The sequence below is a fragment of the Cryptomeria japonica genome, chromosome 4, assembly GCF_030272615.1.
Source record: "Cryptomeria japonica chromosome 4, Sugi_1.0, whole genome shotgun sequence".
In the NCBI taxonomy this organism is placed as follows: Eukaryota; Viridiplantae; Streptophyta; class Pinopsida; order Cupressales; family Cupressaceae; genus Cryptomeria; species Cryptomeria japonica.
The window spans coordinates 547,784-619,872 of NC_081408.1; the positions used below are offsets into that span (position 1 = coordinate 547,784).

General features: G+C 37.9%; 1 protein-coding gene across 3 annotated transcripts; it reads right to left on the reverse strand.

The window, feature by feature from the left end:
- Positions 1-5,400: 5,400 nt before the first annotated feature.
- LOC131064551 (proteasome subunit alpha type-6) lies at positions 5,401-34,571 on the reverse strand. Of its 3 annotated transcripts, none has more exons than XM_057998713.2 (5): positions 34,442-34,571; positions 34,067-34,270; positions 33,383-33,477; positions 32,952-33,033; positions 5,401-5,766 (listed from the first exon to the last, which is right to left on the reverse strand). In XM_057998713.2, exons 2-5 carry the CDS (start codon positions 34,140-34,142, stop codon positions 5,708-5,710), a joined length of 312 nt encoding a protein of 103 aa, XP_057854696.1. In that variant the 5' UTR covers positions 34,143-34,270; positions 34,442-34,571; the 3' UTR covers positions 5,401-5,707. The 3 variants fall into 3 exon arrangements, with proteins under 3 accessions (XP_057854696.1, XP_057854697.1, XP_057854698.1); XM_057998714.2 differs by having other exon boundaries at positions 34,067-34,207; positions 34,321-34,570; XM_057998715.2 differs by having other exon boundaries at positions 34,405-34,569.
- Positions 34,572-72,089: the final 37,518 nt, after the last annotated feature.

The window sequence follows — 72,089 nt, forward strand, 5'->3', positions numbered from 1 at the left end:
TTACTCAAACTCAAGATCATCTTCAAGTTGATCTGCCACTCGAAACACTTTTGTTACTCTAATCAAATTTAGGGGAAGTTTGGACCACAATCTCCTTCTGATTTCAAAACTATCAGCTGCATTAGCTCAATAGTCTTCGAGATCAAGTCTATGCTCGAATATCTCTCCATCAACCTTTTTCATCTGGTGAAAAGGGTCAAAATGTTTTCTGGCCTTATACTGGAAGAATGGGTACCAAGCAAGCTCCTTTTCAACACTAGTGGCAGCCTGTGATGATGGACATGTCTCCAATCCATTTCCAATAGTGAGAGAAGATGTTCCTACCTTCTTTTGCTTCTCTCTCTGAACAACCATATAATTTTCAATCTGCCTAACAACTTCGAGCAACACTACCATGTTGGTGGGATACATAGGTAACTTGTAAGGAGGTCCAGAGAATCCCTGAATTCTCAGATAAGTAAATCTAGGGTATTGGATGTACAAATGCCCGAATCTGTTGATAAAATCCTTAGAATCCTGAGAGATCCTTTGATGAAGACCACCTTGGAGCGTCCTAGTAATATGCATCAAGAATGTATCGTTGACTCTCTTGAAGTGAAATTTTTCTTCCAAGTGCAATTGTGGGTAGCAATCATAAACTGCAAATTGATTTTCTGTATTTCCCACTTCTCCTCTACAGGTGAGTCCTCTATATTTGTAGGTTTGAGCAAGAGAGTACACTAAATAGGAACTCATATAAAATGTCATGTTATCCTCTAAGTTCCTCAATTGGTCATCAAGATTATTACTTATAATCTTTGCCCAATCAATCATCTTTGCTCCAGTACTTATCTCGTTGATGAAGTACATCCAAGGCTCAAATGACGTGTCTTGTGGACTACCCATGACTTTGTTTAATAAAACTATCAAGTCTCCAATATCTTCCTTGAAATGGGCTCTCACAAGGTCCTTGGGTAACTTGGAAGCACCCTTCCTTGGCTCATCCAACCACAAATGGTTGATATTAGCCTCACATTCTTCAATATAATCTTGGTATAGTCGTGTTGCTTCCTCCTTGGTCATGTAAACAGGGCTATGATACTCAAAGATGTAGAAAGCTTCCCTGACAACAACATCACTAATTTTTACCAAGACTCCTACCAGGTGCTATGATCTCTCGGTCTATAGGATTGTAGTGTTTGGAGTATTCTACCACCAACTCAGTACACTGCATTGTTGGAAGGAAACCAGCAGCCTACACGATTCCATTCATCATCATCTTTCTGGCAATCCCTGTAGGCATCAAGTTGTATAGGTCATACATTCGCTTCTTGAATTCCCTCATATTGATATGTCCCAAGTTAGTGTCTCCAACCAGCTTCTACTTAGACCTCATCTTGGATTCTGGAGGGGAATCTTTATCCACCTAAAACTTCATCCTGGCTCCGAGATATCTGCAAAACAATCAAACAAACTTAAGTCAAATTCTATACTTTTAGGCACAGTTTGTGAGTTTGGTGGCTAAGTAATATGTAGTTTTTACTTTCTTTACAATACTTAGTCACCAAACAGGATTTTCCATACTTGATTATTCTGAAAATCTCTTGAAAATCACAATACTTGGGAAACTTAAGGTCTAATTTCAACTTTGAAATCAGAACTTTGGAAAATTTAAGTCCAAAAATATTTCATTAAATCCATTCAAACTCCTTTGAAAAGCAGAAAATAAGAAAGATAAGAAGGGAAATCTTTTTCTTTTTATTCCTTCTCTTTAGAACTTTGAAGAAAAATTGAGCTGAAACCTTAATATTCCACCTATGAAATCAACTTTCACCTTCAAAGAATGAAGAAGAATGGGAAAATCAGAAGTTAATCACATAAAATCAATGGGTTTATTCTCCAAACAATCAAAACTCTTCAACAATTTGAGTTGAAATTTGTTGATCAATCTGATAAATTGTCATTGAAGGATGATTCACCTCCTGTTAATCCGACAAGATACAAATCTATGATTGAAGAGTAATCTAGGATTACTCTGAAATCTTGAAACAATACATACTACATTCATTATATCAGGTCTTGTTTGTGTCAAATACAGTAAACCTCCAATCATAGATTTGTATCTTGTCGGATTAACAGGAGTTGAATCATCCTTCAATGACAATTTATCAGTTGTAGTCATAAATATACTTGAAATCTTCTTCAAAACACTTCCAACCTACAAAAATTCCTTCAAAATTTACTCTCAACTTGCAGAAGCCTTTCAAATTCACTCTCAAATTGCTCAAAAAGTTCGAACTTTATGTGTAAAAATGAGAAAATGAATAAGGTATTTGTATAAGAGTTCGGATTTCATATTTGGAAACACAATATCTTCTCCACAAATTTGTTTCTAATCTCATTTCAGTCTTTGCTTGTTTCTATTTTCATGCTTAGTTGCTTGGTCATCATTCCTAAACTCGAAAACTTATCTTGCAACTTCAAATGCAACTTTCTAATTCGATTTTCAGTCTCAAACTCGAACTGATCTGCAACATATCCTTCAAAGAAACTTTCCATTTTTGGCTCAAGTTTGAACTTCATGAAGATTGTGATGACATCATTGAGGAATATTGTTTAACTTTCAAATTTTGGCAAGTATCTCCCTTGGGCAGACTTTGTTTGGCTTGTTTCAACCTCCATCAAAGATAGGGTGGACTTGGAGAGAGTTGGGAACCTTTCCCAAGGCGGACGTGAACAAACTTGTGCACCAACATCAAGGCTGACTTCATCTCACTCAAAGCAAGGCGGACTTCATTTCTGGGTTGCACTTCAAAACCTTTCCATTTAGGGCAGACTTTATCATCCTTCAGGAACCATAGTCCTTGACCAAGGGCAGACCTTTCTACTTCCTCGCACCTCAACTCCCCACTCATGGCGGACTTTGTTCAACTTGGGAACCTTGGAGGGCGAACTTCATGGAGCTTGTGCACCTCACATGTCATCCTCTTAGGGAGGACTTTGCTCATTTCATGCACCACTCAATGCATAGTGGGAAAACTTTACCAACTGTGTACACCAACAAGGCAAACTTTGTACAACTTGTTCTCTTTGTAACCATTCCCTATGGTGAACTTGAAGAAAGTTAGGAACGAAGACCATGTTACCTTCATATGACCAAGGTAAGGGCGGACTTATAGGCACCATACATCAAGGTGGACTTTCTTTCACTCAAGGCAAGGCGGACTTCAACCCTTACTTGCACTTCAACTCGTGATAGGGCAGCCTTTGTGAAGATCATGACCCACCTCACCTTTCCAAAGGCGGACTTTATCAACTTTGTGCACCAACAAGGCGAACTTGGTGGATCTTAGGAAGCACAACCTTAACCAAGGGTGGACTTTCTTGATGTTAGGAACCCCTTCATCATTTTCAAGGCGGACTTCATGAACTTCATGAATCACATGATCAAAACCTGAAATCTCCATAACTTGTGCAAATTTTACCGAATTATCTTGAAATTTGAAAACTATACTTCATTCATCCATCAAATTCCTCGGGGTTCCTAAAATTTAGGAAATTGGCTTTTTGGATCGAAACTTAGATTTTAGAAAAAAATTGTCAATTATTTCGGTGTATTTCAATGTGAACAGTGCAAACCCTAGATCCACTTTCTAAAAATAGAGAATAACAAGGTTCCCTAAAAAAATAGGAAAAACTTTCTAAAAATAGCCATTTCGGGGATCACGCTCAAAATGCCAAAAAACGAAACTTCCTTAAAAAAAGGAAAAAACAAAAAAGAAAAACTTTCCAAAAATAGAAAGTTGTCCAAATTAGCTCAAATCAATTGCGATCTTCTTCCTTTGGGTTTTCTAGACACAATGACGACGTCTAGACTCTGTTCCAACCATGGCTTGCACACACTGACTCATAATGCTCAAAACTCAAGCCACTCAAATTGACAAACTTGACAATATTGAAGCAGGAAGGTCACAAGACTCTAATAAAACCCCCAGAAAGAAGGAAAAAAGGAGGGTCCTCATTTGCAATGGGGCGATGTGTGAAAAAGGTCACAACAGGACATTACATCATATTACTTTATCTCCTAAATTCAGTAATTGGGTGCAACAATTTAAAATTGAAGGCTCTTTCGTTATTTGTCAATCTTGTAGCAAAGTGGGATATTCTACTGCTACTCGCTTAGGAATTAAAAAAACCATGTTGTTTGGGGATAAAAGGAAAAAACTCCTACTTTTGATGAGTCTAACACTTCTGTTGAAGAGATTCAGAAGATCGTTTATAGGGGAAAATTTCCTATTGTTTCTTCTTCATTGGACACCTCTTATAATGATTTGGGGTTAGATGTGGGTTCCCTGTTACAAAGAAAATAATTCTTAGTGAGAGAGATCTTTATATTACAGTCAAGCAAAAACATTTGGAACACTTCTACAAACCACTAATTTTGGGCTGTTTTTTTTCTATGATTTTTGTTTGACGTTTTGCTGGACTTTTTTGTTCATCAAAATCTCTACTTAGCTAAGCCTTGTTTCTTGTAATTTCGTAGTTGTTCTATGATTTTTGTTTGACGTTTTGCTGGACTTTTTTGTTCGTCAAAATCTCTACTTAGCTAATCAAAACCATTTTGTTTGTTATTAATTAGCATTCTCTCTTGCTTCACGATCACATGTGTATTTTAAACAGATTACCATTCCACCAAGATAAAAATTTCTGTAATAGAAATGACTCTTCACTTGTATAGGGGTATTTGTAAAGTTTCAAAGTAGAAACGACTCGTTCACTTGTTGCCATAACAGACTCAGTTTAAAATTCTTCTGCAATTATTTAAGGGCATATCATGTATAAAAAAAACTGATGGCCTTGTCCTAATTTCTCTCTTCCATGAACTCCGTGATAACTGACTCTGGTTTTAACGACCTCTTCTTGCATCAGTGATAACTGACTCTGGTTTTAAAGACCTCTTCTTGCATTCCTAAGAACTCCCTGGTTATGATGTATCTTTGTAGTATCCAAAAATATTAGCTGATGTGATGTTTCAATTTCTTTGTCACTCTTTAAGTGGAATCTTATATAAAATATATTTACTTTTATTGAAACTGAAAAATATAGATCTAAGAAACAATTAGTTTTAAGATGTGTTTTCTGTAATTGCAATTCAGCTGTACATTAAATACCAGTAACCATATTACTACCAGAAGTTAAAATATTAGAAATTAGTAATAAGAAATAAGATTTTCTTTGCAATTCAGCTTTAGAAAAAATTTCTATGTGCCAATTCACTTCCCCCGACATAAAACATGCTTAAATAGAACCGTAGACAGTACGGTTAGCTCGCACATATAATATATGGAAAATAGATAACGACAATTCAAAATATTCTCCTGTTATATATTGGATTTGATAGTGTGGGAGAAAAGCTGAAAATAGAACACTTGCATAGGAACCACTGGTACAAATCTGAAAAATGAAGCCTTCAAAAATTCAATTTTCAATTGTATAGAAAGAAAATTTGGAGTTACCAGTCAAGATGTAAAAATATATAAATGTCAGAAAATTCATGAGATTGGCACTTCAAGAACATTCTGTCACCAATACACGGCACTTCTGCACTGGACTTTCTGAAGAAATGAGTAAAGCAATTGGAGCTGCAGTTTTCTTTGGCAATATGTAATATGTATATTTTCTCAGACAACAAACCTAGTCCCGCTAACTGATTGCTGTCAGATGCTCATCAATCTCTTCTGTTGATAGAACTCGAAATTCTGAACTTTGTTTTGTAACAACACCTACCTGTATCACATCAAAAGAATTTAATAGTTAAAAGATGTAGACAAATTCAATCAGTGTATCTAAAATAACATTCTGGTCATCACTTAGCTTTGTACTAAATTATGACAAAAGAAATGCGTAGAATAAATTGGCTTGCTCTTGCTAGTACATTCTGTTGTGCATTCTGCACCCCATCCCCGTCTTTGACAGGAGACCCCCATGCTTGAAGTCTTCGTATAAGAGAAAGCCCGAGGCAAAATCCAATCCATTCATTGCCTCCAAATTCTTCCCAAGTTCACCATTTCACCCCATAGGCGGAAAGCTGAAGACCAAGAAAAATTGGCCTAAAGGGTCGAAATGATAGAAAGTTCAAAAATCGGCCTTGAGACCTGAAATTCAACCATAGAGGCCCAAAATCGGCTTCTTAATACCAAAATGCAAGCTCAAATGGGCAAAGTCGACCTCTGGGGCCGAAATTTGAAATAGAGCTGGCAAAGCGACCAATATAGCCAAACTTTTATGTTGAATGACTAAAACGTGAGGTCCACATTTTTTTTAAAAAGATCTCTCAAAACTCGCCATTTAGCCCGAAATTCAGAGAAAATTTGGAAAATCGGCCTCCCAGGCCGAAGTGGGAGATAAAGTTCGCTAAAGAGCTCTATTGACCGAAAATACACGAAACCTCACAAAATGTCCATAAGGCCCGAAAACCACGAATTCATGCAAAGTCGGCTTAAAAGACGAAAAGGAGAGGAAGAAAGTTAAACCACGCACTATTGGCCTTTAGGCCAAGAAGTTAAAATCGCAAGGAAAGCATTTTGGCTGAAAAAGAAGTAAAAGACATCAAGATTGCGTCGTCATTCAGGTTGAGATTGCTCAAAAGATCAAAATCGTGCAAAAGAAGGCTTCAAATCTGCAAAATCCCCAAACAAGCCGAAACTAAATTCGCGAATTTCACAAAGTTGCCTCATAAGTCAAAAAGGGGGAATGGAATCCCAATCTCGCCATCTTCCCTATTTGCCCGAAAAGGTGAAATGGAGGGTAAATTTGAAATACTCTAACAGGCCAAAAACCCCCTAGAGCCCTAAGTTGCGCATTTCACCAATCAAACCGAAAATAAATGAGTTTCAAATCACAAATTCCACCTATAGGGCGAAAATGGAGAATAAGTGAAATACGTCCAAAACCATAAATCATGCAATTCATCCAAATGTCCCAAAATTCTCCAGGCAAAGTTGGGCATTTGAAAATGAAAAGAACAAGTTCGCGCATTTTCCAGAAAATGGCCGAATTTCATCATTAAACAAAGGGCAAACTTTGTAATTAAGTGAAGAGGCCAAACCAAAATCGCAATTTGGCCTTTTAGGCCGAAATTTGAAAGCCTAAGGCAATATAAACCAAAATCGTTCATTTTAACTAAAATTGTCGAGTTTTATAATGGGGGAAGGTTTTAAAGTTTGGCTATTTCATTAAAATTGTAAAGCGAAATGTAAGTCTTTCTTTCTTCTCCAAAGCCTAGATTTCATCAAGGGTGATGTTAAAATAGAAAGCCAAAATCTCACATTTTAGGTGAAGCGTTCGAAATTGGATATGCTTCTTAAAAGGGCTTGAACTTAAAATCTCGCAGTTCACCTCTCAGGCCTAAATTTCGTCTAAGTTGGAGAACAAATCAAGACGAAGGATCGGATTTCACGTTTGAGGAGAGACATTTAAAAGATACATTTCACAAAGAACTTCTCAAACCTGAACTCCACCAAGACGAAGCCAAACGTTAAAGTTAAATTTAATATTTGTCAAATTGATTAATTAAAGGTGAAATTGATTGTTCGCACGAAAATGTCGTCGGGAAGAACCAAGAGAAACCCTGAAACGTCAAGGAGCCTTGATCGCAACCAATGTCGGAAGAGGAAATGCAGGACTGCACCATAGAGCGCAAGACGAAGCACGAAGAAACGCGCCACCACCGGACAACAAGATGAAGTTCACCAACGAGATAAAGACAAAGAATACTTTGAATGCTACAAGTGTATGCATTCTCAGAAATGCATAGCTGGATTTAATTCCAGAAGTTCAGTTCCTAAAAACTGAAATTGTTTAATGTAAAGGCTGATTGTGGGTCCCACTCAAGATATTTTGAAACAAAGAGGAACACAGGTCAGTTGTGGACTGTTATGTCTAACTGCCAAATTGACAAAATTAAAGCCAAATAGTGGTAGGCAGTTGAGATAGTGGTTGGGTAGATAATTGAAAATTGAGTGGGCATGGGTTAAAGTTGTTAGCTTCTAGAAGGTAGACCAGGGCCCTTGGATGCAGTCCATCCTGGCCACCAATTCAAATTGTAAAATCTATAAAAGGCAGGTTGCCTCTCTTTGTAAAGGGTTAGACTCTAGTTAGACTATTAGGTTTCAATTAGAATAGGTTAGATTGTAGAAGGTTAAATTTTACGAGTACCATATAGATGTTGCAGAAATTGTTGTAATAGGCAGCTGGAATCAATATAATGGACATTGATTTGGTGTTTATCATCTTGGTTTTAGTCTGTGTGCATGGTTTCTTTCAGCATTTTAGATAGATCTTTCTTTTGGGTGTGCAGGTATTTGATGGATTCAGGCTCACACCATTGAGGATATACTGATTGTATGTTCTTGTGTATGGTTAGTTTGAGCCTTTAATTATGTTTAGTTCAATTGCAGGTGTCCGTCTAAGCTACGCCAGAATTGGGTGCTTAGCCATTCTCCTGCAGTCTGAAAATCTTCCAAGTCCCCTTGAAGATTGCACCGTTCTTGCGAGGTTGTGAGCTATTCTGGCCAAGCAGGGATTGGTTATGTTGAATCCGTCTACCTGCACATGACCTTGTTAATTTTAGGTTTCCTAAACCTTTCCCTTTTGATTTTATTTCCCAGTTCGAGAATCAGATTCAGACAAGCTTGTTGCAAAACGTAAGGCCCCTTGTGCTCCCAGCAAAAAAAACATTGATCGTTGAGTTATCCCGGAGTCGAGAACTAACAATTGGAACCTTGAGGTTGTCCCCTCTGATCGATTAAAAGCAGCATTAGGGCTTCCTTATACAAGAGAGGATAGGATACTTGGTGAGATTATTCTATTTTGCATTGGCCGGATAGAGTTGCACCGATGCGACTTTAGCCACGTCAACACATTCCAAGGTCCCATTTCCACACATAAACTGCCTATCCAAAGTCCACTCAGAATATAGGAAAATTCAACACTTGAAAAAGCTAAGAACCATGATAGGACTTCGTTGTAACATTTTTACACATCGCCCCATTGCAAATGAGGACCCCCTTGTTTTTGCTTTTTAGGGTAGTGTTTTGATGTCTTAGGGTTCTGTCTCCGATTTCTCACCTTTGCAAATGAGTCAAGTTTTTCGAAATTTGGAGTCACCAAGTTCAGTAAGGAGAAGGAATGGTCAAAAGAGCGTTCTGATACAACAAATGTGCTTAGATAGGTCGAAGGAGTAAAATCGCAATTTCCTGGGGCCAATTCGGCAACTTGCTTTTTCGGTCTACTTTTTTTTTTAAAGTAGAAAGTTGTTTTTTGCTTTTTTTTCGGGAACGCAGGCGGTCGTCGAGTGAGGAAAGATGTTAAATCAAGAGAATTCATCCAGAACAAACTTTCAAATCTAGAGGATAATTTCCAAAAAGGCTAGTTGAAGATCACAAAAAAAGGGCTAAGTCTGGACTCAAGATCGAGAAATTTCATTGTTTAAATCATCAAAATAACTCGTCCATGAAGAAATTCTTTGATCCATGACCAAGTCCGCCCAAGACACATGAAAAGTTCCTCAACTAGCAAAGTCCGCTCTACCATGTATGGAATCAATTCCTAACCAAGTGTGAAGTCCGCCAAAGGAGGGGATAATAAGAGGGGAAAATCCAAATTTTGCTAAGTATAGGTAAAAAAGGCAAAGGTTGGAATCAAAAAGAATTCGCCTAGGTGTTGAAGAGAAGAGGATTAAAGCAAGGGTAAAAGCAAAGATTAAATTCACCCAAGTATTGTTGAACGATAAGGTGAATTATAGCAAAAAAGTTGAAAGCACAAGAAAATTCACCTAAGTATAAAAGAAAAGATTAGAAAATTGACTAAATTGACTAAGTGTTGATACCTTGGGGAGAAATAAAAAATTTGGTTAAGTGTTTTGGCGTGGAGATGAAATTCTTGACTAGGAGTGAAGCTCGCCCAAGGTAAGTGAAGAAAATTCTCAAACAAGGTCAAGTCCGCCCTTCAAAGCATAAGATTTTTTGTCTCCTTAGCAAGTCCACTCCAAGATGGAAAAGTTTCCAATTGAACACCAAGTCCACTCCAAGATGGAAAAGTTTCCAATCAAACACCAAGTCCACTCCAAGATGGAAAAGTTTCCAATTGAACACCAAGTTCGCCCAAGGAAAAGATAGATGAGAAAAAGTGGTCAAGTGTTAGTACCTTGAGAAGGAAAACTCGAAACTAAGATTTCTTATCTCCTTAGCAAGTCCGCTCCAAGATGGAAAAGTTTCCAATTGAGCACCAAGTTCGCCCAAGGAAAAGATAGGTGAGAAAAAGTGGCTAAGTGTTAGTATCTTGGGAAGAAAAACTTAAAATTATGGCTAAGTATTGATATTTTGAAAAGAGAAAAATTCATAAATTTGCCTGAGTACAGACTGTGGAAAACAAGATGAAGTTCTCCATAGAAAGAAGCTTCTAGAGGAAAGCCAAAAAGATTACCATTGAGAATTAAAGCAAAGGTCAAAAGCAAAAAGAAAATTCGCCCAAGGCGAAAGTGGATAAATTCGAAAAAAAATTTGGGCTAAGTATGTGTTGGTTAACAGATTTGTCACCTAACTCTATATTCTCACGCTCACAGAGATAACAAATGTAACCACAATTGAACCAATCTAACAAACTATTAACTGACTGATTCTCTATTTATTTTACAAGGTGGCAGCTACCTTCTAATGATTTTCAATGAATAAGTTAACAACTCGTATGCTTTTAACCCGAAAGCAAATAAGGAAAGAGTTTTTAACCAAAAAGCTTTGTAAAGGCATTCACAATACTAACTACTATTTTTAGGATTTTTCATATTTTCAAACATAAAGCCACTATGAAACACCATTCACAGATAATATTCCACAGTGTTGACGCGTCTTAAGTCACGGAACTACGACTCCATCCGGCCAACACAGAATAGAAATGCTAAGAATCCTATCCTCTTGAGATAGGGAAATCCCTAATGCTATGTTAATTTGATCAATGGGGATGACCTCAATGTTTCGGTTGTCACGTCTTGACTGCAGGATAGCTTAGTAGTTGATGTGTTATGTTGGAAACACAAAGGGGACTTACGGTTAGACGGAATTGGTTTCGTACAGGTTCCCTAAAGTTTTACAGTCCTATATCATCCGATTTGCTTCTAATTGATGTCATTCCAGCTCGACTGGAGGGTTTCTTAAATGAAAAAGGAAAAAAGGAGGGATAAGGATAAAGAGTGAATAAGAACAGCTAACTAATTTTAACTAAGACAACATATTTCAACACATAGACGGAAGTCTTAAAATAACTAGAAATTACTTTGCCAGCCAATTAGCACAACTAGGTAAAAACCAATGCAATCATCTAAGGATTTTGAATTTTCAAGTTATTTAGATACGAATGATACTCTTACACCCATTCATCCAAATCTAATAACCGAACTTAGCACAAAGGGGGATCAGACTAACCATGCAAAGGAAACAATAATCAACTATTTCCTAATGGTATGAACCAAGATTTTCCATCAAATACATGCATAAATAATTGTCTGAAATTAAATACAGTTGCAGAATATGAAATAAATGGAGAAGAGGACCATGCACTCACAGTAAAACAAACACAGCTTTAACATCCATTAAATCCTGTATATATTTCGCCAGAGTTTTTGCAACAATCTTTGTTTTCTGCCTTTCAAAGGAGGAATTAAGTCATTTATATAGAATTCCAAAAAATGGATGAATGGCCAAGATTAAACTTAAACAAGTGGGCCAAATTCATCCTCTATCAAAACTGCCCATACCCATAAATGGGAGGCAAAATATCAGCAACAACAAAAGGAGAAACAATAACTACCAAAAAGGTAATCAATAACTACCCAAAAAGCTGCTCCAAAAGTGCACATGCATGGAGCTCAAGATTTACAACTGTTTTGGCAATTAGAAATGAACTTTATGCCTAAAAAGTGTTTTCTAAGATTTTAAAAGAAACTTGCAATTTAGGAAAGCACTTTCTCCTTTTTTGTTGTAGACCCTTTTTCCAAAAATTCATCCTCGCTGTGCAAATACTCCTTCCAGATATCCCGACCTGTTGTACGCTCTACCCGGACATATTCCTGAAATTTGATGGATAGCTAGAAGAACACCATGCTTTGGGGCATAGGAGGATGGTGTATTTTATATTGCATACTACCCAAAAAGCTGCTCCAAAAGTGCACATGCACGGAGCTCAAGATTTACAACTGTTTTGGCAATTAGAAATGAACTTTATGCCTAAAAAGTGCATTTTAAGATTTTCAAAGAAACTTGCACTTTAGGAAAGCACTTCCTCCTTTTCTGTTGTAGACCCTTTTTCCAAAAATTCATCCTCACTGTGCAAATACTCCTTCTAGATATCCCGACCTGCTGTACGCTCTGCCCAGACATATTCCTGAAATCTGATGCATAGCTAGAACAACACCATGCTTTGGGGCATAGGAGGATGGCGTATTTTATATTGCATACCCTCTAAGTGGTGATCTACATGCTTCAACCCATCCTTCTAGTCGGACCAATGAGCCTCAAAACTTAATATGTCTGAATGCAACCCACTGGCAAATTCTAGGTCCTCCATGGAGTATGCGACCTTATCAATTCTCAATCTATCCTCCCAGTCTGGTTGTACTTGATCATCTAACAAACTATTTTTCCAGCCTAGAACCATTGATCGGAGGATCTCTCCACCAAGATCCCTCATGTTTTTCAAAATCTCCTCGCATTCCTCCTGCTCTTTATTAATGGTATCTTTTGTGTCATTCTTCATGTTGGCAGTCCAGTACCATTCTTTAAAAACGCCGATGTCATAAGGATCCAAGATAGCGAACAATGTGGGAATCTACATGTGGGTCCAGAAAAGAGCTCTTATGAGGGGAAGAATTGTACCAACCACCCCATGGACCTTGAAACACTCCTTTACTTCAAACAATTTGACAAGAATGGTTTCTCGGTTGTGGGCCATTTCCTTTACGTCTTCAATAATCCGCTCTCCCTTTTCCTTAATGTCCCGAATCCATTCCCTAACGGCCTTGGCGATATCACGTACTCCTTCAAACTTGGTTGTAGTCCTTTGTGCCAATGCCAATGGGGGAACATGGGATTCTGGGGCATGTTGCAATGGTTTCTGCAAGTGATCAATGTATCCCTCAGCTTGCTCAGCACGAACTCAGTACATGTCCCTCTCAACAGTCATTTCATCGAGTTGTCTAAGCATATTTTGCACAGAATCCTTGAACTCTTCCCTTTCTTTCTCTTTGGTGGCTTGCCCTATTGGGATGGTTGTAATGCTATAATCGGCCAATGCGAGAGAAGATATCCTCCAAGTTGATAGGTGGCTTGACGGCTTCTTTCCGCTGTGCACGAGCAATTAACCAGTCTTGAGGGATGGTCTGTCTAGATATTATTGCCAAATTCCCACTTTGTTCCTTGGAGGTTTCATCTAGCTCACTGCCTATCTGCAATTGATCTATCATAGAAGGAACGGATGCAGTATCTAATCCTTTACTCATAGCTGAGTTCTCCCCTACCTCACTGAACAACTATCGGGTATCCCCTTGTGATGGTTGCTCTTCAGTTTTGTCGGGCTCCTGGGTCTCATCCCCCTTTTGTTCTCCCTCAACAGTGGTGTCATCTTTGTCGGCGCTATTCAATTGTAATTCATGCCGACTCCCATGTGTGAGCTCACGCTTACCAACCTCTTGATTAGGCGGAATTTCTCCCTCCTCAACTTGATTTCTAGGTTCATCAGAACCAACGATCCTGACCTCTGCATCTAGCTCACCTTGTGCTGGAGGATAATTAGCCTCAAATGCATCAACATCACTCTGGGAGGGCGGAGCAGGTATATAGTCAAGCTCAACTACGTCATCCTCGGAACTGGGGTCTTTGGATGACAAACTGACTTTCGGCCTCCTGATAGGGATCTTTTCCCTTCTAGTTATTTTTGATGTCTGAGTCCCTCTATTGGCTCTGGCTTTCTTCCTCTTCTTTTCGGGTTTCTCAATCTCTTCTTTCGGTGCACTTGAGGTTCCCTCATCCTCTGAAGATTGGGAATCGAGACTACCCATCATATTGTATGTAAATTGAATCCCTTCATGGATCAGTCTCTCGACTTGCTGGGATAGCCAGTGATTGGTATACCTTCCTGGAGCCTCCATGACTGCCTCAAAATCAATAATTGGATCTTGAGTCCAATCAATGGCTGGCAAAAGGTATTTAACTACCTCAAACTCTTGGACATGCAAGCAATTGCCATAATCTGTTACATGATCTGGGACTCGACAGTACTCATAAAGCCGCATTTGCTACACACTTGGCCTAGAATACTCACGTCATCGGACCTCATAGTCATCAGAACAGTTGCTCCAATAATCCTCTATTGATGCCTTCGCTCTGTAGCGCCTGCCATAGGCTCTCTTTGCCAAATTGTCATGATCGAAACACTTCCTTGGGAAATGTTCCTATAGGCCATAAGATGCTAATTCAGCAAGTGACTCATCAACTTGTACCGAATTCTTGAAATGCACATCGAGGGCACCCAAGATCATGGGGAAGGTGAATCTAGACCATTTCTTATCTTTGAGTAAGCTGCCTGCTGGATGTGCTTGCCTTGCGACTTCCATAAGGACCATTTTGTTTGTCGGATAGCGTGGAAGTCGAAATGGAGCTCCCTCAAAGCCAACTATCCTGATATAGGTGAACCTAGGGAATTGAATATACCATGCGCCATACTTATGTACCAAAATGGTGGCCTTCTCTGAGAGCTTTATGTGCAATCCTCCTTGCATTAACCTGACTAGGCACATTGTAAAGGCGTCATTGACACGCTCATACTGACCAATTGCATAAGCAACGCTATTCTTTTCTCTTTGAGCTATGTCATAGTAATGCAGTTGAGGGTAGCATTCATACACCTTGACCTAATTTGGGTCGTTCCCGATTTCACCCTTCTTGATTAATCTTGTCAGTTGCTGGTGTCGGGCAAACATGTAAATCAGGTAGGAAGCCATGGTGAAGTACTTCTTTTCCTCAAGTTCGACTAACTATGTATGGATATTATCACTGATGATCTGAGCCCAGACGAACTTGGACTTCCCAGCAAAGACCTGCTCCGTAAAGTAGAACATCCACTCTTCAAAAAAATTAGACTAAGGGAGTCCCATAACCTGGCTGAGTAAGGTGACCATATCACCATACTCGTTATGAAAGTCACTTTTGGGGGTCTTTTTACTGATCCTAATGCTCAGAGGTCTTCTCTCTTTATATCATTCTTCGTTTATCAATGTCCTGCATTTAGCAGGATTCATGTCGTAAGCAACCTGTGCCTCATCTATAGTTGTGGCAATGGGATTATCGGTAAATGGGATATCAAATGCTTCCCCAATGGCCTCAGGTGTGAAGTCAACTAGCACCATATTTTCTAGGACCACTAATCTGGTCTCTGGGTGATAATGCCTGGCAGCCTCAACTACTAGCTCATAATTTTGCACGGATGGAGGGAAACCTACTGCCTGAGCGATACCACTTTCCATCATCCACCTAGGTTTGCCATAGGCGTTAGGAGAATATACCCTGTTTCTGAAATCCTGTATGTCCATGTGGCCCAAATCAATCTCAACTATGCTCTCCCATATGCTCTGGACTTTCGACTCCCTAACTCCTTTTTGGTACTGGTACTTCATCTTCTCGCCTTTGCGGGGAATGTCAGATTTAGAAACTTGAGATGTTCTGGTTGCACCAGGGGTTTTAGAGGACTCTATCGCTGATTTAGGCATTTATCCTGCACAAGCGGACACGGATTGCGAGACGAGATGAAGGAAGTGAACAGGTTAGTCAAAATAGAGGATGATGTTAGCGTATAAAACCAAAGATCAATAGGAATTCGAAAAAAAACGCGACGCTTTAATAAAAGAGCTTAATTAACTGGAAGTGAAACATTATTTGAAATAAGAAATTAAGTTGGCTCTGTTTAAAATTCGCTACTTGGTTGTAGTTCAAGGCTTGGGTGTTTAATGATTGTCGATTTTCGCACTCGGAGAAGAGTCTTGCCTAAGTTCAATTTTTTGAGATGTTCAAAATTTCCCTTAGTCTGAGTTTTACATTTCAAGGTTAATTTTCCTGACAGGCTTTGCGAACTACTGAGGTAAAATGCCGCCTTATCTTCCCCTAACTTGCGTTTTCAGAATGCAAGGGTTTTCGTAAAAATGAGAGTTTAACACTCTACCTCTTCCGTGATTGGTATTTTCGGGCTGGACAGCATTTTGAAAATGCTCCAAAGTTAAATGTATATACTACTATGGCGATTCTCGGGGCAAAGGGCCACTTTGCAAAACGCCTTCTCTACTATGCGATCTTGGACGCCTTAGCAATTTTTGGGCCAAACAGGATAGAATGTAGACTTTCGCGGTTTTTGTGCTTTGCGATTTTCGGGGTTTCGAGACTAAACGCCTCACATATAACCCGCGGGATTCCCCTGTTTGCCCAATTTCGGGACAAAACAAGCTTTTGCAAACTTTTCCATTTTCAACGCCTTTCTTATGATTTGTGATTTCATGATGTTTGGTGATTTTCGGACTGAAAAGAGGAGATGCAAACATGGAAAAGTTTACACCCAACCCCTTTATTTGCGATTTCCAGCTAAGAGCACTTTTTGCAAGCCCTTTTTTAATGTTTAACGTTGTTGCCTTGCACTCCGCTTTTTCAGCCAAGAGGGCGATTTTGAAAAGTTATAGACGTTTTAACGCTTTTTTGCGAATTGGCATTTTTGGCCCACAAGGCCACTTTGCAAATTTTCGAAGTTTATAACGCCTTACCTTTACTTGGTCCGCGTTTTGGGCCCATGAGGCCCTTTTGCAAATGTCAAAGTTTAAAACGCCTTACCGATTTTCGCAATTTTCGGGGTTAGGAGGCGATTTACCAATTTTTGTTTGTGTTCGACTCCTTTTCATTACCTTCATGCTTTTCGGCCAAAATGGGCTTTTTGCAAGGTTTGGAGTTTATAATGCCTTTCACTTGGTTTGGCATTGTCGGCAAAAAAGAAGGGAATGCCAAAAAAAAAAGAGAAAACTCGCGATTTTACTTGCTCTTGCCCAATTTCGGGCTAAATGACCTTTTTGCAAACTTTAAAAACTTAACACCTTTTTCAAAATATTGGTATTTTCGAGCTGGGAAGCGATTTTTGAAAAGTGTTTAAAGTTTTATCGCCTTTTCAATCGATTTGCGATTTTCGGGTCAAAAGGTTATTTTGAAAAGTTTTAAGACTTAACACCTTTTCATGAGTTTTTCGGCTAGATGGGTATTTTCACGAATTTGATGTTTTCTGGCAGAAAGACTAAAATGCAAACTTTTAAAACGTCCTTTTCCTTTTGGCGACTTTGCGATTTCACTGATGTTTGCCCATTTTCAGGCTGGGAAGACGATTCGTAAACTTTTCACTTTCAACACCCTACTCCTTTATTTGTGATTTTTGAAAAGTTTTAAGTTCCACTTACCTCATGACTTGGGCAATATTCATTTTCGGCATGGAAAGCACTTTTGCAAGCTTTAAAACTTTTAGCATTTTCTCCTTATCAGGTGATTTTTGGGGTAAACAGGGAGTTTGAAAACTTAGAAAGTGAAATGCCCTTTATGCTTGCAATTTCGGGCTAGAAGACCCTTTTGAAAAGCCTGACCTTGAAACCAAATTTGGCTCTTAAAGCGATCTTGCAAACCCAGGGACAACTAACACCCTTGCCTATTTAGCCAATTTTCAGGCTTGTGCTAAAACTAGTCTCCCTTGGATTGATTTTAAGCATTCAGATTGCGAGACTCTCTGCGCAAGACTCTCAGGCCATGCGACTTAAAACTAACAGATGCCCCATCTCCTAATGGATACATAGCTCACTGCTTCACTACTACTTGTTGGATCCCAAAATGGCGGATAAAAATTAAATTCGAAACTTGGCAAAATGGAGGCTGGAAAAGAAACGAAGGGGACCCTGTCGGCGACAGGGAGTGTGTGCATCGCACAACACACAATAACTGAAATTTCAAATCATCCACCATTTCAATATAAATTCACCAACTGACATCCATTTCAAAGAATAGAAAAGCATTCACACACCATAATTCAAAGATTATGAATATATGAAAGCCACCCGTAGTTCTTCTATATTAAAATAGCAGACAACCACATGCATAAAACATTTGTTCTTATGAGAAAAAGAAAGTTTGCCCAAAAGATCCTAATCAGAAACAAAGTCCAAATATTTAAAACATGAAAGATAATGGTTTCTTGAAGAAAACCGTTATTTACAGAAAGTATTTAGGCCTTCCCAACCAATGATCAAGAAAAATAATTAAAACATTAAACAAGAAACCGTCACCACCTATTTAGTTTCCGGTTCACCATCTTCAACAATCATCACCTCCTGCTCAACACGTGCTGCCTCCTGAGCTTTGATCTTTTGTCTATATTCACAGTACCTGTTCATAGCTGGCTCCATATTCAGGTCCTTTGATACAGTAGTGATCTACAACCTTGTCTTCCATTTTGCAACCAACCCATCAGTAGCAGCTATGTTCTTGTGCATCTCGTCCATTTCGGATTCAAAGGTAGAGACGTGTATTTATAGGCGACCCAATGCCTTAAAAGATTCCAAAGATATGCTTTAAGGGTCCCTAACATTCTTATGATAATTTTCTTTGAATTGACGCATCATTTCACTAAGTTCCAACACATTCTCTTTGAAACTGTCCATAACGTCAACATCTAGAGCGTAGAGGTTCTCCTTTATTTTCAGCAGATCACTCAAGTAGTGCTTCAGGGCCTTGTCAATGTCATCAATATAGTCATGATAGATTTTCTCCTTCCAATCTAAAGCATCACGCCAAATGAGATTAACCTCTCTAGGATGACCAACTATTTTCTTGGTGGTTAATATGCCATGACTCAATGACATGAGCTCCGTGATTTCCTTCGAGAGCACAAAAATGCTCACATGTTCTCTTGTAACCTGTTGCAACTCTGTTAACAACTCCTTTATTTTATTCCAAATATTACAACGTTCTGAACTTAGTGATATAATTGACACCAACATTATACATTTCATCAATCCAATCAGTGACAACTTTGGCATATCCCAAGTTACCTTTGACTTTTCTTACAATGTTTGGATCAATTCCTTGTACCTGTGAACTTGAAGACTCCAGCAGTAGGATTTATGAAGGATGAAATAAAATCCTTCAATGATTGCACCTGGGATTGAAGCTCGAGATTCTTCTTCTATTCCTGTGCTCTCTTGATCAATGCATGGACTAAGAAGTCGACATGGTAGACATCCCCTTCTAAGGTGGAGGGTCCCATATCCACATGACTGATCTTATAATCTTTCTCGGTTACATTACTTACATCTATACTCCCAACAGGATCAGCAATCTCTAAGATTTGGTGGCCAGAAACAGAATCAGAGATAATCTGAGACATTCGCTTAGCCTTCTTAGGTTTACGGGAACTTTGTAGCAATAATGCAACTGTGTCTATTTCAGTGGAGATAGGAGTTGAAACTTTTATTTTCTTTGCAACTTCTGTCTTCAACCAAGCTAGAGAGGTCATATCGGATTTTGATCCTCTATTGATAATGCCAAGGGTACTTTGTACAAGAGAGGAGGGGATTTCAAGCAAAGAAAAGAAAGACTGATCATCAATTATTTGTTGATAAATACCTTCAGAATCAGAGAGGGGCGACTTTCCTTTGAGTGGCATAACTCGGTCATCCTATTCACAAGTGGACTTCAGTTTAGCAGTGATCTCTTCTAGCTTTTCTCCATCCCCGCCTGACTGAGAGCTTTTGCTTAGCGGCCTATCCATAGACTTAATTGTTGGTGTTTGAACAGGGGAAGAGGAAACTGCTCCATGCTCTCTACGAGATGAAGACTTCTGACCTTGAGAAGAGCTAACCTGTTGTTTCCATTTGCCATTCAGCCAATCAGATGTTCTTCTTAATACCGGAGCAGTACGAATCATCAGGTTTGAAACTTCTTCTCTGGACCAATCAACCTCCAAAGAGACTGCATTAGCAACAGTATGATACTCAGGGTCAATAATGACCTCATCTTCAGCAACATCATCGGGAACATTGAAAGAAACACCAAGGGTGTGAATCCGCTATAAGGAGAGTCTCATATAACTCCTCTTGAATACTTCAGCATCTCATAAACAATCCTCCCAAAAATCTTCAAGCTCAGGATGATGCATATAACCTTTGGCTCCATACATAGGATGCCTCACATACCCTTTACTGTCAAAGCTGCTTCTGACTAGTAGGGATGAAAAATGAAACTTCTCTAGAAGTGTTCCCACTGCCTTGGCTGCACCATTAGATTTACAGCAAAAGACACTGGTGGACAATGGAAAAGAGTATCCCCTCTTTCCCATATTCAAGTATCTCACATTTACTACAGACATTTGGCAGCATACTTCTAAAAACACAATATAATCAAAGGGAAAACGGGGCAATTTCAATGGCTCTTTCTCAAAACCCCCAATTCTAAGGTATGAGAACCAATCAAATTGGGTGTAAAAGCTTCCAAACTTCATCACAAAGTCAGCGGAGACATGGGAAAACCGTAGGCCAAGGTTTCCTTCCAATTTTCTGACTAGGCCCATTGAGAATGCATCATTAATGCGGGAAAAAGCATGTATACTCTCCCGCAAGGTTAGCTGAGGAAATTTCTGGTAAATAAGTGTGAAAACAAGAAAAGGGTGATGAAGCTCCAAGCCCGACCAAGCAGACTCTTGACTAGCTAGGATGTAAACAAGATACGAGCGCATATGAAAGACTAGGGATTGGCTGAAATTCTGCAATTGCTCATTCAAATCAAAACTGATGTTGGAGGCCCAATTAGTGAAACTTCCAAGAGCATAGATAGTAAGAATGAAATGACACACCCAGAATTCAAAAAAATCAATGGAATTACTACCAACAACACAGTGTAAAAGAACTATTATCTCTGCAACTTCATCTTTGAAATGCATTCTTTTAAGCTTGGTGGGCAGCTAAGACTTACCTCCCTTTTCTGACTTTAGCCAGTTTTTGGCTATACAATTCATGCAGAAGTCTCCATGCACACGGAAATATTCCTCGCCAGCCAAAATAGACATATTCTCAGCAGCTTCTTTTTTGGGGAGGCACAAAGCGCGAGAAACGCTTTCAGGGTTAATTCATGCGACTACTTTACCACCCTTTGCCCGAATTTCCTAAGTCTCAGAGTTGTATCTCTCAGAAAAAACAACAACCAAATCTGTGCAGGGAACGGCCAATGGAAAACCAGCTGCAGAGGCCAAACCACACTGAACATTTTTCTCTCACAATGGAGTTCTCTCTCCCACTTCTCGCTCTTGTAGAAAAGTTTCAAAATTCAACTACTCTGCCACCGTGTCTCACATGCCTGCCCACTGATTTTGTATTATACTCTGCATGAGCGCGAGCTAGGCGATACTCTTAGAGAATTCTGAAGAATGGAGACCAGTTCAAAAATCATCTGCCAGCTCGTGTACTTTAATGATGTGGCATGCCTTAAATGCTGCATTTACTTCGCCTTTCTAAATGGTCCCTTAATTCAGCTTGTTCTTGCTGACAAGGCAAACGTTAGTCCATATAAAACTTGACACAAAGACGATGCCCCGAAACCTAGGAAATTTGACAAGTTGCTCAGTCGGGGAAATTGTGAACTAATGAACCTATGGTTGGGACTTGCGAACTTTCTACAACCAGCGACAGAGCGACCAAACACAAGATGGGAAACATCGGGCGATAGGGGGCTTTAAGAACTTTCTAACCCCCGACTAACTTAGAAAAGGGACAAAACACATGACATAACTTCGAAAAATCACCAAGCCTGCATCTTAAAGGAGAACGATTTCAAATTTTGAAATAGGGGTAACAGTATGGCAATATAGGAAAATTTCCAATCAAGAGGAAAGTCCGCCATGGATTGCTTGGTGAAAAACCTTGTTCAAGCATAACGAACATCCAATGCCTAAGGAAGAAATTCCTTGATTGCCGAGCATCAAGTTTGCCTAGGAACATAATAGATTCCTCCAAGCGACAAGGATTATCCACAAGACTATAGGAAGTCCACCCAAGGGAGGGAATAAGAAAAGAGGAAGAATTTGAAAATTTTGGCTAAGTGTTGAGGAATAAAGCAAAAAAGGCTGAAATCAAGATGAAATTTGTTTCAAAACTCTAGAAAATTTTTGGCTAAGCCTTGAGGAATAAAGCAAAAAAGGTTGAAATCAAGATGAAATTTGCTTCAAAACTCTAGAAAATTATTGGCTAAGTGTTGAAAAAGTTCAAAATTGCAAATTTCCAAGACATCTTCCAAGAGAATTTCAAAGCCAATTTCCATGCTTGAGATAAAAGTTGGAGTGACTCCTTAAAGAATTTATTCTGGACTTGCAGGATAGGTTTCGCTTCAAATCACCTTACTTTTTATGCTTTTTGGGGGCAAATGCTTCAATTTCCAAAATTTTATTAAGTCTAAGGATTATCCTTTGAAAATTTCTTCAAACTTTGCACTCTAAGATGGAAATGAACATCAACCCCTCCTTCCCCCCCACCCCCTTATTGTTTTTAAGTAAGAAAGTTTGCATGATTTTCAAGTGGTAGATGTCAACTCAAGGAAGGATTTCAAAAAAGACACAAATAAAGTTCAATAACAAAGAACCAAAGTTGGAGTCCAAGATCATGATGGAATGGAAGAGGGTTGGAGATATTGACCTTGGCCATGTGGAGCTCGAAGACTTGAAGAAAAGAAGAAGGCAAAGAAAATTCCTTAATCCATAAATATTCCTTGGAAAAGATGAAGATTGACGATGCCAAAATAGAAGGAACATTCAAAGTAATCCAGGACAAGGTCGTCATCACAGTCTCCGATGTGCTTGAGCAGGAAATAGTTCTAGACAAGGACATGAATGTAGAGAGCCTGAAAACCAAAGTTCAAAGCAAATTCTTCACTTCTGCAGGTCCAATCAAGAAGCAACATTTTGGAAAGGCATCCTGATTTCTATCCATTGAGGATGGCTTTCGAAAATTGATAAGATGGACTTGATGGAGTACAAGGTCGACATTATGCCAAGTGTCCCAATGGAAGAGGTCGACCCCATAGTAACCAGGTTCATTGAATTTGCTGCCAAAGTAAAGGATAAGGGACACCCGCTTCTAGAAGAAAGTTGGATTTGGTGGTTGTTTATTTCTCATTGGCCCACTTTGGATAACAATTGTAACAAACCCTAATTAGGGCTTTAATGTTTTAATATTGGTCGTTGATCTTGGATCAATCTAGGCCATTGCTTTGTAATGGGGTGTCTATATAAACCATCCTCCTCTCATTTGTTAAAAGGGAGATTTTTGAGAAATCGTTGTAGTGATACTTCTTAAGTGCTAAGACATTATTCATTGTTCAATTGTTGGTGAATTTTCGTCTACTTTTGCAAGTTAGCATGGTTTCTTGGCTCTCAATAGAATAGATTTCATTTTCAAGTTGATAGATTGAATGAAGGATTTGATAGAATTGCTTAATGTGGAATGGATGTGTTCATACTTTTCATAATTGGATGATTTTCAATTATTTTGTAAGATTAGCTTGAACCAGTAAGTGAAAACTTAACTTCTATTGCTATATTAATTGTTCAAAATGTCGGTGAATATGAGCGATATGAAAATCTTTTAAATTCCTTAGAAGATAGCATTGTTCTTGTGTAGTTATTGAGTTTGGCGAAGCAAGAATTGGTTTTAATTCCACTTTTGCAATTTCTATCTCCAGAGTTCATAGGATTAGCGTAGCATTAGAATTATCTTCCTAAACTCTCACCCTCTTGCCCTTTTCTCCCACGTCTTAGTAGAAGTAAGATTGAGAAGAACTTATTGCAAAATTATTTCAAAAAAGAGAAAGTTACGAGTGTCGGCAATCAATAGAATCATTTGAATGGTTCACTCAAACAATTATGTAAGTCCCCCTTGAGATTACCAGCATATCACAACAAACCAATTGACACTATCTGCATGAGTCTAGAACCTTGGAATCGTCTTTGTGATCACACAGTCCATCTGTTTAGCACATAGAAGATTTTGATCAAGAGAGAATAGGATATCTTTGGGTATTTTGTTCTGGGTTGAGCGTGCATAAAAAACACACCAACTTTAAACAAAAATGGGTAAGAAAAGATCAATGAAACTGAGGGATCAGGCAGGAACAATTTTTATTAAATTTCTTACAAAAGAACTATTCCACCAGTCAAAAGACAAGACAATCACCATTTGATCATTAGATCTTTTTACATGAATAAAGATAATTGATTGCTCAGCAAAGCAAGATTTGTCGATATAACTCCACATATAAAGCAAGAATTCCACTTACTGAATGCTGCAAAAATATTTTACAATGTTTGACAATAGACTCTAGTCATACTTATTAACGCAATGGATCTCACAAACATATTAGCGTTTAATATAAATTTAATCTTAACTTTTAGGTAATCAAATCTAAATCTGACACACTTATATACCAAATTACCAGCATCGTATACCTAAATAAAGTTTTGCTTTGTGAAAGGCTTTTATAATCTTAAATTTTTATCTTTAGGTCTTCAAATAGCAGATTAGCTTTCAGTGTGACTTTCTACATAATAGAAGGCCTCATAAGAAATGTATACTTATCTATTATCCATTTACTGCAAATCAAAACTGCATTAGTGAAAATAATATTCAGCGTGATTTTAGCCATCTTCGAGGGTATGCATATCCACAATCTAATGACTGCAAGTTGACCTTGACTAAAAGAAAACAAGAGCTCGAATGTGATGTGCTAAACTAAATGCATACAAATTAATCGCACCCACAAAGCTAACCACAGATATTTTGTTAATATTTTATTGAAGAAAGACATACATGTAAATCGAGGGCAACTAACTAATACAACTCACTTGGAAACCACCGGCATACAGTTCTAAACTCTGAAGCATCCTTAACACACATACAGTTATGCAATTATTCGTCCTAATGATCTTTCAGATTCTGTGCAAATCTGAAATATCCTGCACCGTGTATTTTCCTAAGGGTTTTCATCCTAAAGAGAACCAGGTTTACACCTCAAATGCCAACTAACATTCTGCAGCAGCATTATGTCACTATAGCTGAAGTAGAATTTTTGGGCTATAATTTCAGAAGAATTTTTCTTTTGCCTTATGTGCTGTGTTATAAGTTCAGCTCCCAGCAATCCTTAATCATGGTAAGTTAGTCCACAAACAGTGGAAACTAACTGATCTCTAATTCCCTCATAGGCAGCTAGCATTATATCTGGGGTAACCTCGTCAATCTGGGCTACTACTGTACATTTACTATATGTATTATGAATATTCAAAAGTAAGACATATCTAACAGGCACATACCTGAAAGGATGCAGAGTTCTAAAATATGCTTCCTACACTAATACTTAAACTGATCATACAGTTACAAAGAAAAACATTCAAGGGAAGATCCACATTCTGAAAAAAGTTCAAAAAACTAAATGTATTATTTAGCAATCAATAGTTACAATACACTTGCAGAGTCTAAGCCTTTACAAGATTATCACCAAAAAAAGATCTAGAGCAACTCTAACACCATAAAATCCACTATGTTGACCACTAATGCATACACACATATTGATAAGCACATCAAAAAGGTAGATTTACAATACCGTGGGCCAAGAAAACAATGCAAAAAACACCCAAAAATAACCAAAAACTCACCTGTCAAAGAGAATATGAATTATACATAGGATTGCAAGGTTGAGACACCTTTCTTAACATTCTCCTATATGTCAAACACTTTGCAAGAGAAAATGTAAAACCAATATTATCAACTGATTGCTAGGGGCCAAGAGGCCCATAGACTCATGGCACCACCTAAGCTTTTCTATGTCCACTGGCTTTGTCAATGCATCCAAGATTCTACAAATTGTTAATTTTCTCCAGCATCACCCTTCCTTCCTCTACCATAGCACAAACTGACTGGTACTGGACATCTATATGTTTCATCTTTGCATGAAAGCTCTAGTTCTTTGCCAAACATATGGCATCTGACTCTCACATAGAACTCTGCTAGCCCCTTGACTCAACCCCACATCTACAAATTGTTAATTTTCTCCAGCATCACTCTTCCTTTTTTTCTGCAACTCGCGCAATTCTTTTTTTGCACCTCTGCACAAACGTTGCGACGCGGATTTTTTCATCGCGATCTGTTCCGGCTCTCCCTGCGCTCTCTGCAATTTTTTTCGACGGCGATTTCGCGATTTTCGCGTAATTTCTCTACGCTAAACGCCAGTTTCTTTGCAAGCGATTTTTGCCGTGTCTGTCTGCAACGAAACAACTCTTACACCGCGATTTTTCCTATGCCCAACTGGATTTTTTTCTGAGTTTTTTCGTTGCGCGAAAAGGGTTTTCTTTTAGTCACGGATTTCATTTCGCGATTTGTTGGCGCCCGTTTTCCGCGATCTGGTTTCGTGGGGTTTATGCGTCAGCCTTTTTCCTTCTATCTATGCGCGGTTTCGGTGCCCGTTTGCAGCTTTTTTTTCGCAGATCTGAGCCATGTTTTTGCCCGCGATTTCTGTGTTTTCGTACCCGCGATCTGCCGTGGTCGCGACGTATTCTGGGTCGTAATTTTTTTTTCATTTTCGTGACAACGGCGCCGTGGTTTGGGTTTGTGTTCGTGGGCAGTGTTTTGCTGTGTTCGTTGTTTGCAGCAAGCTTTCTGGTGATTCTTCTGCTGCCTAGGGTTTTTTATGAACCCTCCGTACTTTTTCTACGGCTAGGGTTTTGTGATTATCTCCTTTGTTTCAAGTCAGAAAAAAAAAATTCATTGCAGATTATGTGGGTTTTTCGAGATCTCTTTTGGGTTGCTTTAAGATTTTTTTTGAGTCTTCTGAAAAAAAATTTGCCTCAAAAACCATACTGGAGTTTCAATTTCTGCCTTAGAATCTGACTTGAACTTTTAAAAATAAAAAGCCTCTATTTTCATCTACTGGTTTTCGTGCATTGGAATTCGCGCCTTCACCAGTTCAACCTCAGGGTATGTGATGGCATCTCTGACAAACATCATACTTGAAAGTAGCCAGAAATTCAACTGCCGCAACTACAACCCTTAGAAGCAACGCATGTTCACAATTTTTGAGTACCGATGTTTTGATGCAGTTGTTTTGGGCACGTCTCCATGTCCAACTACTGTAGGAAAAGATCAAGACAAATGGGATGAGCGCAACCGGGAAACCATCATGCTCATCAAACTCTCTGTCACAGACGAGCAACTCCCTAAGTACCATCCGGCAAAACTATTAAGGAAACTTGAGATCATTTCAAGAGTCTTTATGAAACCTCTGACAAGAGAAGAGAATTCTTTCTGAAGAACATGCTCTTTTCGATTATGATCTTTGTCATCCGTGATCAACTTCAGGCGATTGGTCGCACAATGGAGGAAGAGGACATGGTCGTCATCACTCTGAAGAGTTTGCCCAAATCTTATGAGCATTTCATCCAAACACTCAATATCACTTCCATTGACGTCGATTTGAAGTTTCCCGATCTTTGTAACAAGCTTTTAAAGCAAGATCGGTGGCGACAATAGTTTGGAAGTAGTACCAGTTCCACCTCCACCAAGCAAGCGTTCTCTGCCAAATCTTCTGCTAAGAACAAAGGGAAGGCTCAATCTTCTCAGCAGAAAGGCTTTGGTTCTTCAGACAGCAAGAAGAAGAATGTTCAGTGCAATTATTGTCATAAGTTTGGTCACATGAAGACTGACTATCGAGTTTGATTCGCTTCTGAACAAAAGAAGGGAGTGACTCAACAGAAATCAAATGTCGCAGAGTACTCAGAGCGGAAAGAATCTGCATTCTATGCTTTTATGGCCAAGAGAACAACAAATCCAATACACTCTTCTGTCTGGTATATTGATTCAGTGGCTTCACAACATTTTACTCATCGTCGGGATTGATTCACGACATTTGCACCATTCTCAGATTCAGTAATCTTCGGAGGAGAAGAGTACATAGTTGCTAGTAAGGGCACTGTCCAGATTCACTCAAGAGGTAGAAATTTAATTTTTCTTGATGTCTACTATGTTCCAGAACATAATCTCCTCTCCGTCAGCCAGATCATGAGGAATTCTTCTCAATTAGATGTTGTCTTCAGTTCCTCCACCTGCAGCATTGTTGATAGGGAGACTCATAGACAATCACTATGGGACTTGAGGATCATAGTTTGTATAGACTTGCTGATTCTGGCGATTCTCAGGAGCACGCTCTGGCTGCTAGGAGTACATCCATTAGAACCCTTTGGCATTAGTGTTATGGGCACTTATACGTGCACTATCTCTCTCGATTATCTCAGGAGGGTTTGGTTACTAGTCTACTTGAGATCCAAACTCAAAATCATGGAGTTTGTGGAGCTTGTCAAGCTGGGAAGCAGCATAGGACACCATTCTCGGATGGCAATTCTTGGCGAGCCTCCAAGGTACTTCAATTGGTTCACGCTAATGTATGTGAACCAATGAACACTCCATTTGTTACTGGGTCCAGGTACTTCTTATTATTTGTTAATAATTTCAGTCGAAAAATGTGGGTGTACTTTCTCAAGAATAAATCAGATGTGTTCAATACATTTCAGCAGTTTAAGGCCTTGGTTGAGAAAGAGTCATGCTCCCAAATTGTTACTCTAAGATCAAATAATGGGGGGGAGTTTTGCTCATCTAATTTCTCCACCTTTTGTGTTGCACATGGCATTAAGCGCCAACTTACCACACCATACACTCCTCAACAGAATGGTATAGTTGAACGTCGGAATCGCACCATTACTGAAATGGCTCCATCTATGTTGGAGCATCGCAATGTTCCTATGAAATACTGGGTTGAAGCAGTCTATACTGCAGTCTACCTCCTGAATCGGTCACCTACACATGCCATTAAGAAGATGACTCCTGAAGAAGCCTAGTCAAGACGCAAGCCTAAAGTGGGCCATTGAAAGTCTTTGGTTCTACTGCTCATGTATGGATTCCAGACACCAAGCATGCTAAGCTAGATTCAATGAGACAAAAACTTATGTTTACTGGTTACAGTGACAACCACAAGGCCTACAGGTTGATTGATGTGGAGACAAATCGTCTCATTTTCAGTCGTGATGTTGTGGTTGATGACACTACTCGTCCATGTATGCCTTCTACTCCTAGTCTTGCGACTCAGTCTGTGAAGACTTTTGATGTTGGTGTTCGTCTTCCTCTTGGTTCCCATGATGGGAGGGCTTCAAAGCATTCTAACTCTGAAGATGAGGAATCTACCGATCCAGCACCACCTGATTTTTCAGAGGATTCGCATCCAGATGACTTTGTTCTGGAAACTCCAGGGGATGTTGTTCCTCCAATGCCAGATGTTGGTACTTCTACCCTCAGGCCTAAATGGTGGGTCAAGACAATAGGAGATCTTCGTGATGATGAGCTTCTTGAGGATAGATCAGTTCGCCGAAAGAGAAAGCAGCAAAATACAGTCAACTTTGCACTTATGGCCAACATCCACATCATCTGTAAGCCTCAGACATATTCCGAGGCTAAAGGCATTCTTGAGTGGGAAAAGGCTATGGAGACAGAATACCATAGTCTTCTGAAGAATAACACTTGGGTTCTTTCTAATCTGCCTCTTGGGAAGAAACCTATCAGCTGTAAATGGGTTTTATAAAATCAAGTATCATGCAAATGGTAATTTGGATAAGTACAAGGCTAGATTGGTTGCTCGGGGATTTACACGGCGAGAGGACATTGACTATGAGGAGACTTTTGCTCCTACTACCAAGATGAGCACAATTCATCACTTCTCGCCATTGCGGCTCAGTTTGGATGGAAACTTAACCAAATGGATGTTAAGAGTGCATTCCTTAATGATGAGTTGCAAGAAGTTTATATGACTCAACCTCATGGCTTCAAGGTTCCTGGTAAGGAACATCAAGTTTGCAAATTGGTAAAAGCCCTCTATGGCCTGAAGCAAGCCCCTCGGGCTTGGTACTTCAAGATTGATCAATATTTGGTTGAACATGGTTTTCAGCGTAGTCCCTCTAACACTAATCTGTATGTCAAACTCTCTAGTGATGATATCCTTTTTCTTGTTGTCTATGTCGATGACTTGATCATTACTAGCAATTCAACACATTTGATTACAACCATCAAACAAGACTTGTGCCAAGCTTTTGACATTACAGATTTGGGGCTTCTCCATTATTGCTTAGGTGTTGAAGTATGGCAGACTGATGACAGTATCTTTATTTCACAATCTGCTTGACAAATTTTGGATGCAGAATTGTAAACCTGCCTCCACACCTATGGAGAAGGGGCTGAAGTTGTCAGCCAACTCTAATTCACCTTCGGTCGACGAAACGACATTTAGGCAACTAGTGGGCAGCCTCATCTATCTCATTGCCACTAGACCTGATCTCAATTTTGCAGTGAGCTACATTTCTCCCTTCATGACAGCTCCAAAAGCTGATCATTGGCTTGCAGCGAAGCGAGTGCTGCGATATGTGAAAGGCACTTCAGACTATGCCATTCTGTATAGCAGGTGCAACAATCCAAAGCTGATTGGTTATACTGACTCGGGTTGGGAAGGATCAGTGGATGACAAAAAATCCACTTCTAGGTACATATTCAGTTTGGGTATAGGTGTTGTCACTTGGAGCAGCAAGAAGCAACAAGGCGTGGCTCTTTCCTTGACCTAAGCCGAATAACGGGGAACAGTCAAGGCCGCATGTGAGGCAGTTTGGCTCTGCAAGATGCTCTCTAACATGCAGATGCTGCAAGCAGGTCCTTCTCCCTTGTATACCGATAATCAAGTGGTGCTCAAACTGGCCAAAAATCTAGTCTTCCATGAACGTACCAAGCATGTTGAGCTTCATTGTCACTACATCCACAAGCTGGTAGAAGACGGATCAATTTGGTTGCAGTGTGTTCCGACAACGGATCAGACTGCGGATATTTTCACCAAGTCTCTAAGCCCGGATAAGTTTGTAAAATTCAGGGGCAACTTGGTGTTTTTGATAGATTGACCATTAAGGGAGGGTGTTAGAATAATATTTCTTTATACTGTTAATGGTCAATATAATTAGTTGTTAGACATCTTAAATGTCTACAGCTGTAGGTGGTTAGTAGTTAGTTGGCATATTATATATCTACAGTATTTTATATGCCTATAAATGTATCTCTTTCCTTCAATAATATATAAGAAAATTTACCATTGCATCTTTTATGCAATAATATGCACAACACATTTAATAGATTTACACATGTAATACTGGCTGGAACTGAGTATTTCATTTGAATATATTTATGCAATAAATGATTACAAAGATTTGCTTCTAAACCAATTACAAATATATTCTGAAAATAACCAAATCCTAAAATCCTCCAAAATGCTGAAAGTCTTCAATCTTGACATGTGAATGCAACCTTTGTATGAAGTAGAGATCCAATGGGGTTTCATCCTCGAAACTGCAAGAAACCAACAGTTCCATCTACTGGTCTCCAAAGCCTAGGGAATTTCATCTTCAAATCCAATAGCTGAACACAAGGGCTCAAGTTACAGCTAGGATTTGTTCATAAAATGTCAAAAGATAATAACTCATGAAGCTGCCTGAAATATATAAGGCTTGGAGGCCTAGCAATGGGCCCACGTGCTGAAAAGAATTTGAAAGTCTTCTGCCATTTTACCGAATTCAAATTGAAGCCCATTAATGGCATCCCTAGTCGGCATGATGATAGGTGGAACTCTTCATTTGAACAGCAAGGAGCTAGGGAAAGGCATGCCAAAAGGAAGGGATCTGAAGAAATCCATCCCTGAAGGATGCAATGGCAAGAGGGGGCAAGGAATCAAGAATGTTGCTCAGATGTTTTGCCATTTAGTATGTTGGCATTATATTCTTTGAAGGGTTAAAGTTGAGAATTTGAGAAATGGGATGCATGGATGCCAAGAGGCGAAGGAATGCAAAGGTTCATGGGCCTGGCCTGAATAAGCAGAGCAGCAGAACAGCAGGGAACAAGGTGTTGAGATAGTTGTTAATAGCTTTAACAAGAGGGATGATGGTAAAGAAAACCTAAAGGTTTAGACAAGGGAAGCATGAGAGGAGAGAGGATTGGGCATCGAAGATAGCCGAGCAAGGGTCAAGATTGGGAGATATTCAATGCAAGAAGGAACAAGGATTGGGCTTCAAAATACCCAATGCTAAAACGAGCTAGGATCAGGCTTCGAAAATAAGTAATAACTAATACAGGAGGGAGTGTAGATCAGGCTTTGAGGATAACTAATGCAACCAATAGTGGGGATCAAGTGAATCGAGATACTGATACCAGAAAAGATAAGTTAAGGATATGGCATACTTGATACCAGTGTAATGAGGGAAATGAAAACCCGAGAGGTTGCAGAAGGCAAAGGATCTAAAAAGCAGGGCTGTGGGGAATAAAGGGAAGGCATGATAGTATGAGAAAGTTTGAAATCCCACCTAGGGTTTGAAAGTGACTGAGACTCCGATACTTGATATTTAGGACATTAAAATCCCAAAGGTTGTAAGGTCATTAATCCCTTATTTTGATTTTACCTTACTTTTAATCATACTTTCTAGACTTAAGTTCGTCGGTGCAAATAGGCAAAACCCTAGCTGACCACACAACATGGAAATGTAAGTAGAAAAATGCAGCTAAAATTATGATGTCCAAAGGATTGTAATGTAATAGTAATGGGATACAGTTGTAAGATCATGAAATGGATTTAAATGCAAATATGGCTCAGGTTTACAACTCTTAAGAATGTGATCCAAGGTTACCCCACACTATATTAAAAGCAACGTATAACATAGCAAGTATTAACCAAACAAAAGAACAAACGTACCTGTCATTCCAGTTGCCAGTAAACCAATAAATTTTGTAATTGGAAAAAGATGGGTAACACTAGTCTGGTCAAGAAGCTTGTCCTGCGTATAGTTCCTCCTGTCTATGGTTGCAGTTATAATGATAAATGGTGAGCAATTGTAAAGCCATGACCAAGACTCAAGTCCCCATAGCTACAATTCCAGCAAACTAATGGTAAGCCCGTGATTTAAAGATTATGAGTGAGATCCATGGTTACAAATCTTAATGATGTTTGAGTACACTTACCCAGAACAGTGTTAACAATGGAATATAAACCGCACCCAAGATTTACCAATAAATATAATAATTGATACGTCGTTAATTGGAAATAACATAAAATAACATTTAAGAAAACCTCTAAAGTATCCAAAAGAAAATAGCGTCAAGCACACAAGAAAAATAAGATCATACCGGTACTTTTTTCTGAGTTACAACACAAACTGAATCCTGACCACGAACACCGATGGATGTAATACCTGCGGCCTTGACAGCTTTAAACGCATATTCTGTCATTCAAAATCACAAAATCAACATTAACCTCAAACTAAATGCAACAAACAAACCTGGGGCATTTCCTATAAACAATTTAAGTAAAATTTTGATGTCAGGGTATCAGTAACCATCTGTCACAAAAGAAAACATCTTACCAAACCAATTACAAACTCATAGTATTAATGTATCAACTATATGTCCTTGGGACCGGGCTGACTGATCAAGATGGCAAGTCATCAACTAAAAAAGCCTAGGTTTAAACTCCAGCAGGCTTAGGCTGGGGTCCAATGGAGAGGCTTCCTAAAAAAAATTCAAGGGTGCTTGCTGAGATTTTTTAGGATAATTTTAAAAGTTTAAGCTCTAAAATTTATAGATAATCAATTTATCTAAATAAAAAAATAAAAAATGATAAAAAAATTTATTAGTAAATATAATTTACAAGTGAGTGAAAAAAAAACTAGACTGGTAGAGTAATTTCTAGTCCCCACTTTTTCCATCGGCTCAGATTGCAAAGTGATTAATATAATGAAAATTATACTGACCATCTGAGCTAACTCTATAAATAATTTTCAACGGTTTAGGTAAAAAAAGATATGAACTAACCGACTTGGTATAGTCGACCTTCTGGTGAAAATATAGTAATGTGTCTATCGTACCCAGCTCCTGTACCACGGCTCATTCTGATGAATCTCCAAACTCTAGTTAAACGAAACGCGAACAGGCCCAAACTTTTCACTTGTTTTCCTGAGATTTATCTTTCCCTTCGAGGGTTCAAATTTCTGTTCTTCGATTCCCCTCCGTCCTCTCCTAAAAACATAAATAAAAAATTGAAATATATAAAAATCAACGCCTTATACCTGCAAATCAAGATTGTAATATGCCTTCATTTATCTTTCAGTGTGTTGAACGTGTCTTCTAAAGTTTGGCGTGAGAAGAATAACTAGACTTCGAGGGAATATAAATCCGCTTCCGCCATACCCGGCAACCTGTGAGACTTGTATACTAGTCCACCTGCAATTTCTCTGTCTCGTGGTTGATTACAACAAAATAATGACGTGATAGTAGTCGTGCGGGCTCACTTTGCTATTATGTAGCATTAGATGAAATTAGGAATAGTTTTTTTTGGTACCTATTGCAATGCATACTAGCCTACTTAAACGGTAAGATTAAGTTTTGGACCCTTCAACAAATAAAAAGTTATTTTTTTTATTAAATTTTAAAAAATTATAAGCTTTATGCAAAAAATTTAACAAAAATTATTTTAAAATTAGTTATTGATACTTGATTAGTTGAAAAGTTTCATTATTTTTTAGAACCTTCACAAAATAAATGAGTACTTTTAAAATAATAAAATATTAAAAATTTAAATGTACTAATATTTGATACACAAGTGGGGTTTGTCCCTAGTCCAAATGGTTGGTAAGGTTCTACTAATGCATTGGGTTCTTCTCATATAGCTCCAAGGTTGAACTCTTGTTGGTTGGGTTTACCTAGTTGTTGGCTTGATCGGGTTAGGTCTACCAATAATATGTCACACACCTCTCTAGAGAATGCAAGAGCTCAATTTCTAGATTGATATTGTTGACCTCTAAAACCATATTTGAAGGGCCATTTTTTATGTCCTAAGTAGCAAGGTTGCCATAAATGTGGAAACATAGCAAACATGTATTGTCAAATTCCATGTCTTAGCTAGAATAACATGTTTATGCCAACATTGGAATCGCAAAATAAGATGGAGGTGTCACATATTCTACTTACAACAATTAGCATCCTTGTGGCCTGTGACAAAATTAGGACTTAAAAATAACATATGGTTTTTCATCATAGTGAAAAGGACATCTTTGTCAAATGTTATAGTCGCAAGTGTCCTGGTAGACATGATACAAAACATGAGGACATTGACATGGCACAAACTATTTAGCAAGAAACATTATGATTACATGATGTACATAAAATGCATTTGTTGAAAAAGGCTTTGAAAACTTTCAAGCAAATGCAAGTGACAAATATAGAAGGTCTTAGACCTTCTCAACCTTGAGCATGGTAGAAGGAGAATATTAAAAGTTTTGGAATAATCTATGGACATTTGTAAGAATTGGCTATATAGGTAGTCACCCAAGATCTAGAGGCCAAATAGAAAGCACAATAACAAGAGAGAATCAATATGACAAGAATAAATTGTATTCCTATCAATGATGCAATACAAAATGATCCATTGGGTTATCAATGAATTAATACTACATAGGAGACCCTTTGGTTATATAGCCAAGGTGAGAACATATGAGTGCATAAGATTATGATAAAAAGTGACAACCTATCATCCCACCTAAAGTGGAAAAGTGATCACATGATAACGCCACTAAAGGTGGATCACCCACCAAAGGTGTAACCACAAAAGGTGGATATGATAATGTGATAAAGGTCCTAAAGGTGGAGACACCACATAAAGTGAAAATGATAACATGATAATGCCACCTAAAGTGGAGATGCTCCAACAACCGCTATGTGGTTCCCTAAGTAAGCTTAAGTGTTGTGTAATTAGGACCTAGGTGGAAAATAACCAAGGTAAAACACCTTTATTACACCAACAACATCCACCAAATCATATCACTCGCTAACCTTAAATATAGGAATGGTGGATCAATTAAGTTTGGTGATGAAGGATCTTCCCAAAACTGTGGAAAGGGCACGATAATAATTGATGGAAATAACAACACAAATTTTCTTTATGTTAAAGGATTGAAACATAAACTTCTTAGTGTTAGTCGGATGTGTAACAAGGGATATAATCTCATATTTCATGAAAAAGGTTGTGAAATCAAAAAAGGGAACTCTAGAAAACTAGTTGCAGAAGAAGCTAGGATTGATGGGAATGTTTATAATCTAAAGGATGCTAAGGGAAGAAGTTGTCTGGTGGTACAAACCAATGAATGTTAGATAGAGCATAAAAGGATGGGTCATGTCAACTTTGACAACATGGTGAAGATTAGCTCTACACATGCAATAAGAGATATGCCAAGGATCATCAAGCCTATAAATATCTTATGCAAGGAATGTCAAATGGGAAAGTAGACTAGGACGAGATTCACAAACAAGGAGTACTCCTCTACAAAATCCTTGGAGTTGGTATGTAATAACCTATGTGGACCTACCAATACAAAAGAACTGAATGGCGAAAGGCACTTTATGTTGAATATTGATGATAGATCTAGAATGAATTGGGTTACATTCTTGAGTAAAAAATCAAAAGCTCCAAATAAGTTTAAAGCCTTTAAATCTATGGTTGGGAATGAAGTAGATGCTAAGATAAAAAATTAAGATTTGATGAAGGAGGTGAATTTACTTTAAATGAGTTTGAGAATTAATTGTGAAGAGCATAGGATTGGGAGACATTTGTCTACTCCTAGGACCCCTCGGCAAAATAGGGTAGTAGAAAGAAAAAATATAATCGTTCAACAGATGGCTAGGACAATGTTAAAAGATGTTAATCTTCCCAATGTGTATTGAAAAGAAGCCGTTCATAATTCAATTTACACTCTTAACAAAGTGTAATTGAGGATCAACAACTCTAAGATCCCTTATGAGATATGGTAGGGTAGAGTTGTCACTATCAAATATTCTAGATTATTTGGAAGAAAATGTTGTTTTAGAAAAGATGAAGGAGACTTGGGAAAGTTTGAATCAAGATATGACGAAGGGATCTTCCTTGGCTAGTAAACAAGAAGCAAGGCTTATAGATGATACAACAAGAGATTCAGGAAGATGGTTGAAAGCACAAATGTTAAAGTAGATGAAGATTGGAGTCGAGTCGCACAAGAACTTGAGGACCACAAATTAGAAGAACCTCCTTGCACAAAAGAAGAAGAAGAAGAAGAAGGAACTGTAGATCACGAAATTGAAAAGCATCAAAACCAATAGCAATTAGGACAATCACAAAACCTAAAGTAATGAAAGCAATCCTAATCCCATCAATGAAGACATAAAGACAAGATATTCAAATTGAATGAAATTGAAGCAAACAGACGGAGATATCTCCTTCATGTGGCTCCATTGTCCTTCTTTCTCCTTCAAATTGCTTTGTTTGTGGATCTCACCTACAAGGGCAAAAGCATGAGATGAAAGCAAGATTGACAAGATGAGATGACGGCGTAAGGATACTAGAAGCGTGATTGATTCGGATCCCTTGATTGAAGAAATTCATCCAATTTATAGATAAATTAGAGAAAAGACAAGATTAGCATGAAAAGATTTGAAAGGAAATTCAAATCAAGAATAGCAAAGTTATGACAAGTGTATGAAAAATTGCTATGCAAGGTGTTATGACAATTTATGACAATTTATGACAAATTGCTATGCAAGAAGTTATGACAAGAATTTGAAATAGAAATAGAAATTTAGGGATTTAGGAGAAATTAGAAAATTAGATTAGAAATGATGAATTGGAAATTAGGAAATTAGAAATTGATGAAATTAGAAAAATAGGTGAATTAATTAACAATTTTTCATTCATTAATTAATTCACAAAAAGAGAGGGAATTAATTAGCCAATTAAATAAATATTTAATTGTGACAAGAAGACTTAGGATAAATAAATAAATTATCTAACCTAGAGGGAAAATGACAAACAAGATTAAATGAATAAATCATAAAATCCTAGAAGATGAATTAGAAATGCAAGGACAACAATTAGGTCTTGACAAAAGATAATTGATGTCGATTTAATAATGATTTTAATTGACAGAGGATCAATGCTGATAAACGATTGAGATTGGTTGAGGAATTGACCAAGATTGATAAAGAGACCAAATTGAAAGATGCCAATTGACGAGGAACAATAATTGATCCAAATTGACATGATTGAAAAGAACAATGATCGATGACAAATTGATCGCAAAATTGACGAGATTGACAAGGACGAGGATCGATGACAAATCAATCGCAAAATGACAAGTTTGAAAAGGACAACGATCGATGACAAATCGATCGCAAAATGACAAGTTTGAAAAGGACAACGATCGATGACAAATCAATCGCAAAATGACAAGTTTGAAAAGGACAACGATCGATGACAAATCGATCACAAAAATGACGAGATTGACCAGAGGACAAGGATCGATGACGAATTGATCGCAAAATGACAAAATTGACAAGAGGACAAAACCCTAATTCGAAAGCGATAAAAATGAGGAATGCAAAAGAAGGACTCGATGCTCGTAAATGATAAAGACCAAGTGTGCGACATAGAAGAAATGTTAATGCGACGCAAGAACCCTAAAATAAGGCAATGCGCAAATGTTAAAGTATTACTCCGCAAGCATTGACCATTTTTAGATGTCTACATTTTGCCCCTCTTTGAGACAATGCAATTTTAAGCGTTGTTTCAAAGAACAATAATGAAAATGCCCCAAACAATAACGATGACATATGCATGCCCCCTCGAGAAATTGGCCGGAAACATCCAGAAAAGAGGCCAATTGATCGATAAGAATGATAGAAAATGATAGGTTCGAACGGATGAAAGATCGGAGGTCGGATACACAAATGACAAGCAGTGGAAGGTACAAAAGACCACGACCAACATAAGATGGAGAGGGTGCACGTCCATCTAGGCACTGACAAATATCTATAAATGAGATAAGGAGAAGGAAAAGAGCTCATTTGCACTAGCCAAAGTGGAGGAATTGTTGCTCTGGAAAAGGACCCTTGCATAGAGATGGCGAACATTCCAATGGAAGATCACCTCAGGGAACATGTACGCACCTACAGATGACCAGACGATGTGGGAGCAGCGGTATGTATCTCAAAAACCCATATTATCAATTTCATGAATTTTGCTTGATTGCGGGACATTGCGGGGCCCACAGGGAATGAATTAATTGACATTTGCGCCTGTGTGGGTGCATTTTGTGCTTGTGTGAGGATTTTTTGCACCTATGTAGGGTACACAGGCGCAAGACAGGGTACACAGGCGCAGTTGTGCACTTAGGACCCTAATTTGATCGAAAACAGCGCACGGATGATCCCGAAAAGGGGGATAAGGTTAGGATAGGTCAAAATAGATAAGAAACACCCTGATTTGTGCATGAAACAAGGAAATGAAGCCCTTAGGAGAAAACCCTAAAACTGACAAAGTGTGCCCCAATTGTGATGCAGAGTCGACAGTATCCATTGATTACACGGGAGAACAGACCTGACTGCTTCATGTTGCGACATAGACTCAGGAGTACGGATAGAGATACATTAGCAGGACTTGGATTATACTATATTACATTCATGCCCGAGATTAGGGCAAATACAAGACTGCTTACTGCATTGGCAGAGCGATGGCATTCAGAGACTTCCTCATTCCATCTGTCGACTGGAAAGGCGACGGTGACACTAGAGGACGTGTGGTGTATCCTTTGCATTCCTATTCATGGGGAGATGATAGTATATGACCTAGCGACAAGGAGAGACTCGTTGTGCAAATTATTTGAGTGCGACGTAGATGACCTTGATATCGTAGAGAGGGAGATCCGCTAGGAGACCATGGCAGCAAAGAACGATCAACGATATATGGTGATAGCCATGGTTATAGCATGCCTATTAGTAGGGGACAGACGAGGACATGGATTCCCTATTGGATGGGGAAGAGTGCTAGAGCAGATGGCGATAGAGGGGATGGTGTACGCATGGGGACTATGTGTGCTTGCCATGCTATATTTTCAGTTGCATCAGATAGCATATCAGGGGGTTCAGACTTTGAACTGTGGGGTCACATTGTTACAGGTATGGGCATTTGAACACATAGCCATATGTCGACCAATTGTAGAGAGACAGGTAATACCACATTGATCATATGTGTACTGCTATGGGGGTACATTGAGACAGGGTCCATTTGGATACATACTGTATTGGCGACATGAGCTAGACAGATTGAGAGATTTCACATGGAGGCCATATCTTGATTGCCCAGGATGGTCAGATGATAGTGATGAGCTACCGTATTACAGATAGGAGAGATACCTGATCGGGCGACCAGTGAATCGCCAGAGAGTGATTGAGATGTACCTGCTAGAGAGAGTTAGACGACAGTTTGGAGAGAGATAGGATGTACTGAGAGGAACTACACACTTTGCTCGATCTCACAGAGAGACGAGTCAGTGGGGGATAATGATTCAGCCACACATAGCATATGTTGACTTCACACAGCTACAGCAGAGATAGTGGGATTGGAGATCAGATGTGGAGGACACCAGGATGAAAAAGGAGTATGAGCGATGGTTTGCACGACGACGACCTGTGCCATTGACGGATCCTGATATTCCGGTACCTAGGAGACAAGAGGACTTCCCACTCGCTGGAGAGGAGGAGGGAGATGATGAGGACAAAGATGAGGATGATGATGAGGATGAGGGGGATGACGAGGACAGAGGGGATGATGAGGAGGATGACAAGGACGGAGGGGATGATGAGGATGGAGATGAGGACGAGGAGGATGAGCCAGATTCAGTCGATTAGGAGTCATTGCAGGATATACCCATAGAGCCGGAGACAGCTAGCATAGAGTAATTGGAGATATGTATGGCTACCATAGCAAGTCAGCATGATCACATTGCGACATTAGAGAGACAGAATGCTATCTTGAGGATAGAGTAGGATCAGTTCAGAGCAGAGATAGCCAGACTGATAACGGCTCGAGATACAGCAATAGCCTAGGCACAACAAGCAGGGCAGAGAGTGACCGAGTATATTGGGTCGATTGGGGATGCCAGTGCACGTGAGATGGCACAGATGTTGGTAGAGACCGGAGAGGAGATACACCATTTGAGGACACTATATGAGAGTGTTGTTCCACCATAACAGAGAGCAGCGTCATATCGGGCACGATCGAGGACAGAGAGCAGGCCACGTTCTCAGAGGTTAGTGAGCAGCATGGGAGTGAGTGGACCTAGGAGACCACCATAGCCACGACCAGGAGCAGGAGGGACATCGTCCTTGAGATGTGGCAAGGATGAGGAGGACAGAGGGAGCACCCAGTGATAGAGGTACATGCTCCTTACGACAGAGACATATATAGTGTGACATTATGTATTCAGCCTATGGGCCATACTTAGGACAGACAATCCAATTTTATACTCCGATATTGTTTTGAGATATGATATGATATGCAGCTATATGATGGGATGCAATGTGTTATGGCGTATGTTTACTTTCCATGCATGGATGGCTTATGCACTGTTTATGTACCATTGTGGAACATGTATGAATATATTTTTATGTGTTTTTGATGCATTTATAATATGAAATGAATAAAATGCTTGATATGGGCTTGATATAATGCAAATGTACTAATCAATGAATGCAGGATACAACTTATGTGTTTGGAGATCGGAGAACTAGACTGAACTGACTGCCCAAACTAATGGAAGAAATGTTAGTAAGAAGAAATTAGACAGAGGACAGTTAGAGATGAAGAAAAACTTGCTTTCACCAATGCACTTTGTAGGTGAGAACCTTTATTTAATGTAGCAAAGCGGATGTAGAGCATCATGGCATTGAAGGCCAAAGCTGAAACGCAACCCCTTTTGCAAAAGACAGACACATCGCACACAAGGAATGAGTGAAGCATCCTAGGGTGTATACATCAAGGGTCGAGGTATGTGCAGCGTTCACAAAGCGAATGTACTTATCACAGACACCCAATGATATAGTTGCCCCAGTTTGTGACAAACATTCCACAAATAGCAAACACAAAAAAAAACAAAAAGGGACCATGAACCATCCCAGTCACTCTAAATCACTCAGTGACATCATCGAGCAACATAGGAACATGATCTAAGCCAAAGATAAATCGGTAAAAAGACAAGACACACAAATTCAACCAAGTCAAACAAATAGTCTGATTGTCATTGTCAAAAGTGAAAAACAAGAATGATCATGTTGTCTGGTTTCAGGGAATGCGGTACCCCATCTAAGACAGGACACAGTCTGGTTTCGAGTATACCACACCCTGTATAAGACCCATGATAGTAGTGACAAGGACAAATGATATTGATGTTGATTGATTGACATGACAATTTTGATCAGTTTGAATGTCTGGTTTGATTGAAAAGTTCATCTATTAACGCATGATTTCATTTAAAGCACAATGTTTGATTGATTGTCGTTGGATGTATGCTCAGCGATCTGTCTATGCACAGAGGGGATATTTTTGTTTGGTTTTTTCGAGTTTTTACAATTTTGTTATTTTTTCAGGACTTTATTTGACTTTTTAGGGATTATTTCAGGACGTTATATGATTTTTAGGGATTTTTTCAAGACATTTTTTCAATTTTTTATGATTTTTTTAAGGACATTTTTCAATTTTTATGATTTTTTTTCAGGACATTTTTCAATTCGAAAGCTCCAATAATTGATCATGACAAGGGGCACGCACCTAATGAAATTTTGAAAGACATATACAACGACCAGGACCGAAACATATGCATAAGGACTGGAAACCTGAGTATGCAAGACAATGATGTTGACCAATCATAGGCCTAGAACAAAACATTGGGTCAAGACAAGGATAAGCGTGATAAAGTTGCGGGGGAAAAGTATAGCTAGGGGTCATGATAGATGATGGAGCAATAATCTATTACACATGGCGCCTGTTTGCCAGGTTTTCACCATGGTACTTGCCCAAAGCGCCTATTTGCCAGGTTTTCACTAGAGGGCGAATTTTTCTTTACTTTTTTTTTTTTTTTTTTCTTTTTTCCTTTTTCACTTTTTTTTTTTGATTTTTTTGATTTTTTTTTTTTTGTATTTTTTTTGTATTTTTTTCAGGATCATATTTGAAGAACTACTGACAGAAAACTATGCCCAGTACTTGCGAAGGTGCATGCTATTTACAGGATCTGACAAAGGTTCACCTTCTCGGGTTGCAAGCTGATATGCCCCCGAGCCATAAGCTGCAGTAACTATGAAAGGCCCAACCCAATTAGGTTCAAACTTTCCTTTGATGATGTTAGTAGATTGTGCATTCTTTGGGTTCGCCTTTAGGACCAAATCTCCCACTTTGAAGTGTCGCCCTTTGACCTTCTTATTATAAGAGCGACGGAGACGGTTTTGATATGCCTGCAAATGTGTCAGGGTTGTCTGACGTTTCTCATCTAACATCTCAAGTTGATGCAACCGAGAGACTCTGTGCATCTCATCATCAATCAAATGTTGCAAGGAAACACGCAAAGAGGGAATTTCCACTTCCAAGGGTAAAATGGCTTCCGCACCATACACCAAGGAATAAGGTGTTGCGCCAGTAGGTGTGCGGACGAAAGTGTGATAAGCCCATAGTGCTGGATTTAACTGTACATGCCAATCTCGACCAGCGTCATTGACAACCTTTTTCAGGATCTTAATAATGGTTTTATTTGATGCTTCGGCTTGACCATTACCTTGTGGATAGTAAGGACTAGAGAAACGGTGTTGGATGTGAAACTTTCCATAGAGTTCCTTGACATCTTTATTATTGAATGGACGGCCATTATCTGTGACTATTGCAAGGGGAACCCCATATCTGCATATGATATAATTCAGTAGGAATTTTGAAATTTGCACACCAGTGATATAGGTCATAGGAATAGCCTCGATCCATTTTGTAAAGTACTCTATGGCTGTAATGATAAACTTGTGTCCATATGTAGATGTCGGGTGAATCTTGCCAATAAGATCCAATCCCCATTGAGAAAAGGGCCACGGAGATATGACGGAGTGAAGTTCTTGGGCTGGCGCATGAATGTAATCTCCATGGATTTGGCACTTGTAGCATTTCTTGACAAAAATATGAGCATCCTTTTCCATAGTGGGCCAATAATACCTAGCACGAATCAACTTTTTAGCTAAGCTCAAACCATTGAAATGGACCCCACATATACCATCGTGAACCTTGCGTAAAGTCATTTGTGCTTCGTCAGAATCCAAACATCTGAGGAGGGTGTGGTCAAAGGAACGATGGTAAAGAGTGTCAGTGATGATGACATTTTTGATAGTTTGGCGTATGAAGGCTCGACGTTGGGTAGAGAAAAGGCTAGGTGGTAAGGTTTGGGATTTCAAATATTGATAGATGTCATTGTACCACGGGGAATTAGGACCAACAAGAACACACATCACATCTGCTGTTGAAATTTTGAAAGAAGGGACAAGCAACTATTCGACCAAAAATTCACATCTGTCCATATTATGGGGCATATTTAACATGGAAGCAATAGTGGCCATCGCATCTGCCAACTTGTTTTGAATTCTTGGAACTTGACTGAAATGGATAGCCGTAAATTTTGTCTTGAAGAAATCCACCATATGCTTGTAGGGAATAAGCTTTTCATCTTTTGTTTCGTAGTCATCATTCACTTGACGGATGACTAACTAGGAATCTCCATAGACTTACAAATGTGTGATGTTCCAGTGGATCGCTATTCGGAGTCCTGTAACCAGAGCTTCATATTCTGCAATGTTATTTGTGCAATGGAAGGTTATTCTGTAGGATTTGGGAATAGCATCACCTTGAGGGGTGACAAACAATATACCTACACCAGACCCGAATTTGGTATGGGATCCATCAAAATATAATTTCCATTCATTAGAAGATGTGATAGCAAAGACTGATTCATCCAGAGAATCCGTCAACATTGGATGATGATCATTAAGAGGTGCCTCTACAAGTTGATCTGCTATGATTTATCCTTTGATTGCCTTTCTCTCAATGTACTCAATATCAAACTCACTGAGGATCATAACCCACTTTGCTAGGTGACCTGTCAAAGCTGCCCTACTAAGCAAGTATTTCAAGGGATCAATTTTTGCAACTAGCAATGTCTGATGATTTAACATATAGTGTCGAAGCTTCTGTGTTGCAAAGACCATTGCTAAACATGCTCGTTCAATAGTTGAATAATTCAGCTCATAGCCTACTAGTGTCCAACTGATATAATAAATAGCCCGTTCTTTGCCTTTCTCATCCTGTTGGGCTAAGAGAACTCCCAGTGCCATTTTAGTTGTAGAAATATACAATATAAATGGCTTCCCTTCTATAGGAGGCATTAGAATAGATGGCGACAATAGATAATCCTTGAGAGTTTGAAATGCTGATTGACATTGCTCAGTCCATTTAAAAGCGACACCTTTATGCAATAAATGTTGGAAGGGATGAGATTTGTCTACCAATTGAGCTATAAACCGGCATATTGACTGTAGCTTTCCTTGCAGACTTCTTAGTTGACGGAGATTGGAAGGAGGAGGCATATCCATTATTGCTTTAACCTTTGCAGGGTCTACTTCGATGCCTCTATGAAAAACAATGTACCCTAATAATTTGCCGGCTATGACACCAAAGACACATTTCTTTGGGTTGAGTCTGAGCTTGTAGGTTTCCATTCGATCAAAGATTGGGCCAAGGATGGCTAGATGGCTATCTCTTGTGACAGATTTGCATAATAGGTCATCAACATAGTCTTCCATCAAAGTATGCATAAAATCATGGAAAATTGTCGTCATAGCTCTTTGATATGTTGCGCCAGCATTTTTAAGACCAAAGGGCATCACATTCTAGCAGTAGGTACCCCAAGCACATGTGAATGTAGTCTTATGTTGATCTTCAGGAGCAATGTGAATTTGATTATATCCAGAAAAACCATCCATCAATGATAGCATCTCATATCCGACAGTCATGTCAACTATGATGTCGATATTTGGTAGTGGAAAGTCATCTTTAGGGCATGCTTTATTGAGATCCCTAAAGTCTGTACAGATTCTGATGCCCGTAGTTACAATCCAATGTGAGTGGTTCTTGTTGGTCATGTTGGATAAGCTGTGGATAGACAAGGGGCATGTCATCATTAGTTTTAAGGAGAGAGAGGGCTGAGATGGTAAAGATGTAAACGTCTGTGGTATCACTATTTGAACTGCTAGTATCTGATTCGGAGCTTGGGTCCCAGAATGACTCTATCCAAGCATTAGGACATGTTTTAGGAGGGGGAGTTATTTCATGTTTGTCTTCCATGGGAAAATCATCAAGGTCAAGGAAAACATGATCAAGGGCATAGGAGCGAGAAGAAAAGGAACTCCATTCCCATTCATTGGAATCAGTTTTGGGTTGGATATCCTCAGGTGTTGTTTCATCATCAGAGTCACGCCCCCTTTCTACATGTGGTCACTTTGGTAGACAAGGGTCCAATTCGCAATGGTATAAAAACTAACCCTAAAGTTGGAGGTCACATCTTGGGTATAATAGGTTCTAGTCTTCCTTTCTTGTCAGGACCCAAGCCACTGCAGCCATCATATCCCTTTTTCTGCAGCATAGTAAACCCTTTGCCGTACCACTCCACCAGCAACCTGACAGGTGGGGTCTCAGTTGGATCCTTATAAAGCCAATCTATGACATCATCATCCAAAGTTTCTTTGTCAAGTTCACCCCATCTTGTAAATGTAGTGGGGGGCTGATATTGAATGACTATCTTAGGTTCCTTTTGCAACAAATGCGGTTTGCCATGTGATTTTGGAGATATTGGTAAATTCCCAATGAGGAATGTTTAAGCCATTAAATACTCTCAGCATCCTTGGTCCTGTATCTTCAATTTTCCTTTGACAGCATCTAACAATCCATTAGGATCCACATAATTATGTGAGTGTGAGTGGGCCTCTCTATTGACTGGGACTTGTTGCTTCGGGGAATCCTTTAGATTAGCACAAAATTGAAATGGATTACGATCTCTTGGAATTGTTTTCTCAGTCCCATTGTAAGGATATTTTAAACACTGATGATAAGTAGATGGAACTGCTTTCATTGCGTGGATCCACGGACGACCAAGAATCATATTGTAAGGGAGATCAAGGTCTAGGACCTGCAGGAAAGTGTTTTCTGTCACTGGACCGACTCTGATAGGCAATGAAATTACCCCTTTAGATGGACGCTCAGCATCATCATATGCTTTGATTGTAATTCTTTTGGAAGAATCAATGTCATTTTTTGTATAACCAAGACCAATGACCACCCTCAAGGTACAGATATTAAGACCTACTCTGCCATCTATCAAGACTCGTCGGATTTTGCAATTATGGATAAAGACTTCAAGATGTAATGGATCATTGTGAGGGAGCTTATCAGGAGAAATATCATTATTAGAAAAGGCGACATGTTGGGAAACAGCTAGATGTCCAATTCGGGCTTGAAACTGGTCAACATCAATGCCTGTTGGGACAGTGGACTCAATTAAAGCGTTATCTAGGACTGCGCGATGCATAGGGGACATTTTCAACAACTCAAGAATTGATATTTGTGCAGGTGTCTTCCCCAGATGATCTAGGAGACTATACTGACTCGTAGGAGTTGATTTGGGAGGAATTGCAGGAGCTCCTTTCAGGACTATTTTGGATCGACGAGTGGTGACTGCACAAGTAGGATCTTGTCCCTTTATTCTTATGGTGGAAACATACTCATTTGATGCTCGAAAACAATTGATGACATTGTTATAACCAGTTTTGGCATAATTAAGATTTGTTGTTTGGGTAGAGTTTGAAGAAGACGCTTTACCCTTATCATGATCAAGCAAAGGAGTTTTAAAAATTGTATGATCAGTGTTAGAGGTCACGTTGGGCGGGTCTACCTCAATTACTCCTTGATCTAGCAAGTCTTGAATCATATGTTTCAATTGAAAACACAATGCGGTTTTATGTCCTTTTGACCGATGGTATTCACAATATGCATTATCATTCCACCAATGCGGCTTTACCAATGGTTCTGCCTTGATATCTATTAACTTGATAAACTTTGCTTGTATTAATTGTTTCATTAATGACTCAATAGGCTCTCCCAATGGTGTAAACTGTTGAGGAGGCCCATCCCTTGATCGAAAAGGTTTGCGTTGCTGGTTTTGTTGCTGACCTTGTTGTTGATTATATTGTTGAGTGTATTGTTGATATGGCGGCTGTTAAGTAACATTTCTCGCTGGTGTTTGATTTTGTTCCATAGTTGATATATTAGGAGCACTCAATTTATTTATTGTGAACGAGGGTTGATTTGCATTCACCGCTCTTGTGTCAACAACTCCATCATTAGTGACATTCTTGTTTTTGTACCAAAATCTATTTCTGTCCCCTAAATTGTTTGTGTTGTCACTGTCTTTGTTGAGCTTAATGATTCCCTTAGCTACAAGAGTAGTTTCAATGTTCATCCCTTTCTTAATGAGTTTCTCAATGGTACTGGGACTTTTTAATTTGAGTTCATACATCATTTCTGGGACCAAATTTTGAATAAATAAGTTCACTTGTTGTTCTTCAGGTATATCTAGGGAAGAACGACTATACAAGCTTTGCCATTGTTGCAAGAAAGTCACTAATGGTTCACCTTGCTTTTGCTTAGTGTTGCATAAATCTGACATGGTCACGTCACTGTCAATGTTGAATGCGAAGTGGGATATTAAATTTTGTGCCAATTTCGACCATGTCTTTATGTTCCATGGCAAATGCGAATACCAATCCATGGCTTGTCCTGTGAGACTTCGTGCGAATAAGCACATCAAATATGTTTCCTCATAGCTCACTTCAGTACATGCCACAAAAAATGCTTGAATATGGTCTTTTGGATTGCCATTCCCTTTATATTTCTCAAAATTAGGTGCCTCAAAATGCTTAGGGAAGGGAGGCATGTACAAGCTCTTGTCAAATGGATTAGGACATAAATCTTGATCTATGTACAATTTCTTTGTTCCTTTGGTTTCCAATGCGTCGACTTGTCGTTGCAACTTCTCAAGCCATTGTGCAAATGCGTTAGCTAGTGAAGATTTTGGAAGTTCATCATTCACTCTTGGGTGTACTCTTTGTCGATACATCCTGCTATCCATTGGCTGCTGATGCTCAGAAATTGTTGTCTTTGGTGTCTCTAGCATATAAATGTCTTGATACAGCTCTTGTTGTTGTGGTTGTATTGTGCCTTGACCTTGACCTTGTTGTTGCGCTTCTTGTGGTGGGATCATCATCGGTAACCTTGGTTGATATTGCAATTGAGGGTGTTGTTGATATTGCACGGACATCAATTGTGGTTGGGAAGTATGCTAACTTGTTTGTCTTGGTACATATTGAGGCACATGTTGTTGTTGATGCTGATGAATCAGAATTTGTTGACTTTGTGCCAATTGTTGTTGTCTCGATGTAAATCCCATCATTTGCAAAAAACTTTGTTTGGGAGGTTTTTGTTGTTTCTCCTTGAGATGGGGTATGGCACTTGCATTAACTTGTTGTGTTGTTCGTCCAATCCACTGTGGTGGTTGCAAGTTTGAATTAACTTGTAATGGTGTAGAAGACACCGCAACATGTTGTTGAATGAGATATTGTTGTTGTTGTGCATTGCTTGTTTGCACATTTGATTGTGCCTCTTGTGCATTCCTCAATTGTTGCAACATTTGCTGTTGGTGCACACCACTATTTGTGGCTCTTTGTGTTGCCACTATCGAGGGATCTATCACAATATTTTGCATAACAGGTACTTGAGTATTTGGCAAATATATTGAACTTAATGGGACATAGGAACTTTGTTGTATTGTGGAATTGTTTTGGACATTGGTAAGATCGGGAATTCCAGTCGTAAAGCTTTCTTGCATCTTATATTTTGATCCAATTTTATGCATGCAAGGAATCACTTCTTGTTGAGGAACAACTGCCAATATTTGTGTGGCCCTCATTTGATCTTGTGTTACGGGTGTTGTATTAAATAATGGATTGTTTATTGTTTCGAATGGTGACTTTTGAGGAATAGTCACTGTCAACATTTTTGAAGCATGTTTACTCATCAAGGTGTGTTGAGTTTCTTGTTGTGCATTTTCTTCGTTTGGATGTGGAGAGAAACTTAACAACTCACCGCCTTGTTGTTTTTGCACATTAATTTGCTCACTTGAGGAGGTCACATTACTCATCATGTCAAGATATTTTTGTGGGAACATCTTAAAGACCTTGTTCAAGAATTTATCCATCTTTTTTGTCAATTTTGGATCTTTAAGGAACATATCAACATCATCAGAAGCATCGGAATCTGATGAAGAATCTGGTAAAATATTTGGATTTGTTTCTTGTTGAATGCCTTGATCTGAACCAAATCCTTGTGAAAGAGTTTGTTCCTCATGTAATGTTTGAACTTCATGTTGCAGGTTCGGTTGATTCCAGTAGAAAGGTGCATTTCCTCTTGGTGTTGGTGGAACATTCCCATATCCTGGTTTCATGGGTACAAATACTGGCTCATATAATGGAGGTGGTCCAAGTTGAACCATTCCATATGGTGGTAATGATGTGTTTGACGAACCTTCAATTTGTAATGATTGACTAGGTTGCAACTGTGAGTTTGATATGTCGTCAATGGGTTGATATGTTGGTTCGCCCATCTTCTTAGATCTTGACTTTGTTTCAACATGCATGTCACTATGCAAATGGAATTTTTAAAGGATGATGTATGATATGCAACTAAATGCAAACTAAATAGATGAAAATGCAATCTATGGCAAGAATGCAACCTATGTTTTTGTTGTTTTTCAAGATTTTGACAAACTTTTTGGAATGCAAATCTAAAAAAGAGACCCTTAGGAAATTGAAATGATGTCTAGACCTCAAAGGACAAAAGGGCCAAGTGACAAAAGGACAAAATGACAAAACCTAGTTTTTGAGACTACACACAAGAAAGCAATGATTATGACAATGACTTAGGATATAATATGAAAATGATCTAAGTATATGATATGACAATGCAATGATAAGGAAATGCAAAGACCAATGACTTGGAATATGCAAAATGCAACCTATGCAACCTAAATGGAAATCTATCTTGGATATGACAATGAAATGCAAACTTAGGGAAAATGATCTTGGGCCTAAGTGCAAAATGAGGACGCTTGCAATGAAAAGGACTAAAATGAAAGGAGATGACAATATGCCTTAGGACCTAAGTGGGACTATGCAAAACCTAACCTAAAGTGACATGAATTTTGAAACAAAGACATTTAATGTGTTGACGACCATGTTCAAATGTTGGATGAATACTTGGACAAATTTGGACCTTTGTTTGGATTGTGTTTTTAGTTGAATGTTGTTGATTTCAAAAATCCAAGTTGATTATGAGCACTTTTGAAAGTTTGTTTTTAATTTAACCTTTGACAATCACGGAAGACAAAATGTTTGTTTGACTTTGACTCAAAACAATCAAGCACATTTACAACAAATCCTATGGATGGCAAGGGCAATATCTATTGAATCCTCTACTCGAAATACAACACTTAGCCGGATAGCTAGATGCTTGGTAGCACTGGCTCCCCCTTACAGTGCACTCACTTCTCAGGCATACCAAGCTTCGAGTTCAAGGGGTATCACTTCCCAAGAACTTGATATCTCTAGCTAAGGAGTACATGAGAGGTGTCTTCAGCATGCGTGTATCACAACGCTTGAGCCAACAGATAGAAGGTTTTTGGCATCTAAACAAGAACTTCTAATAAGGGCATCCGTTTGGGTGGGTATTGATCCGGCGAATAAATCATCGCAATACCATTCCAGCACCTGTTGGCTACAACTTTCGTTGCATCCACAGTTATTTAGAGTGGTTCAGAAGAGCTTGGTTTTAGCCCATCACCACTTAGGGTCATTCCCTCTCACCAATGCCTGTACGAAGTGCCAGGCAAATCGGGAGGCAAGCCCAATTCTAAGGGTTAAAACATGCAATCAAACTAAAAGAAATCAAAGCATGCATGGTGTTCATTAACCTTTACGAAACTAAATGTGCAACTACTTTAAAAAAATCACATGCAAGATGTTTTAATAGAAGTCTTTGACCACGTCCTGCATAAGATTTGTTAGTAGTTTCATTCTTAGTCTTCATCACACGTAATGCCAAGGTGCTGCACAGAGAATCAATACCAAATAAAACTAGAATATAAGAACAGAATGAAAAACAAAGTAATTTGCAAGTAAAAACACTAGTTTCACCTCTATTTCTGGCCTTACACAGGCACAAAATGACTCAGCATAGGCACAGAATGCCTTGACACAAGCGCAGATCCCTCCTACACAGGTGCATAAGTGCCCATAAAGCCCTGAGTTGTCCTATTTCTTGGGTTTTTACCTGCAAATTAGCTCAAAAGCACTCAAAAACACAGTTAAGGGGTTAGGTTCACGTTGGGTTCACCAAAAATGTAGATCAGGAAATTGAAAAGCATCAAAACCAATAGCAATTAGGACAATCACAAAACCTAAAGTAATGAAAGCAATCCTAATCCCATCAATGAAGACATAAAGACAAGATATTCAAATTGAATGAAATTGAAGCAAACCGACGCAGATATCTCCTTCATGTGGCTCCATTGTCCTTCTTTCTCCTTCAAATTGCTTTGTTTGTGGATCTCACCTACAAGTGCATAAGCATGAGATGAAAGCAAGATTGACAAGATGAGATGATGGCGTAAGGATACTAGAAGCATGATTGATTCGGATCCCTTGATTGAAGAAATTCATCCAATTTATAGATAAATTGGAGAAAAGACAAGATTAGCATGAAAAGATTTGAAAGGAAATTCAAATCAAGAATAGAAAAGTTATGACAAGTGTATGACAAATTGCTATGCAAGGTGTTATGACAATTTATGACAAATTGCTATGCAAGAAGTTATGACAAGAATTTGAAATAGAAATAGAAATTTAGGGATTTAGGAGAAATTAGAAAATTAGATTAGAAATGATGAATTGGAAATTAGGAAATTAGAAATTGATGAAATTAGAAAAATAGGTGAATTAATTAACAATTTTTCATTCATTAATTAATTCACAAAAAGAGAGGGAATTAATTAGCCAATTAAATAAATATTTAATTGTGACAAGAAGACTTAGGATAAATAAATAAATTATCTAACCTAGAGGGAAAATGACAAACAAGATTAAATGAATAAATCATAAAATCCTAGAAGATGAATTAGAAATGCAAGGACAACAATTAGGTCTTGACAAAAGATAATTGATGTCGATTTAATCATGATTTTAATTGACAGAGGATCAATGCTGATAAATGATTGAGATTGGTTGAGGAATCGACCAAGATTGATAAAGAGACCAAATTGAAAGATGCCAATTGACGAGGAACAATAATTGATCCAAATTGACATGATTGAAAAGAACAATGATCGATGACAAATTGATCGCAAAATTGACGAGATTGACAAGGACGAGGATCGATGACAAATCAATCGCAAAATGACAAGTTTGAAAAGGACAACGATCGATGACAAATCGATCGCAAAATGACAAGTTTGAAAAGGACAACAATCGATGACAAATCGATCACAAAAATGATGAGATTGACCAGAGGACAAGGATCAATGACGAATCGATCACAAAATGACAAGATTGACAAGAGGACAAAACCCTAAGTTGAAAGCGATAAAATAAGGAATGCAAAAGAAGGAATCGATGCTCGCAAATGATAAAGACCAAGTGCGTGACATAGAAGAAATGTTAATGCGACGCAAAAACCCTAAAATAAGGCAATGCGCAAATGTTAAAGTATGACTCCGCAAGCGTTGACCCTTTTTAGATGTCTACAGGAACAAATACCATAGAAGGTCCCTAAGACTCCAACAAAGTATTTTCAAAGGAACCATTAAAGAGATTAGATCATTGGTCACAAGAATGAAGATGTGCAGACTAGGAGATGACTTGCAAAATCAAGTGAGCAATTGAATATTTGTCTTCTATCAAAGATGGATCCCAAGACCTTTGTTAATGATATCAAGGATGATGGAAGAAGAGATAAAGTAGATAGAGAAGAATTAGACATGAGAAATAGTCCCTATATCTGCAAATAAGAATGTCATAAAAACTAAGTGGGCTATCTAGAAAAAATTGATCGAAGAAGGAAAAGTGACAAGGAACAATGCAAGATTGGTTTGCAAGGGCTACTTGTAAGTGGAAGGAATTTATTTTGAAGAAATGTTTGCTATGTTTTCTAGGATGGAGGCAATTGAAATGTTTGTTGCCTTTTTAGCTCATAAGAACTTCAAGATTTATGCAAGGATGCCAAATCAACTTTCTTGAATGGTTACTTAGATGAAGAAGTCTACATAGACTAGCTTGATGGATTTTAGTTATTAGAGGATTCAAACATGGCTTGCAAACTCCAAAAGTCTTTGTATGGTCTCAATAAAGCTCCCAGGGCTTAGAATGAAAGGTTGGATAAGTACTTCTTAAAGGTTTCAAGAAAGGTACCATAGATAGCAATATTTACATTAAAGTTGAGGAAGAAATTTTTTTGATAGTTGTTGTATATGTTGATGACATTGTCTTTGGTGGAGATGATGGTATGTGCGAGATGTTTGCAGAAGAGATGCAAAAATAATTTGAGATGTCTATGATTAGTGATTTGTCTTTCTTCCTTGGATTTCCAATTGCTTAACTAGATGGTGGTATCTTTATTTCTCAAGCTAAGTATGTTAAGGAGACGTTGAAAAAGTTTTGTGTGGGGGATTCTAAACCAATGAGTATTCCCATGGCTATCGGTTGTCATTTGAGCAAGGATGATGAGTCACCTAAAGTTGATTAGACTCTTTAAAGGTCTATTATTGGAGGATTCTTATATTTGACTACTTCTAGACATGATTATGCATTTGATATGTTTGGTTGCAAGATATCGAGTTAATCCTAAACAATCTCATGAGAAGGTTGCAAAAAGGATATTTAGATATTTGAAGGGCACTCTAGACTATGGGTTATGGTATAAAAGGGATGATCAAATCACTTTGAAGGCCTATTTGAATGTTAATCGAGCTAGTTGCGTTGATGATACAAGTGTTGTAAATATGATCTTGTGTTGTCATTGATGCCAAACCTATTGTCACTGATGTCAACCAAGGTCTGAAAGTAGGTCTAGAAGTATGTGATCAATGGCATTGTATCTGAAGTCTTCTCATGGGTTCATATTTATGTATGGATATTTATTATGACAATTATAGATGGTATATCTAGTTTACTCATTTTTATTTTAAAGCATTGAAGATGTATTCAAATATGCACAATAGATTTTGACTAAGTGTGACTATTCTAGTGAATATTTTGTTTGATAAGGTTCATCTTTTTGGTCCACATTGTCCCGTATTGATTCATAATTGATTGCAATTGTAGTATGATGTTTGTGGATATAGAATAATATTTTATCCAAGGTTTCATGTTCTCATTTGAACTACAACTAGTTTGGTGATGGTCTAAGTGTCAATTTTGTAGTGGCAGTGTGCATGTTTGTAGGATTACTTTGCATTCCTTTGCCTTCTGATGTATTTGGTGTTGCAATTATCCAATATAATATTTTTAGTGTCAAGTAATGTTATGTCGTGCATCTACAAGCATTGTGTAGGTTTACACCATATTGTAAGTATGTTTGATTGAGTTACATTAATAGTTCTATCCTCTAGAGCTAACTTTAGTGTTTTTGGTTCGTGTGGTAGCATGCAAAGTTGAAGACAGTGATATGATATTGGTTGAAAGGTGTATAGACATGGTGTGATGATTCAAACATCATTTTTCCCTTCAACATTTCTTTGGAGAAAGTATTTGGGGCCAACTATTTATACTCCACACATTACATCTAATTAGGCTAACCTAATTGATGTATTTTGTTTGTGTACATGATGATATAAAGGATGAAACATCAGTGCTCTATAGTATATATATGTGTATGATTTGGATGAGTTGGTGTGGCATTTTTTTATGAATGACAAATTGTGTAGAAGATATGTGAAAATTGAACGGAAAAATCTAGCTGTGGTATGAAATAAGTTGTAGATAGTTACTAGAAGTAGTTCCGATAGTGCAAATTGTGTTTCAGTGGTGCATTATCTTTCTATCTTTCTTTCTTCAGCAGTAAGCATTTTTGGTAATGATACATCCTTTGTAAAAATCACCTTAACTGATGTCACCTTAATTGGTGTTTTCATATTGAGAATTAGCATTCTCTGTGGTTTTTCCCTTCTTGGGTTTTCCACGTTGTGTTTGATTTACTTTGTACATATGCTTTCATATTTTATCTATCTTGATTAGCTTTGTTTAGTTGTTATGGATATGTGAATAAAGTTTGAAGAAGATTTTTTATTGTTAACTGATTCACCACCCCCCCCCCCCCCACTCTCAGTTGCTCAGATATTCAACAGGCTACCCCTTAGGGGGTGTAGATAGTTTGTTGGTTGTTACTAACAAGGGGAGAATGTGTAAGGGAAAGAGAGTATAGATGAAAAAGTGCAGATGATTATCATATCATTGGAGATAGAATAGATAAGTTAGTTCAAGTTATATGGAAGATCTTTGCCCTTTGTCTTTGATGTCAAAGCAGGAGAGAAAGTGTAGAAAGGGGAGAGAGTATGATGATCATCGAGTATTTCCATCAATGACAAGTGGGAGTTTTGTTGTCATTGATGTCTAGGTGTTGTCATTGATGTTAACCCTCAACATTGTGAATATTATTGATGTTATGGTGTTGTGTTGTCTTATGTTCAGTTCCATGTAAAGATGTTGTTGTGCCAATAAAGTCTATGGTTGGATGTCAACCCTCATTGGCATTGATGTCTACACTCAGTATATTATGATGTTATTGATACTTGCACTTGTATAATGATGATAATAATAATGATAATAATAATGATAACAATAATGATAACAATGATGTGTTTTAACATAGATGATGATGGGGAGTGATGGTGATGAAGTTTATGGTTGGATGCCATGCCTTGTTGGTTGTCAACAAAGATGTTATCATGATGATATCATATTAAGATGAGGATTAGAAGCATGATGATGATAATCTTATGTATACTAAAAGTTGTTGTTATATTGATTATGTTGCTCCTAAGTGAGAAAATGGTGCTACAAGGATGTTCTAAAAGCAAGAAAGTGCTTCAAAGACTATTTGGAAGAATGCTCCACATTGTTCTACATTTGCTGATATGGTTATGATGTTTGGAAGATAGCTTGTATGTGTTGTGGATGTTGCACTCCTATCTTTTCAAGTCCTTGGTGTTGTCAGAAATATTCTCTAGTAAATACAATATGTTGACAAGTTGGTTGTTATTAGTATTGGTTCAAAAAATGCTCTACATTTCCCTGCATTGTTGTTTCTACTATTGTAGCTTGGCATGCATGCTTATAATGTTCATGCAATGTCTCAGTACATATTTCAAGTGATGAAGTGTACCACAAGTATGTTTGACAATGCTTTATCTCATGAATGTGTTTCTTGGCCTTTTAGGCATGAAGAAATCCGTATCAATGTTGGATGCGCCAACTTATTTTGGCATGATAGTGTGAAAAGAGTATTTGGGAATGTTGTTGGATGTTCATCAAGTGTTTCTATGTGGTCTACATGACAATGTTTAATGTTTTTGGTGTCACATATTGTCCAACATTGGTTTTTAGGGTGATTTGTGTTTGTCTAGCCAATAGGGTCTATTTTCTTGCTTGTGCTATACATTTGGGAGTTTGTCCAACATTGGAGGTTGTGATGAGTTGTCCTTGGGACTTGCTATGTCTTACACATTTCATCTACATGTTACCCTATTTATAAACTTGGAGGATGTACACCAACATGGTTTATGTTTAGGGTTGCTTATAAAGTGGTATTAAGTTGTTTTAGGCCCACTCTATCTCTTAGATTGGACCACTTTCATCGCAATTATGTTTTGAGGCTGACTTGTTGGGGTTATTGCTTGTGCCCTATTCTAGCCGACATAATTTGATGTTTTCTTTGCTTGTAGATGATATATATAAAACATTAAATCTATTGCAAGAGGTGTGGATGTGTAGATTGTGTAAGATGAGAAGTTGAGGTAGTAAATGTGAGTGGTGAAAAAATTAGAGTTGAATTGCTAAATAATTGCTTTAGGCGGTGTGTCAAGGGCAACTACATTCCAAGGAGACTATTGTGTTAAAGGCCTATTCATTGTTATTCATTCTATCATTTACACTACTCTAAGAAAGAAAATCTCCTCAACAAGTCCTTGTATCTTCCTCCGAGATAGTGAATCTCTTTGTCGCAAGTTCTTTCGAGAGTAGTGTGTTTCCTTAGGTAGTGAATCTTAAAATAAATTGCAATACTTGTTCATATATTGTGAGTTTACTCTCACCGTGGTTTTTACCTCTTTGTGTTTTCCATGTAAATCTAGTGTTCTCTTGTGCATTAGTGTTAATTATTTATCTTTCATTTGTATTGATCAATTTAAGGTTTTTGAAATTGAATTAAAGGGTTTAAGTTTTGTTAGTGACTAATTCACCCCTCTCTTAGTCCCTAGGTATGTTCAATAGAGAAGAACCAAGAATCATTTATTCAACATCCAAGTTGGCCACCATAAAAGAAGAAGAAGATCTAAATAACTTTAACAAGATTAAATTAGATAGTGACAATATTAGAATAAACAATAATGACATCCTTGACGTATGGATGCAAGATGAGCAAGAACTAACTTCCCGAAAATTTTATGGGTTTCCTAGAGAATTTATGGTACATAGTTAGATGAAAAACTCCCCATAAATGACCAAAAATAATGGAAAGATACTACAAAAATAGAAAAACAACAAAAAAGTATTGTCCAATTACCCCACCATCGTATCCAAGTCAATAGGTCTCACAAATTCATCATACTAGAAACTGTCGTCAAAAGAGGAAGCATTAAAGTCATAGTCTGGATGAGTGTAGATAGAAACAAAAAGGGAGGAAATAAAAAGAATAGAGGAAGGTTCTCTATAAATAGTAGAGGAGAAAGACACACCAGAGGAAACTCCCCTCTCAAAACAAGTTCCACCATTGGTGGATGAGGACCAACTGTACAACGAATTGTTTTGCAAGGAGGTCTTGAACATGACCTTGCAAAAATATACCGACACGGTATCACCCAATAAGATGATCATGGAATAAGCCCTCATCTAATACATGGTAGAATCCAACACAATGTTGGAGGATCTTATACGCGATCTTTTGGACTCCCTGGTGATTGCATTAAATGTAAGAAAGGAGAAAGCAACAAAAGAAGAGGAGAAGATAAGGGATCTTGCAACTGAAAAGATAGCATTGTTGTTACACCTTCATAGAAGAAAATAATCCTAGAAATCCAAACAAAATAACTTTGATTAAAATAAAGGTTAGATAGGTTGATGATGGAGAAGTCATTTAATTGCCAAAAATGTACAAGTAGGGATAAGAGAAGATAGTATTCGATCATACTAGAAACTCAGTAAAGAAGATGCAAAATATAAAGCCACCTCTTTTGAATCAGCACCGAGGACATCTCCTCTTTCTTTGCATTCAGATACACCTTCACCCTCCATGACATCACCAATGAAATCTATCAAAGACTTCTTGGCTATACAGAAGCAAATTCAACCAACAACATCACTACAACTACTCCAACTTCCATTGGCAGGCTTGCAAGTGGACATAGGTAGCATTTCAACCCAACACAAGTTTCAATTAAGGGATATACTACAACAAATGGTCAGAGAGAGAATTTTGAAGAAGCATGTAGAAAGTTCAAACTAGTTAGAGGATACTGTAAAGGATATTCAAAGTATTTTTTCTTAGCTCCAAGGAAACTCTTCTCAATCACTAACAGTGCAACTAAAAACATTAGTAGATGGGGCAATAAAGGACATTCAACTATAGAAGAAGACAATGTGACAACAAATCAAGGCCGAGTTGTAGAAAAAAAGTATGGACGAGGAAAGGAAAAAATGGGGCACTATTCCACTCTAGAATACCATATTAGTTTTGAAATCAACACTCTATATCACTTTTGTTTACAATGGGCAACAATAAGAACTCCTCTCAAGGCTTAAATAGATCAACTTGAGGTGAAAATACTTCAAATATCCACTACATATGATGCTCATCAAGGTATGGATGGCAAATCTTAGGTAGTATTTGAATCATTGCATGTACAATTTCAACATCTCCAATATCAATGGGACAAATCTAGGCATAAATTCCATCAAATTAGGGAATTAGCAAATTTAAGGTTGTCTATTGAAGTGCTTAATTAGGAAGCCCAACAATTAGCTTAGAAGATCCAAATTATTAGCGCACTTCTAGAGGCAAAGTGTTTACTCATATAGATCCAAGTGTAGAGTCAAAAAATGCAACAAGCCAAGATACAATGGGACAACAATTTTTCTAATCTAAAGGAGATTTGCAAGAATATTATTCCTATACAACAAAGTGGACTTGAGGGTAAGCCAATGTTTTGAAAGGGAGGATGATGTTGGTAGGAAAGGAGAAGAAAAGCATACACATCTTAAGGAAAACCTATCACATTATATTACAAAGAGGTTGTTGAGATTGAGACTCAAAATACATCATCTAGGATAAGGATAGAATGAATTGGTCATGTTTGATCCACTAGATATATGTATAAAAAATATATATATGTAACAAGTGTGTATGTATATATAGGAATATGAATGAGCATATATAGAAGATAGAAGGGATAGGTGCATATAATGTAATGGGAGATACAACAATGAAACAAATGTACTTTATTGATCTTGATAATCAAAATATACTAAAATTCCATGTATGTTATGCAATGTTATGTGCTTTTATGTTTAGTTAGCTAGTTGGTACTTTGTTCAAATTAACTCCTCACTCTCTTTGTATAAGTGAGTCTAGGGTATATATACAACACCCATAAAGTACTTGGGACTTATATCTTTAGTTTGTATTTCCCATTTTTCTTGCTAACTTATGCCAACAATTATAAGCACTTCCTTCAAATTGCAAAGCAACATATTAAACGACATCCTTCTCCTTCATTGTACTGATAGGGAACAAGATTCATAGTTTATGTAACGAATCTTGAACTAAAAAAATTCAATACCATCAAATTTAAGCACTAACAATTTATTCTTCAATTCACTTCCATTCTCATTTTGGCAAATCCCTTGATCTTTCTTTTTTGCTTAAGTTCTTGCAACCTCAACACAGTCTCTATATGATAAATTTACTTTGAATAATAGATGATGGTTGTTGCAAGTTGCTTTCCATCTCACCATTTCTTCATAAATGGTAGTATATTCCTCACATTTAAATGTCGCTTCATTTGGCAAAAATAAGGATTTTGATAGCTTGAAAGTAGATTGTTTTGTAGCTCCCTAATTTTCTGGGAAACTTTCCTTCCTTTGTGAGATTTTAGAATTGGTTAAATTTTCTACTAGAAATTTCAATACCTCATTTGTTTTCTTCAAGCTTTCTATTGTCTTATTTGTCTTCTCATCATTGTCCAAAATAGTTTTCTTGAAAATATTATTTGACGTTTTTCCTTTTTTAAAAATTGAAACTTCTTCCAATAACTTTATTTGTTCTCTTCTTTGTTACCTTATTTCTCTCTCACTAGAAATCATTCGAAAAACACCCTTTTGGATGAAAAGATCATTGTTGTGATACCATTATAATGTCCCAAAAAAGAGAAATTTCAAGCAACAACAAATTCAAAATTTAATTCCTTAAACTGCTCAAAAAATCACAATTTGGTTACTCTTTTATATCATTGTACTCCCAAATTTTATCAAAAGCTTCCTAAATTGTTAATTATTAATATTCGTTGAATTTTAACACTTTTGGGACTGATTCCATTCAAAAGACACTACTACAAATAATGGAATCTAAATAAGAAAATTACACAGTCTATGAGGAAACAATAAGCTAGAATGAGCTAGAAAATATCACAAATATTTTTACTTGACTTTTGATATAAATTACAAGAAATTAGTTTTGAGACACTGCTTTGCCGAACAATAAAATTCTACAACATAAACCCAAATGTCTACACCATAGAAAACTTAATAACATCACTTTTGGAAAAATATTTTTGGGAAACAACATGCCTAAACACACCAAAATTACAACACGATAACCTACAAAACCAAATATTAGAAACCACCAAAAACCCCTAACTCGTTTGGCACCAATGCATCCCGTGGGTGAGATTTCTCCCTATTAATATGTGGTTTTCATCATTTGGCCAACTAAAAGTCATGGGTTTTTATCCACAAGCCTCCAACTCCATACAAGCAAAAGTGCTCAATGTCAAATTATAAAAAAGATGCAGTACCTATAAATGCCAAACCTCACATATTTTATATGTATTGTGCCTAAAATGGATACTCAAAATCTCAATGTTATTTTTGATAAAAATTTCTCAAGTGGATGATCATGCAAATTGTTATAGTCGTCACTAAAACTATCAAAGTTGCTCTTTTTAAATTTTGAATTCAACACCTAGATGCTTCCAAAATCAAATGCCCCCACCTATGCTAATATATATTTCATTTAATATTTAATTGTCTAAACTATGAAAATTATACCAAGAAAAGATGGGTTGATGAAGATCCCAAAATTGATATTTTAGAAAGGGGACATGATAGTAAATGTTTGTTTCCTGTACTAATATCTAACAAAAAAGCCTTAGGGAACCCCTCATTAGACTAGTGGAACTAAAATTAAAATGGCTTACCAACAATAGTAAAGTGGTATAAAATTTCTTTGTTTAAATGTAATTATGAAGTCCTCCTTCATGAGTTTGAAACCCCTAGCACTTAAGAGAAGCTTTCATTTAGGGATTTAGGGACATACAACTATGTGTACCAACATTGTGCATCTTTAATGATGACTCATGACTTTGATTTATTTTGATATTTATTAAATTTTAATGTCATTCACTTAATGCTGTTGGGTGAGACCTAAGGGAAAACTTTTTGACTTCATGAATCATATATAACAAAATTACATGAATGAAAGGCCTAAGGTTTTGAGACTAGGCAAGATCAAAATAATATAATAAAATATCATCAAAAAAGGCCAATAGACATTCCATTATAGGACTAAAGAATAGCCAAAGAAATTGATGCATGGAAAAGAGGACACACAAAAGAACCAAAGAGTTAGTGTTTTTAGTCTCAACCAAAAACCAAGTAAACACAACAAATTCTAAAAACCTTTCAATACATACCAAAAGAGATTAAAAAAAGCATACAAAGGAAGTTTAACACAATGAAAAGAAGGGAGAAGAGACTCCCTAAGATGCTCCCATGATACTCTTTGTTGTTCCTCTTTTGTTCTTCTCTTCTCCAAGATCCAAATGTGTGACTATAGCTCTCAGCTTTAGCATGAAGCCATGGATGCCAAATGGAGATTCAAAAAAGTTGAGAAATGATACTTCCTATTGCTATGATAATACTAGAAGTAGAATCACTATGAGAAATCCAAATGTAATGCCTATGAAAGTATAGTAGCAATGCTCTAAAATGCTTCCTCCTTTGCTTGAGGATTGAGGCTCCTTTTATAGGCAAAACAGTGGATTGGAGGGTCAAGATTGATCTGGTTTGTGAAGGGATAGGATTGCATGAGAGGAGCATCCTCAATCCATGTGACACTTTCAAACCAATGCAATGATGACAAGTGTCACCATGAGAGGGCTTGAGAGGGGAGGGAAGAACCATTTAATGCTTGAGATGACATGAGGGTAACCCTCTATGGTTGGGGTTATAGGATAACACTTTTATCCAAGGTTAATGCTTTTATCTAATGGGTAAACTTTTATGCAAGGTTTACCCATGGTTAAGCCTTGACTAAAGAGTCAAGACCCACGTGGGTCAGTGTGTTGAAGAAGCAAAGTATTTAAGACTCTGTAAGAGTCCTTCATGTGTAAGATGGGTTGAGGGTTAAGTTAGGATTAGGATTGTGCAAATGTTTAAAAAAGGGATTAGGCTAATTTAGAAGGGGTTAGACGAATCTAGGAGGTTAGAAGAATCTAAAAGGAGGTTAATGAGCAAGTGGGTGAGGATAAAGGGAATTTTAATTAAAATAAAATTCATTTATTTCAACTAAATTGTGCAACTTGCATTTGTAGGAGAATGCAAGTGGATGAGATATTTTAAATAAATATTGATTTATTTAAATAGGGATTTGATTTGTGATCATTAAATAAATGTTAATTTATTTAAATGAGAGGAAAGGGGGATTAAATAAATTTATTAATTTATTTAATATTTGGACTATAGTTAATAATTAAATAAATTTATGAAATTTATTTAACTAGAATAGAAGAATAGGCTAAGGTGAATTAATTAAATGTAAATTTAATCAATAGAGGAATATTAACGCATTAAATAAATATTAAATATTCATTTAATTAGTAGACAAATTTATGTGTCTACAATGCCCATCATTTGAGACGGTGTTATTTATCATGTTGTTTCAAAGAAAAAAATTGATAGGCATGAGAAAAATGCCCTAGGGATGTTAGTTTGTGGGTTGGTATGCCCCCTTGAGAGATGGGCCGAAAATTTTAAAAAATCAGGTGATCTCTCGAAAAAAAAGAAAGAATGGGGGGATGATAGAGTAGAAGAATCTATAATAAGTGACAAAAGAAAAGAGAAAAAATGGGAGAAATGACAAGCCTCAGAAGTTCTCAGGGTCCACAATGGGGAGCAGGGCAAAGCGGGGATAGGGCAGGGCAGGGTATATTAGGGCGAGAAGGGGTAAATTGGTCTATTTTGCACACTCCTCTATAGTGATCTAGATCTCTGATAGTGACCTTTTTGGAGCATCATGTTGCAGAAAAGATGGCGTTTCCAATCGTAGATCACCGATTTGAGTGCATTCGGAGGTACCAACAACCAACCGACTACGGACCCCCGATAAGTCTAGTTCGAACTTTTGTCATTTGAGCTCATTTAATGTGTTTTTTATCTGGTCAAAGTTTTGGGATGACAAAGGCACTAAAACTGTGTTTTAGCACTTTTGTTGCACATTGTAGAGCTATTGTGCCGCAATGGTGCTTTTGTAATGTAGTTTTGGAGCTATCGTTAATACAACACTTTTGGCATGTTGGTTTAGCGCTTGTGATTTTTTGAGTTTTGGCGCTTTCGATGTTTGTATGTGTTGCTAAATTTCATAGTGCGTTTGTTGCACATTTTAGTGCTACTGATTTATTGTAGCACTTGTATATAGTGGTTTGAGTGCTTTTGTCTCTTTTTAGTGCTTTTGTGTAGATTGTTTAGCACTTGTGGTTTTGTTATAGCATTGTTGACAAGTGTTATAGCGCTTTTGTCAGTATGTGAAGTACAATCAGTGTTGATTGCCCCAAGTGATTGGTAATGATGACAGTGGATGTCAATTTCATGTTTATGTGTGCTTGTTGTGTTTTTGGAGACTTATTGTACCTGATGAGACTAGGCAATTGATGTAAATGTTTGTTGTAGTCTAGGTGTGTGAGAGTCTAGTTACCCATTGAGACTTGAGATACTGGATTAAAAAGTATCTAATGAAGTCTAGGTATTAGTATATTATGCATAGTAAAGAGGTTGACATTGTCATTTGATTGTGTGTAGGAGTTTCATGTAATGCATACTTGAGAGAGGCATCGTACCACTCAACGTTTGCATGACCAATTGACTGAACTTGATTTTGATTGTGTTTGTTTGATTGGATTATTTGACATGATGCATCTACCCATGATTTGGATGAATCATGGTCTACTGACAACATTGGCCAAGACATGGCACAACGAGACCTGCTCCTTCCATCTACTGATGAGAGAGATGACAGTGACTCTAGAGGATGTGTGAAGGATCCTACATATTTTGATTACTAGCGAGTTAGTGACTGTGAGATTTTGCCAAGATCTAGAGGCAATGGAAAGCACAAATAAGAGAAACAAAATAGATGATAGAAATAAACTATATTCTATCAAGATGAAAATATTGATCAATTGGATTCAATCGTTACATACAATGAATATGAGCCTACTTATATAGGCAAGATATGTGAGCACACAAACATGACATGTGGCTCAAAAAGAAACAAGGGTAGGTAGGAAATAGGTGTGGGTAGGTAGGAGAAACAATATAATATTCCACATGAGGTGGATCACCCACTGAATGTGGAGTGTAACAACAAAATCAACACCATAAAAGGTAGAAATTCTGCTACACACACTATCCCAATGTGGCACAAACACCCAAGTGTCTCATACCCAAACTACTATGAAATGCATTTCCTAAGTAAACTTAAGTAAGGTGTAATAATATCTATGATGAATAATGATTTACACCAACACCCCCCCTTAAGTGCAACTTAGGGGAACGCACTAAAGTCTACAATGCAACTAAGCAATGCAAGATGGGTCCCTGCTACTAGGCCATGTTAGGTACCCATGAATGCAAACCAATGCAATGAAATCTCTCACAAAGCGGGGAAAGAGAGAAAAGCCCAATGGGAAAAAACCCTTCCCCAAAAGAGAGATGAAAACTAGATACAAAGAACTCTCATAGAAGTATGTGAAGGACAAAACCCCATGTGAGGAAAAAGCCCCCCCCATATGAGAGAAGAAGAAGAAGAGAGACTATGAAGCCCCCCCTCAACGTGGAATCTGCACCAATGATAGAAGCTTGAAGATGAATGAAGAAATTGCTCCATGAACGTCGAACCATGTTCCTCCCCTTAGGAAGAAACAAAACCAAAGGTGTATCCAAAAAGCCTCCCCAACCATGAAGGGCAGATGAAGCAAAAATACTCATGATGAAAGGAATCTCTGAAAACTGCTCAAGTGTCTCCATGTCGATGCTGGAAGGTACCCCCTCCAAAGGTGGTAAACTATGCCACACTGCTGAAAAAGGCACTCCAAGATCTAGGGAAGATGAATATAGAACAATGTCCAAAGACTCACATGTCTCCTCAAAAGATAAAGAGACCTCCTCCAAGTGTTGTACAAAAGTATCCACAATCATGTCAACCTCTAAAGATTGATCATGTATAGAATGCACAAGAGGGTCAGAGCGTTCCCTCGCAACAATTGAAGAAGGATCATCTTCATCAAAGAGAAGATGAATGTCATCAATGATGTCTCCCAAATCTGCAATGTAGGACTCCACAAACAAACCTACAATGTCTGTCAAGTAGGCATCCCAATCAATTGAAGCTGGAAGACATGAAATATCCTGCTGCACTGAATCACAAGAAGGCAAAATTGTCACACTAGCTGCATCATCAGGTGCAATAGGTGGCGTGATATCAAGAGAAGGAGATGAAATGCAAGGCTCAAGAAGGGGATCACAAGTGAGAATCCCCAAGTTCAAATGCCCAAAGTTCTCCTCAAAATCTGAACCATCAACATAGGAAGAATCAACCTCATCAATAGGACCAAAATGTGAAAAAGAGTACAACCGAGATGCATGATCAACCACCCCAGTCGCAATGATAGCTCCACTCTCCAAGTCTCTAATGATAACTAAATCAGGTGTGAACTCCATAGTTTTCCTAGTTGCCCCATGTGTGATTTGATAGATGGAAAGAAGATTATTTGTCAAGTGGGGTACACAAAACACATCATTGAAGGAGTTATCCCCAATGGCAATGGATCCTTTCCCAATCACATCCATGTATGTATGATTGCCCATCAAAATCTGTGGCATGTGGCAAGGTTCAAATGTAGAAAACTTAGACTACAAAGATGCCATATGATGAGAAGCCCCTGAATCTAGAAGTCATCTCCCTGAATCATGACTTGTAGTAGCACAAAGAGCTTGTCCCTTTCCTTTATTTGTCCCAAAAGAGTGATCCTTTCCTTTATCCTTGGAAGAAGAAGCCGATGTAGACATTCTAGAAGGTAGGTTGATTCTATTCTTCTCAAGAAGATTCTTCAACTCATCAATATCCTTCTTATAACAATGATGTTCATCATGTCCCGACTTCTTGCAATAGCCACAAAAAAGATTATCCTTATATGATTTCATCTTAGGTGAGATTGGTGAATCACCTTGTTGTGGAGAGGAAGATTGTGCTCCATCTTGTTGTGGTTTTGACTTAGGTTGCTTGTGATTCTTGTTTTTTCCTTGATTACTTTGATTCCCTTTATTAGCCACCAAAGCTTGTGACTTTGAAGATTTGAGAATCCCCATCATGGTCAACTTAGATTGCTCAAGTATCAAAATCTCCGTGAATGAATCAAATGAGGGAGAAGTGTATGAGGAACCTTGAGCTAACCTATGAGTGTGAAAGCTAGATACAAAGGCTGCATACTCCGAAGGAAGCTTGTCCAACAAGTTATAAACCAATTGAGCATCCTTTTTGTCAATTCCACAATCCTTTAGCTTTGCTCTTAACTTAGTTTCTTTTGTGACATAATCTTGGATTGTATCAAAATCCTTGGGATCCAAAGTTGCGAGTTCACTATCAAGCTTGTAGCCCTTAATCTCATCAAATTAACCATACAAATCCTTAAAAAAATCCCAAGCCTCTTTAATTATTGTACACTTATCAATGTGAAAAATGAGGTCATCTGATACATACTTTCTAAGAGTTCCAAGTGTCATATCATTCTTAGTAAGCCATTCAATTTGAGCATTAGGATCAACCTTAGGATCAAGTGGTGATGTTATAGTTTTATTTACATAATGAATGAGTCTTTTTTTCCATTAGTTTACTCCATGCCTTAATCTTCCATGATGCATAATTATGAGGAGTTAAAAGTGGAAATTTAGGAGAACCCATAGCACCAAAATGAAAAAACACAAGATAGAGAGAGGCACAATCACACAAGACACCCCCCAAAAATACTCAATTAAGAAACCCCCCCAAAATGGTGATTTTGGCACTTTATACTTAGTGCATATACAATGGACCACTTGCAAAACAAGACAAAGTGAACTTTTGATTTCAATTTACAACTTCTCAAAATGAGATATAAGAGACTTCAACAAATACTGCTAGTGATCTAAACTTAGATCCAAGTAAAATGCAAGTACCAAATATGCCAAGAATGACCAAATACTAAAAGTACAATTTCTATTCAAAATCACTGAAAACAAATGGCAGATTATGAAAGTAGATGAAAAATATGCACTTTAAAAAAAATAGCACTTGAAAAGGAGTCCATATGAGCCCAAATGAAGCCTCAAAAGTTGTAAAAAATGGGATTTCATGATTTCCAAAAAACCTGTATCCAAATAACAAAAAAATCCTGCATCACTGTACATATCCTGAAATTCTACCCCAAAACAAAAAAAATTGCTTGAAAAAAGGAGTCCGGATGAGTGAGATATCACTATTTGAAAATTGCCTGGAAAATTATAATTTCTCGAAAATTTCCGTCGCAGCTTCAAACTTCAAATGCCTCTAGATTTGGCCTCCAAAATTTGATTTGGATAAAAAAAAGTCAAAACTGACTTTCTTGGACCTCCTCAGTCCAATGGTAACCTTAGATTTGACCCATCAAGCTTTAATAATAACCTGCAATAGAAAGCTCCAAAATACACAACCTCAAATAGCATCAAATTTCTCTCAATTAGCAAACCAATAACACTCTAATGGCTCTAATACCATGTGAGATTTTGCCAAGATCTAGAGGCAATGGAAAATATAAATAAGAGAGACAAAATAGATAATAGAAATAAACTATATTCTATCAAGATGAAAATACTGATAAACTCGATTCAATCGTTACATACAATGAATATGAGCCTGCTTATATAGGCAAGGCTATATGGATATGTGAGCACACAAACATGACATGTGGCTCAATAAGAAACAATGGTAGGTAGGAAATAGGTGTGGGTAGGTAGGAGAAACAATATAATATTCCACATGAGGTGGATCACCCACTGAATGTGGAGTGTAACAACAAAATCAACACCATAAAAGGTGGAAATTATCCTACACACATTATCCCAATGTGGCACAAACACCCAGGTGTCTCATACCCAAACTACTATGAAATGCATTTCTTAAGTAAACTTAAGTAAGGTGTAATAATATTTATGATGAACAATTATTTACACCAATAGTGACATATGATAGAACAATTGGGGAGGCAGCGTTGCAACAAATATTCCCATACCTTGAGCTGGAGGTATATGATGGGTCAGTACCTTGGGATCATATTGCAAATTTATATGAGCCACTGCCAGTAGTTTTATCTAGGATTATTAGAGGGCTTCTATTCCTAGATTGAAGATCACATGGGTTGGTTGTCGGTTAGGGATAGGTTATTGAGCAGATGGCCAATGTGGGTATCCGATATGTGTGGGGCCCATGTATCTTGGCTCATTTGTACAAGGATCTACATGATGTGGTATATTATGGGATTACTTCACTGGGAGTTGGTATTACTTTGTTGAATATCTGGGCATGAAAGCACTTGCTTGCCACTCAAATAGTGTGTAAGATATTCAGGGCCATTGATCAACCCTATGTTTATATGTATGGAGGGATGATGACACAACCCCCAATTGGGGAAGCTGGAGTATTGGTGATGTGCCTTTGATGAGCCGGATACAGTGGTTTGGCACCCATATTTAATTTGCGATCCATGGGAGGACAATGCTGACGCCATGCCTTATGTTTATTCAGTTTAATTTTTTATCAGTCGCACATCCTATATTATCGAGAGACATATGTCAGGTCATGTTATGAGATAGTTTGGTCGGATGCAAGGTATGCCTTGGGGTTCAGGAGAGTATGTTCGAGTTGTTTGGGAGAGATACCAATGGGGTAATGTGTTACCACATGATCAGGTGTTGGCAGAGTTTTGGGGCTTATAGCCGAGGCCATGGCCGAATAGAGTAGATGTGGCAAGTGCAGGGGTCACCGAGGAGTATGAACAATACCTGGAAGCACATCCCTTTCTATGCATTGCAGATTCAACAAAGCCAATACCACCTTTTGAGGATGACTGAGCATCGAGACAAGGGAGGAGGAGGTAGATATGGAGAATATAGAGGTGGAGAAGTGGTAGGGGATTCATGAGGGGTAGGGGTAGGGGATTCATGAGAGAGGTGTAGAGATAACTGTGAGGGACGTTTAGTTGTTTGCTCGAGAAGATGAGCTAACTACAGTTTTGAGGGAGAGGGGTGATGCCATGGATAAATTGAGACAAGCCTAGGATAGGATCCACATGCTAGAGAAGGTATAGGGACATGACCCTACTATGGAGGTGATGAGAGAGATGTGGTGGGCAAGGGGTGAGATTGACTATTGGTGAGGTTTATATGAGTAGGTAATGCTCAATAGTCAATGGGATATGAGTTATTTGTGTTGGAGTTATTGGATATTCATTGTTGTTGCTATGATATGTTGTTATCATTAATGTCAACATATTCTTGTGATTTATTTTGGTGAGTTTGGGAAGATCTTTTGATCCAGTTTTATAGTTTGGTTATGCTGATCATTGCTATGCAAAATCCGATATTTCCTTCGGTATATTCTGGTGTGATCAGATCTTGTGCGGAGGTTTTGGGATATTGTTTGGGATGATCTTATGTATCTTCATTTCAAATGGTTCGTGATTTGGTACCCCGCAAGTTATCTTTCTTTGTGATAGTTGTTGATTGGTTGTGTCTTTAAGTTTTCTAGATGTTGATCGATGAAGATTTGATAAGTGGTGTTGGTGCAGCTGTTGGTGATGATTCTAACATGCTTGCTGGTGCTTCCTAGTCGTTTCCTATTTGTTTTAGTGATCTGCATTGATTGTTGTGTGATTTTTTGGTGATTTTCATGTTATGTGGTATTTCTAATGGTGTAACGTGTTGCAGTTGATCTTGCCATGATTTCCAGTGGATGTGATCA

Excerpts from the sequence above, each read along its gene's own strand:
- LOC131064551 (XM_057998713.2), bottom strand. The coding sequence starts at position 34,142 with ATGAGCCGTGGTACAGGAGCTGGGTACGATAGACACATTACTATATTT. Across the intron at positions 33,034-33,382 it reads TAACTCAGAAAAAAGTACCG|GACAAGCTTCTTGACCAGAC; the intron begins GTATGATCTTAT and ends AACTATACGCAG. Across the intron at positions 5,767-32,951 it reads ACTGGCAACTGGAATGACAG|GTAGGTGTTGTTACAAAACA; the intron begins GTACGTTTGTTC and ends GATGTGATACAG.